Raw genomic sequence first — 72089 nt, 5'->3', positions numbered from 1 at the left:
TTTAAGAACCTACTCAGGTAATAAGCCGCTTGCTCTTTGTCTTCTTCATTGTTTTGGGCTAAGAAAACTCTTAGTGAATCTTCTGCTGCAACAATGTACGACTTCAAGGGCTTATCACTCTTTGGTGGCATCAGTACTGGAGGCTTGGCTAAGTAGACTTTGATTCCTTCGAAAGCAGTTTGATGCTCTGCTGTCCACACAAACTCCTCTTCATCTTTTAACCTTAATAAGGAAGAAAATACTTCAGTTTTCCCTGCAGTGTTAAAAATAAATCTTCGAAGAAAATTAACCTGTCCAAGGAACTTTTGTACTTCTTTCTCACTTGATGGAGGCTTGGCTTCAATGATGGCTTTGGCTTTATTTTGATCAATCTGTATTCCCTTCTTGTATACTACATAGCCCAAGAAGGTTCCAGCTGATACACCAAAAGCACATTTGAGAGGATTAAGCTTCAACTTGAACTTTCTCATTCTTTCGAAAGCTACTTCTAAGTGAAATAAATGTTCCTCCATGGATTGGAACTTCACTACAATGTCATCAATGTAACACTCTAAATATCCTCCAATGAGATCATGAAAGATAGTGTTCACAGCCCTTTGATATGTAGCCCCAGCATTCTTTAGGCCAAATGGCATTTTAACCTATTCGAATGTGCCAATGTTCTCAGGACATCTGAATGTTGTCTTATGGATATCCTCTTCTGTAATGCAGATTTGGTTATAACCAGAGTGCTCATCCATCATTGATAAAATCGTGTGCCCTGCTGAACTATTCACCAATAAATCTACTATGGGCATGGGGTACTCATCTTTCGAAGTTGCTAAATTCAGGTTTTTAAAATCAATGCATACCCTCATTTTACCATTCTTTTTAACTAGATGCACAATATTAGATATCCATTTAACATATTTGGGTGTTCTAATAAAGCCTTCCTTAAGAAGCCTAAGAATTTCCTCCTTGACCTTCTGGATCACCTCAAGACTCATCCTTCTTGGCTTTTGCTTGTATGGCTTGAAATTAGGGTTCATGGGGAGCCTATGTTCCACCAATGACGTATCCAATCCTGGCAGTTCATTATAAGACTATGCAAAACAATCTTTATATCTCTTTAAAATTGCCAACAACTGGTCCTTGTCAAGAGCACTCAACCAAGCACTGATATAGGTGGGTTGCTATGTAGAACCCTCCCCTAAATTAACCTCTTTCAAGGGGTCTTGTATCTAAGAACTCACTATTGCTTCTTTTTTGATTTCTTCTATCTTCGAAGCAATTTCTTTGCTTTGTTCTGCTCCCATTTTCTTTGATTCCACCTCTTTGCCTTCCTCCTCATAGACAAAGTCTGTCCATAAGGCTTCTTCCTCTTATATTTCCTGGACTTTTGTTTCGATGTCCAATGCACAGTATTTATCAAAGGTCAAAGGTCTGACCTGTTGTTGTTTATGCTTACAGCCAACTACCATGGCTTCCCTTTCTTGTTCCTGAACCTTTTAGACTATTGCTTTTAAGTCCAATACTGTGAACTTGACTAAAGCCAAAGGTCTAGCTTATTGGGTTTCATCTTCTTGCCTACAACCAGGCATCATTATCATCTTTGATGATGAATTCTTCATCAACACTTTCCTGTACCAAGTGTTTCAGGTGTGCTACTTCCTCATCAGCCGTCACTTCGGCTGAACCATCAGGTTTTCTCTATATACTGAGTGATGTCACTCCTTCAGTATACAACTTAGCCTCTGCAAAGTCAGCATAAGCGACAAAGGGTTGAGGATCTGCATTGATCTCCTTTGTCTCTCCATTGCACAAGATCATCATTATCTTCTGATGTAGAGAGAAAGACACATATTTGTTGGTGTAAATCCAATCCTTACCAAGTAGAGCATTATACTTAGCATTACTGTCCATAACAAAGAATGCAGTCATGCAATCTCTGGTTCCTACACTCAGGTTGATGGGCAAAATGCCCTGAGCCATCTATTTATCTCTAGCAAAACCAGCAATGGTTGTGCTGGTTGGGTTTAATCCGGGGTTCCTTTTCCCTAACTTCTTCAAAGAAGATTTCGGAAGTAGGTTCACCGCTATTCCATTATCCACCAATACCCTATTCATCTGTATCCCATCGAAAAAAGTCTTGATATACAAGGGCTTGACATGCTGTGTCATAGATGTTGTCGGATACTTAAAAGGATATGAGAGGTTAATACTCACCTCTTCCTCAGTCTCATTCTCAGTTTCCATTGGTGTGGCCACTTCGGATTCATCTTGAATCATTCTAACCTGTGAATCTTCACTAGAAACAGGAATAGGGTCAATCTCCTGACTTTCTTGGTTTCCATCTTCAGCCTGGAACTCCTGCGACAGTATGTGCACCATGTTTACTGATACTGGAGAAAATGAGCCAAACTGAACCTGTGGCTCCACTTGTTGCTTTTCCAAACTAACTTATTCAGTTACTTCGGAAACATCTTCCATGCTGCACTCTGGCACTTCAGTATTGATGACTTCCTTCGAGTGTTCCACACCTATTGGTTTTTTGACCAAAAAAGTCTGTTCAGCCATGAAGGCTTCAAGCATCTCATCTTCAGCCATTTCTTTACTTTGGCTTACTTGTACTTCTCCTTCTGTCTCAGTGTCGCTTTCCATCAAGGCCTTTTCAAGACCTGCTAAGGTGGATCTTTCCTTGGCTTTCAATTTAGTGTGAACTATAGCCAACTGTTCCCTGCTGCCACTTCTTTTGTTTTGAGGAGCCAATTTTAGGCCTTCTTTTCCTTCTCCCTGGCCCTTTGATTGAGCTACGGAAGATTTTTTCCACTTTATTTCTGATCCCTCTGGAACTGGGTATACCTTCGTTGGATCTTCTTTCTTTGAGACTTGGAGATCACTGGAACCATATCTGGTTCCTTTGTTTTTGGGTGTTTTAGCAACACCCAATTGTTTGGAACCGTCAGAAGAGGTTTAATCATTCTACCCTGGTCTCCAAAAGCATTTTCTAGGTAGGTATTTCCTTTGGTTTATTCTGCATGACAAACCAATCTGGAACCCCAGGGACCCATGAACCTACTAGTTCAATTGCTGAATTAGCTCCTTTTGCCCTCGAAGCTAGCTTCGAAGCTTCCTGTGGAAGCCACTGCTTGACCCTGATTCCTTGTCATGGGCCTAATTCAGGCCTTCTGTCACGGTAATTACCTTGCATTTTGCTTGAGGCTGATCTCAGGAGCCAATATTTGGCTTTGGTTCCATGACTTAATCCCACTTCGAGCCTCCTCTTAGGATAGCTGCCTTTCATCCTATAATAGTTGGGTGGCCTGACCTCATGCATAGGTCTCTTACCCTTAGAATGCGCTTTAGTAGCTGATGGTTCAACCAAGAATGGCTGTTGTCTAGGACCAATTGGGTATGGCCTCTTAAGCACTGGTTGGTTTAGGGCATCTTTGCACATCCCTGTAGTACTGTTTCCTATCTGTTGGGAGGCCCTTCAGTCATTTATAACTTAATCTACATCTGGGACACATCCTTTGTATGACAGCCGCCTCGAGAGAATCATTATCCAGTGCCTCTTCACTAGAGTCCTCCTTTTGATCCGCAAAGTTCTGTCCATTTGTTGGTGAACTTCTGGTATCTTTCTTAACAACAGTCTGGTTAGCAACGTGCATCTGCACATTTACTTCCTTCAATTCTTTCAGGGATAGGTTTTGGAAGTCAAGCATTCTAACATTGGCTACAGCCTCACCAATCTTTGGGAATAGGTTGGTGTCAATACCCATATCCTTTTCTGCTTTGGTTGGGAACTTCAAACTCCCCTTTCGAATTTGTTCTTAGATCCTGTCCCGAAAAACAATACAGTTTTTAATTGAATGAGACCAAGCATTATGCCATTTACAATACATTTTTCCTTTAAGTTCTTATGGGAAAGGAATTTTAACCCCCTTCGGTAGCTTTAGGAAATTCGCAGCAAGCAAATAATCGAAAATGTCATATGCTTTTGTTAAATCAAAAGAATATTTCCTATGAAGGTCTTTCTTTTTAAATTGCTGGTTGATTGTAGTGTCCTTATGAATCAATGCCTCATAGGTCATAGGCTCTTTCCCTACGATCTCTGCTGCATCAATCTCGTAGTTAGGGCCTCTATAATAAGTCTTATATGATGCATTACTTCGATCTTGTTCTTTCTCTAATAATGATTCATATCTAGACACTTTATAGGTTAATTCTACTAAATCTCGAAACTCAGTTGAATCGAATTTCTTTTGAGCCTAAACTCTAGACTATTTTGAGTCAATCTCACAAATTCAGGCTCTGGTAGAATGACCCTACACTTATTTTTTGCTCTCTTAAATCTGGCAATAAATTGAGCAGCCTTTTCATCAGGCCTTTGACTCAACCTTGCCAAGTCTGCCATGGAGACTTCTGGCTCTGTTTGGAAGAATTGGGCATGAAATGCCTCCTCCATTTGTTGCCAGGTTTGGATGGAGCCAGGTGTAAGGTTAATATACCATACAAAAGCTGCCCCAATTAGAGAATTTGGAAAAATTCTTAACTTCATGTAATCATTATTAGTAAATTCACCACATTAGGCTACGAATCGAGTAATGTGTTTTACCGTTGACTGGTTTTCATTCCCATAAAAGAGAGTAAAGTCTGGTATTCTAAACCCTCTTGGGTATTCATGCACCCTATCCACCCATTTTGGATATGGCTTTCTATACGCAGGAGTGCAAACCCCTCGAGCCATAGGTCCACACAATTCTCTGACAATGTTAGCAATTTGGTCCCCAGGAACCATATTTTGTGCTTGTTGGACTACCACTGGAGGAACAAACATAGGATTTGGTGGAAAACCTTGTGCCTGAGGTCCTCTTGGTTTGTAGGGAGGTATATTTGGGACTGGCTGTCCTTGTGGTATTGGCTACTGTTGAGGATATGGTTGACCTCTCTGAGCCTGTCCCGCAAAAGGACCTGGAATAGGTGTTGTGTCTCTTCTAACCGCAGGAAACCCTTCTAACCCCCCGGGTACAAATTCGAACAAAGGATTAGTGAACCCCCTTGTGCCAGGTATGGCTTCAAACATGGGATTTGGAAACATCCTTATGCCATTTTCCTGTGCTGGCCCAGATCCACCAATTTGCATGGCTTCACTGTTAAGTAATGAGGCATTTTGATTTATCATAGGCCTCGAGAGAGACTCATACCGAGATTGAGGTGATGGTCTTTCATAATTTTGATTACTAGTTTGGTCATTAGTATGTTCATTACTTTGCATATGCTGTCTATCTCTAGCTAATCTTTACTGAGGGACATTTGAAATTTCCTCAATATGCCTTGTGTTAGTGGGTTGATGGGTATTCATCCGATCCATAAAGGATATTGCCCATCTTTCCATTGTGTTCATTAATTGTTGTTTCATGACATCTACTAAGCCTCCCCACGGATTCATTGGCTGAGTAGATGGAACAGTGAATGGTTCAATTCTATGGTCTCGTCCACTATTCTGGACACGTGGTGCATGTTCTGCATTACTAGTCTGTTCGACTATAGGTTCTGATGAGATAGGTGCTTTCATAGGATGTGTTATCACATTATCTTGTGGATCAGGTACCTCTACCTCTCCTTCCACACCTTCTTCTAGGCATTCATTTTCTTTTTGTCTCCTACATCAAGCCATTTCAACTAGCCCCACTGGGCGTGCCAAAAATATATGTTGACTTTTTTGACTTTTGAAGGTAGTATTGTGATTTTAAGTGTGCCGACAAGGATCAATTAATCCTTACAAAAGATTAATTGCCAACCAATTATCAGACCATTGTGTTTCAGTTCTTTCAGCCTCAATGAAAAGAACTTTTACTGGTGGTTGTTTAGGAGAATTTAGTCAACAATAATTAAATGAAGAACAATTGCAGCATTTCATTAAGTAAAAATGAAAAAACTTACAATGATCTAATCTAGCCTCGTAGAGGTTTACAACAACATGATATTCGAAACTACTCCTATGAATAAAGTGCAACACAAGAATTTGAAGTGCAGAAATGTAAAGAACAAGAAATGTAAAAAATGGAAGAAAAATAAAGTAGATAAAAACTGGTTTCTGGATCTGAGTCTGAGGGCTTCTTTCTGGGGCCTTCTCTGCTATTTATACTTCTCAATGATAACCATCGAAACGAGCTTCTAACCGTCGAAACATCCCTCCATGATCACTGATCATACTTTCTCACAATTGGCTCCACTACGCCATGTCTGCAGTTAGGCTTGCCTCCTGATTTTGAATTTGAACCGTGTGAGTAACCATTGCGCCACATCACCTTATATCCCTCGATCATTCCAGTGTTATGCAGACCCATTATTACCAGTATGGGTTGACATGTGTCTGACTATGGTTGGCGATTTATATTACCTTCCCAAATTGGCCTTCTCATACCACGTGTTGAATCGTGATTGGCTTATACAATTTATACTGTCAACAAGTTTTTATCTTTGTAAATATAAAAAGACAATGTTGTGAAAATAAAAATGTACCGTTAGAGTTTTAAAGAGTTAAAAATGAAAAATAAAAAAAATGTGTGATTTTAGGTTTTCTTATTCCATATATGGGTGTTTTTTTTTTTTAAATCCACAAATTATGGAATACTATTCATTATTTAAAATTTTATTTATTCATGGGTAAGTCAATTAAATGTTTTTAATTTGTCATAAATAAAAAATTCAAAAATTTTGTTTAAGAAATTTAAAAAATGGCCAAATCATAAAGAACAATATAAGACGCCTTATTCTATAAATAAATAAAAAAAGAACTCATAACTATATTATCAATTCACATATATCAAAAGAAATAATAACAACTATATAAAAATAAACAAACATCCAAAAAAAAAAAAAAAAAAAACTTCAAATCAAATCCCAAAACAAAGATAGTTAACAGATATATATTGATTATCAATTTAGTTGGAAAAAAAAAAAAGTCATATAGAGAAGAAAAAAAAATACTCACTCGAAAATATAAATTTTCAAAAAAAAAAAAGAAAATCACAAACAAACAAACTTGAAATAAGTTTGGACTATTGGCAAAGAGATAGAATAACCATTGCATCATTATATTTGAGGAGGAGTTGACTGGGCTGAAAAAATATCAAATATTGAGTATTTTAAAGAGAAAATTGTATTGAATTTTTAATTTGATTGAGTTTTTAAAATTTTAGATTTATATTATTTTCGAAAAAGGTGAGAGTGGGATGAAAGTGACTTACCATATTATTTTGAATTTTGAAATTTAAAATCATAGATAATTAGTGTCTTTATTTATTTTTTATTTGAATTATTTTGATCAACATTATTTTTGAAAATAGTGAGTGTGACTTATCATATTGTTTTGAATTTTAAAATTCAAAATTGTAGATAATTAGAATTTTTTTTTTTTTGTTTTTGGATTTTTGACTTAAGCAACTAACCAATAGATTTTTTTTTTTTTTAATTTCTTTAATGTACGGGCACGAAATAATCTTCTCGTATAATCCTGTTGATCAAGTTGCGTTCCTCCAAGCGTCGTCACTTTACTCCCTCAAAACACAAACGTGAGCTAGCCGGCGGATGTGTGCCAAATACCTCTCCGATGCCTAAATCAGCAAAATAGACAAAGATTCTGTGTATCCGAGAATCAAAGTTGTGTTACCTGTACATAGGTTCTGTTGTGAGCTTTTATGGTTTTTGCCTGGCACAATCCTAGTAGGACTCTTACTCCTCAATGTAGAGTCCTCCTAGGAATCACACTCCTGAAAAATAATGTTTATCCTTCAACACCCTCCTCACTGCTTAAACCAAGTGAGATGGTTTTACCACGGCTGGATAACCGTATGACCAAGCTAACACTAGCCCTTTGACATACTCAATTCGGTGACTCTATACGCAATGCCTAGCTCGGTCCTTGTCCACGTACACCTCGGTTCTGGCTGTTCAAACCGAGCTAACTGCAGCAGTCTCTCACCGGGATAACCAGGATGAGGTCGAACGTGCGAGGCCCAAGCTCCTCAATCCATGGCTCGGTCCGAACTTCGCCTAGGCCAAGCTCGTTAACTCTAAGACCGGGCTATATCAACTCTTACCCAGGCCCATTGTATGACCCAACTTACAAAGAAGGCCCATCCTTGGCTCGGCCCAATTTCCAAAGAAGCCTCTTTCTTAGCTCGGCCCAATTTATTTATAAATTACCCTCTCAATTGCCCATTAATTCCATCTGCAGCGCATGAATTGGGATTACTCTTCTCTAGCCGAGCTAAAAACATTTAAGCCAATCGAGGTCACTAACTACCGGGCTACCTTTTAGTTCGGTTCATAAACGTTCTTTCACTCTGTACATCTGAATTGTTTCCTATTCGTGTGGACACGTGGCTGCTCCAACTTGTCAAGTACAACTGTCGTCACCTCCCTCGTACTTCGAAAATTTGAACAGTCCCACATTTTCTTTGCCTTATACGAAAACCCTAGTCTTTGAATTTGGCACTCTACTATTCACCTTTTTACTCTTCCCCTCTAAGCTTCCGTTTTAACAACTTTAGCGCCTGCAATGCTCGTGTTCTAACCTGGCATCTTCACTGTTTTGATCTTCATCCCTTTGTCTTAAAACTGTAAGTGCTCTAATCTTGTTTCCTTTTCGTTTATTTTGCATAGTATAGCAATACATAGCATAGTACATATATGTTTTTCAAAACACATATTAGTATAGTCTTCATCATAATGGGAAAGAGCCTCCTGGTCCCAGAAACCATGTGCACCAAATTCACAATCTGTTATGAAAATCGTTTTGATCCAAAATAATACCTCAACCAAACTAGGAACTTGTTTGTATTTAGGTGTGCACCCAGCCAAACTAGATAACTCCCCCAATAACCGAATTAAAACTTCACACCACACCTTAAGTTTCAATAGGTCTAGGAGCCTTTCGTTCCATTTAGCCGAGCTAAAGCCCTTCACTCTAACCGAACTAAGAACAACTAGTATCCCACGTAGCCGAGCTAGGATTACATTTATTTTGCCTTTGTACTTAGCACAGTCCAACGATCTGGGCTTAATACTTTTCATCTCCACTTTACAGACTCTGACTAGGTTGGCTAGGCACTCCTTTGCACGCTCAACCGAGACACTCAACATCATCTCAACACCGAGCTAGTACTCTGAGCTAATTTATACATAATTTAAGTCCACATGGGCAAATACCAATTTTTAGTAAACTCACCCGGGGCTATTACCGAGTTCCGCAAGGACTACAACATCCCTGATGACATTGATCTCAGTTTAGCCGAACTAGACACAATTCCCAGGGGAAAACTGGGCTTCGTCCCTTTTACCGTGATATCGATCGTCGAAGTCAGCCTTCGATTTCCTGTGTAACCTCTTATTTGTGAATTTCTTCGGTAGACAAGACTCTGTCCCACACAACTCAGCACCAACTCATACCGAATAATAATGGGAATTGTCGAGCTAAACTGCCGGCTCAGTCTTAACCTCGGATTGGCCGAGCTATTCCACCAATACTCGCTCGGCCAAAATGATGACAGTTGGGTGTATTATTTAAGAATAAGAAGAGGCAGAGAGAAAATAATAAATAATACACTGGACAAAGACCTAAACGACGATGACTTCTTCTAGGTCTCTGGAAATTTTGAAGACCAGGAGGCCCTAATACCGAGCTATAACATAAATTGGAATAAGGGGACTGCCGGTATGGATACCTCGGTTTCTTTTTTACTTTGTAGGAAATGATCTCTAACCGTACTAACCGTTCACTTTTTTCCTGTGCAAACTTGGACCAATTAAAGTTCCAATACCAATACGCTAACCAAGACGCCCTGCGTGTTGCACTTTGGTACCATCACCGGGGTTAGGCCGACCTACTCAACTTTGAACCGACATGCACCTACAGTGGAAAGAGGAAGACAAAAGTCACCGACTTCCTTCTCGAACTTTCACCAGAACCAGATCCAACCCTTCCGCAGATAAACCTCATTCCACTAACCGAGGAACAGGAAATGGCCAAGCGCCGAGCTGTCCGAGCTTTAATCACCAAAACAACAGCTCAAGCCCGAAAGGATCAAACCATGACCACACAAGCTGGCCAAACACAGGAAGCCATGGTAGCCCTCCCAACTGCTCGGGCTTCGTCATCTAGGCCGCAGAAGCGTGCCCGTACTCCTTCAACCGAGCCATAACACCTTGTGGATGAAGATGACGTCTTGCTCCCCCAGTCCACGCCACCGAACCCAGAGCCCGAGGGTTCTGACCGGGCTAGCCCTTCTGAATGGGCACCGAAGATAACATACAAGAATCGGTCTGTTTCCAGCACCAATTCGGTGGTAGCAGACAAAGACCACTAGCTCGCTTTTAATCTTGCCAAAACTGTGTGCCTGCCCGCCGACATGGAGCACCACAATCATCTCACTGAACTGAAGGCCATCCATTCGGTTACTAAATCAATGGTGCTGGTAAGTGTTCCCCTAGCTGTTCTTCCTTAATCTATAACTGTTTGCTCGGTTTCTCTTCATAACTGCCACCTTATTTTGTAGGCCATGCAAAAGAACCACATCGCTCATGAGCGAGTTTTGGAGCTTCGTGAGATAGCTCGACTGGCCGTGGCAGATGCTAACGCCAGGATAGCTGAGCTACAAGAAGCGAAGGAAAAAATAACCGGGCTCGAATCTGAAGCCGCCCGACTCAGCAGGCTGGTCAATTCGGCTGAAGCGGTCAAACAAAAGGCCTTGGCCGAGCGGAAGGACCGCTATCTGCATGAACTGGCTAAGCTCGAGAAGAAGAAAGACGCCGAGATAGCTGAGCTAAAGAAGAAGATGGAAGACGTGGAAGACCGCAGTTATAAGGAATGTGAAGCCACATACGTCTTGTAGTATGAAGCTGCCAAAGACATTTTCTTCAAGTATGGATGGAAGGCGGCCGCCCTAAAGCTCGGTCAGGGAGAAGAAACCGAGGTATTCTAGAATTCCCGTCCTCACTTCATCCCAAGCTATATAGCAGATTATGCCAACATCATCCAATAGAAGTTTCTGCAAGAGAATGAGGAGGAAGAGTCCCCAAAGTCAAACAACGCCCCACCTCCTGCTAGAGATCAAGGTCACCAGGCTGCTTAATCAACTCGGGTGGAGCCACTGGTGCCAAGCACGGTTGAAAACGTGCCTACAACCGACCTTCCTGCCGGGACCGAGATGCCAAATGGTGAAGCTAGGGTTGACCTTGATGCAGACTTGGATGATCTGTTTGCCTGATTTTTTTTCTTTTCTTTGTCTGCCAAGAATTTGTAACTGGGTTCAAGCCCCTCCTTTGTAATGAATAGTTTGAAGAATGAAATGAAATGTGCTTTTGTTTTCCTCAGCTGTTTGTTCGGTTTACTTCATGCTTGCGTTATTTTTCAACTATGATTTGCATGAAATGTAGCATTTTTTGGCCGAGATACTTATCTCAGTTTTGGAACCTTATAATTTGTTTGGTCATACCTGCCAACTCTCTTCGGCCTAGATCCTTATCTAGGCTGAAGAAAACTCAAAGTTGGTTGTTCCTGCCAACCTCTCTTCAGCCTAGATCTTTATCTCGACTGAAGAGAACTCAAAATTGGTTATTCCTGCCCACCACTCTTCAGCCTAGATCCTTATCTCGACTGCAGAGAGATAAGTGTTGGTTTTTCTAGCCAACCTCTTTAACCTAGATCCTGATCTTGGCTGAAGAGAAATAAGTGTTGGTTTTTCCAGCCAACCTCTTCAGCCTAAATCCTGATCTCGGCTGAAAAGAAATAAGTGTTGGTTTTTCTAGCCAACCTCTTCAGCCTAGATCCTGCTCTCGGCTTAGGCTGAAGAGAGATTGTAGACACCCCATTTTTGACCGTCCTCAAGACTTGGACGTCACCGTTTGAACACTCGGTGATTATCCATGTTTGTGTTCGTTTGGAGTTCCCGGAAGCCTCGGCTCGCGTGCCTTGCCTCAGGATCTTCGAACTCGACCGTTTAGTGTCTGGTTTTGCACCGAACACTTGTGTTTTGCCTTTGAGAGGCAGAGTGGGGCTTGTAGACCATCCCCACCCTTCACCGGCAGTGGCTAGATGCCACCGGCTGGTTTTTGCTGCCACCGGCAAAATAGTTTGCCGGTCGGCACTATTTGTTGCCGGTCAGCACTTTTTTGTGCCGGTCGGCACTTTGTTTGGCCAAGATGGCATTTTTTGCCGGCCGATTGCTGTTCATCTTCTTTTGCAGATATTTTTGGACAGCTGTATAACTTTTGCTCCCCTCCATACACGTGTATGGAGGGATCTCCCTCTTGCAAAGCTTGTCTTGTAAGCTTTACAAGAGGCTTATAGAGAGAAGCTCTCAAAAAGGCAAAAAAGGAGGCTTAGACATTTTTGAGGGAGAGAAATACAGAGAAGAGCTCTGGTTTTTCTAGGGTTAGGGTTAGATATACACTTTCTATCTCTATTTCCCTCTCATTTTGCACACTAGGTGTTTTGTGCCTTACTATTGCACACAAACACCTAGTGTTTCACCTTCCTCTTGGAGCTGAGGTTCCAAAGAGTGTGTTTTGAGATTTTGGTGTTAGATTCAAGCTCAAGAAGGCCATTGGAGCACCATTGTTGAAGAGGACTACAAGGGTTCTGCAGGAATACTCTGCCGACCGGCAGTTTAATGTGCCGACCGGCACAATTTTCTCTGCCGACAGACCCTATTTTGTGCCGATGGCCATACTACACTGCCGGCGGAAGTTTCATTCAGCCGGTGATGATCCCCTCTGTCCAAGGATGCAGTCCTGAGGTTTTGACAGCCTCCAGAGGAGGAAAGAGAGGAAAACAGAGGCAGCTTGCGCACGGTGGCGCGTTTCCCGAGACGTTTTCCTGCTTTAATTAATTTGTTTAATTTGTTAATTAAATTAGTTAATTTGTAATATTAATTAGCTTGCGTAGTTAGTTAATTTGTAATATTTATTCGGTCCCTCCGAGCGAGGGCAAATCTGTAATAAGTGTGTGTGGGTGTGTGTATGTCTTCCATCCCCACTTCTTCCTTCCCTTTTATTTACCTGCTTATGATGGTAGATTAGGGCACATTTATTTTAGCATACCTTATGCTATGCATGCGTGCATTCATGCATTTGTTGACATGCATTAGGCTCGGTACATCACGCTAACTGCATTTGTACTTCAATTCCAAATTGAATACGTGCATCAACTGATCGCATTTCATATGCCATGCTTAGGTTAGCCGAGCCTATCTAATTGCATCCTGTATGTGCTGCATTAGCCACTTTTAACATGAACTAGGACATGCATGTTTGCTAACTAGTTTACTGTTTTGGCACGGAGTACGATGTAAGTATTTTTGCTTTAGCATCCAGCATGCGTGTGAGTGTTGCCATGACAGTATGCTTGCCATGCGGCTAAGTGCTTACATGAGATAAACTGCTTGAATGCCTGTGGGTGAAGGTCAAATTGCTTAAATTGGGATAATGCGTTAAAACTGCGATTTTAAGCCCACTAGATAGTGGCAAAACCATCTTTTCCAAAAGCCCACTTGAAGGTGGCAAAACCTGCATTTTAGCCTACTTACGAGTAGCAAACCATTTTCAAAACAAACATGAAATGTTTTGTTCCAATTTGGGTGATTTGGTCTATACTTGTTTGCTGTGCGCACAACATAGTAATTCTAGGCTAATAACCGGTTTAAGAACACATAAAGTTTTCAAAAACGGATATCACGGTTAGTAGAGGCCGGTCTTCGGACCGGGCGAAAGGGGGTGCTCATAGCTGACCTTCCCCGATCGTACCCAAGCTCCCGAGCCGAGACAACTCCGGTGATGACGGACATGTGGCCTTCGGCACCGAGTCAGGGTTTCCTAAATTCTCCCATAAAAAATATTTAGGTGGCGACTCTGTATCTGGCAAAGCAGTCCATGTTTGGCACTACTTTTTCAAAAATCTGTTTCTCAAAACGATTTGCCAGATTTGGACTCTTTGGTTCAGATTAAGAACCATGACACAAATTGAGTCCGAACTGTAGCATGAGGCCCACGCGGGCGCTGTTACAGTTTCTGGCGACTCTGCTAGGGAAATTTAGAGAGTTTGACTCAAACTCGTGATATCCTGTTTTGACTTCCTTTATGTGTTTCTTTGCATTGCATGTGCTTTGGTGCGCCTAGGAACACAGTGTTTGCCATCTGCCATTCCTGAACGGTTTGCCGGAGGCTTGTCTTGTCAAGGCATGTCCATAAGGCTGACCGGCTATGGGCTCTGACAGTATGGGAACACAAACCCCGGTTTTACCGGGGCACCCTTTTTGACCATTCGACCTAGTGCATATTCGGAATCCGTAGTGACCATTCCAAACTAGGACAGGTTGCTTACCCGCTGTTAGGTTGTTTGAAACCGCTGTGTGCGTAGTGAAACCCTAGTTCCTGACAAAATAGGACAGGGAAACCCTACCCCAACATAGGGGTGTTTTGGCTCTCTCTTACTTGCTATGTGCTTTTAGAGTGTCCCTCTACAGGAACGCACATGTCGGTTCGCAAGCCAGAGTATCTAACCTGGGAACACCAGTATCAGTATCAGTTGTGAGAATCAGTTATCCGCGGGTATCAGATTCAGTATTTTGGGGAACAGAAATCTGGGAACAGTGATCAGCAGTAGGGAACAGTTGTTCGGCTACACCCGTGTTTGATCAGTTTGGGCTGAAGTGCTGTCTGTTTTTCTTTCAGTTCAGAGAGTTGCAGAGTTGATACAGAACAACCAGTATCCCCCCTTTGCGGAGGCAGGATTTATGGCGGCACAAAGTTCAGAAGAAATTGTGGTTATGACAGCCGCACCGGAGCAGGGAACCACTCCGCAGAATGAGGCCAGCATCAGTATGTCATATCCGTCCAGGTCGCCCGTTGTGCACCCGGTTTGGGCTCCCCAGTTATACCAGGCTCGTGAGCCCACCACCTTCGAATTGATAGGGATGATAGGCGATCTCCAAAGGTCTGTGGCAGACCTCGCCTATGGAATGTCGGCTTCACCGCCAGCGGCACCGTATGCCGGGAATTTTGTACCACAGGAGCCCCCGCTACTGGGGCGGATTGTGATAGAGCTCAGCCAGCCAGAGGTGACTTCCGGCTATAGCCACGACATGCCAGCACCAACCCAGACCCTCGATCAGGCTGAGGCCAGGGGAAAGGACAAGGCAAAGATAGACGCCGACCCCATTGAACAACTGCTGTGGGCAGTCGAGGCTCTGAAGGCCAGAGGGATGAACAAGCAACAAACATCTGCAATAGTGACCAAAGCTATAGATGATGCTTTCCCCGCTCCAACCAAAGGCAGTTCAAGCCAGGCAGAAAACCGGGATGGGCCCCGTCATGCCCAGACAGTTCCTGTTGTTCCCAACCCTGCACCGGGAAAGGTTCAAAAAGCCAAGGCAGCGCCAGCCGATCCTTTCGCCAGCGCATCTGGCAAGAATCCTCAAACTGCAAAGTACCTGCCCCGAGGGCGCAGGGTCTTTCACGACCTCCACATGCCTTTGTCTAGGGCATTGTTAATATTGGCGAAGAATGGGCATCTTAAGCCTTTGGAGCCTCGGCCGCTCCCGAAGAATCTCCCCGCCACCCATGATGCTACCTTGTACTGTGCGTACCACCAGCAGTCCGGTCACAGCACCGATGGATGTTCCCGCCTTCGTCATGAAGTGCAGGATTTGATTGATAATAAGGTTATCCTACCACCTACCTCAGGCAAGCCCGTCACCACTCAGTTGTTGGATTTCGAGGGCTCAGATACTGCGAGTATGTGAAGTGAACCGCCTGCGGGCAACATTTGGTATATTTTTGGATGAAGCGTCTGGCACGCATTTTTGAGCATCGGTGAAACCGAGTTTTGTAAATCCTGGCTTGGATATCGAGTCAGTCTTTTGTTTCGAGTCTGTCTCTCTGTCTTGAGTCAGTCTTTTTCTGCTTAAGTGGCTGTCTTGTTGTATCGAGTCAGTCCCCGTTGTATATAATACCAGGTGATTCTGGGGTTGTTGCCTCGAACACCGTTTTGTTTTGTAATTATCTGTTTTGTTTTGAGTCTGTCTCTACCAAGGGGCCAGTTGCACCAACAGAGCCGATTGAAACAGCTGTTGCTATCTCAACTTCATGCTCGCTTTCAGCATAAGTGCCAGAGAATTTGATTGGACTGACAGTACATCTCGCCTGCTCGCCTGTGTGCCAAACTCATTGCAATAACCTAAGTTTTTCAAAAAAAAACAAACCTTTTGAACACTGCGGTGATAAAAACGAAGAGGAAGGAATTCCTCGGGTGTTGTAAAATTTTGATCATTTTGAGAGAAAGAAAGGCGTGCTAAGCCTTTTTATGAATGAAATCATGCTTGTCGGCGCGAGTACTGAGAAGGACCCTGGCCTGATCCAGATTGGTTCCACACTATCTTCGGCACGGGCGTTTCGTCGCCTTCTTAAAATCTTTCAAAAACAAATATTTTACGCGGCCTTGTGAAGACCTGTGTGGAATCGCTCTTGAGATTGCGCAGCTTAGGATCGCTCTCAGCCTCAAGATTCAACCCGTTCCGACTTTGAACCCATTCAAACTGTTCGGAAAGTTCAACGGACAAACGCCATGAAAGGCCCGTGTGGCCGGTTTTGAGGTAGCCTTCGATCAAGAAGCATCAAGGCCGAATCAGAAGGAGTAGATCTCGCCGGAAGAAGCTCGTAGAGTAACCCTGATGGATTCTCCGCAAATCAGTGCAACAGCCGTTCTCTTAGACACGGAGAGGCTTCCAGTTCAGGAACCATTTGGCATGGACTTGCTACACTTTTACCCTTTGAGAGGCTCGCTGGGTCGAAAACCCAGAAGGGCGACCCAGGCAAAAGTTAGAGCAAGAGAAAAATACAAAAAAAGCAAAAATACAAAAAAGAAGAAAAGACAAAAAAAGAAAAAATACAAAAAAGAAAAGAAAAAGAAAAATGCAAAAGAAATGAAGAAGAAATAGAAAATGAAAAGAAGCTCGCAAGGTCGAAAACCCGCATTAGGCGCCTTGGCAAAAATAAGAGCCAAACAAAGTGAAGGTTAAAATACCCGAGTGGACCTTAACCGGAACTACGTAAGGCTTGATTCCCATGTTTGGGATACGTAGGCAACTTCATCATGAAGTCCAGCCCCCAACGCTTTCATAGCGTCTCAGTCCATGCAATGGTTTCAATTTCATCCCCAAAGTCCGGTGGCCAACACCCTTCAAGGTGATTGTGTCCATATATGTGTTGTGACCGTCTTCGTCATCGCTGTGTCCAAGAGCTCGACCATCGCCAATGAAGACTGTTTACAGATTGCTGCGGCACCATCCCAAACAAGGGGCAACTTTCCGTTGCCACGAGCCGCCGTGAGCCGCCATTCAAACTAGGGGCAACTTTTCGTTGCCTCCCACCTCCCTTCAAACCAGGGGCAATTTTCCATTGCCTCCGATCCGAGGTTGCGCGTCTCGGAAAGTAAGTTCCATGCTTGTTGAGCATCAGCCATTTGCAAAAATAGTTTTTGAAAATTTTTACTGAGGTTGACTATTTTCTCGAAAACTATTCCATTTTCCAAAACTGGACCATTGTCTTGGACCCAAAAAAGGAAAATTTTCAGTGCTTACTGCCTGACTTGCACGGTTTTCAAATCAAAAATCGAACGAGTACGTTAATCCGACTCTCATTTTGATCAAAACTGTTTTAGTAGAAAGCAAAAACGAAAAATGGTTAAAATGATGAACTAGGGGCACAGTTGAGCCAGGCGTTCTGTCTTTCCCCCGTCACCGACGTACTTGCCGGAAGAGCGCTCTGCCCGCCAGAAGAAATGGCGGTGAGCTAACGGCATCGGGCGTGAACTCGCAACTTCCTATTCATCCATCAATCACCCCGGGGAGGGATGAAAAATGAGAGATTGAAGAATAGAGAGGTGTAAGTTGAGAGAAAAGTGAGGAAAAGGGTTTTGAGAGAAAATCCGAGCTTAAGAGCCGAGTGATGTGAGAATCACAAATCAGAAAGGGTGGGAAACAATACCCAGATTGAACTGGCTCCTCGTGGTCCGAGGTCCCCCATCTTCGGTTACGCGTCTGTGTGTCGTGTCTCTTTCATTTGACGGTCTCGTCTTTTGTTTTGAGTCTCTCCCGAGCGTGTCTCGTTGTGTTTAGGTCGTGTACCTCTCTGTTTAAGTCCTCCCCGCTGTGTTCAGTGGTAGGCTCGATATCCCGGTTTGAAAAACCCTCATTTGATTTCAAAAATCATTTATGCTCAGAATGCTGTGCCATTCTCTACATTCGAGCGTGTTTCGACTCCAACCGGTTCCGTCTTTGAGCTCCGTCTTGTCAGATTGGGCTGTTTGTTTGGAATTTGCTGTGTGCATGATGAACCGAATGCTGTGTTTTGGGCTGTATACAGATTAATCCCCAGTAGAGCAAGGGCTGTGTGTCCAGAAGCAGGCAGTGGGTTGCTGGGGTTATTTTGGCTGTTGGCTGTTTAAGTTATCTGATTATTACAGTGCAAGTGTTCAATTTTCAGACAACCAATCAATTCCATTTACATTGAGGTGTAACATGATGAGATGCGATGCAATGCATGAAATGTGTAAATGTAAACACTTTTTCAGATAAAAAGTCCGTTTCATTTCATTATCTTTTCAAATGTACAAGCTTTGAAAACAAAATCTGCCTGTGGCAGTACAAGGTAATCTATCTACCAACCAAAAAGAAAAGTACAAAGAGGAAAAGATAGCAAAAATCTGCATCTGTGTCCAGCGACTCCAAGGGCTGTCAGTCCGTCCTGGTCCTCTTCCTGGACGAAGGTCCAGGAGCATCAACAGCGTCGTCATCAGAGCCCGAGCTAGAACCGTCTCCGGTCTCCTCCTCCGATAACCCTGCCTCCGCCTCTGACTCCTCGTCATCATCGTCCGGGACTGGAGCTCGCGAGCTACTCCCGACGTGAGTCCGCCCTCCCCTAGTGCGGGGAAATATCCTGCCCTCCTCGTCTCTCCCCCGAGCAGGGACAGCAGGTCTAGCTGGAGCACCTCCTGCCATGGGAATCTGGAAAGGAGGCTGAAAAGGTGCACAAAAGTGAAATGCATCAGTATACTGTAGACAGTTTAACAGTGCAGAATGCAGTGTATGCAGTGTTCAGATACTGTGAGATCAGTGTATCAGGTGTTGTGCCGTGCATCAGATTATGCGAAGCAGTGTATGAATGGTTTGAGGCCAGTGTCAGAAGGACATACCGGTATGCTGTAGACAGCCAGGAGGTCAAATGTCCGCTGGAGCATCCCCATCATCGAGGCATTCATCGCCAACGACTGACGGGTGTACTCAGAGGAAGCCTGCAAAGGTATCAGATGCATTAGTATTCTGTGGAATATCAAATAGACTGAAATGAAATAACTGTACGAAGTGCAATGATACATACCGGCGGAAGGTCGGGGATGTCAGTGAACTCATGACCAGCTGGTGGAGGGGCGAAGGGGATCTGATAGGTCGCCCCACCCTGCCCCTGAAAAGTCAGTACAGCAGGAAGGGCAGGCCACCCAGCTCCTCGTCCACCCCGCACTCCGCCCCTGCCACGGACCCGGGCCCTCCTCGAAGATCCGGCCCCTGCTCCTGCTCCGGCCCCAGCCGCCGATGCTACAGGCCTGGCCCCCTCTGCTCGACGGCCGCTCAAAGGTCGCATCAGGTACGTCCGCACGTACTCCTGATAGTCGCCGGTGCCTCGGAAGCCGGCCTCCTCCCAGCCGATGGAGTAATCATCCAACTGTTCAGGGGTCAGCCCCTCGGTCTCCCTCATCTCTGCAGGAGGGTGAGCCGGGACTATCTGCTCAGGTAACCCGCGGGTCTGGCGTAGAAAACGCTCCCCCAGGTACCAAGCCCGACAGACCGGGCCCTCTAGCAGAATCCGGAAACGCGAGGTCTCCTCAGCACCAGGGAACCGACCCCGCATCGCCGACGGCAAGGAAGCCCATGGCCGCCATGTGATCTGAAAGTGATAGACAGTTTGTCATCTACTGTTATTGAAATATGCAGTGGGAAAGCGAAGCCTAAATGAACTGAAAGTAAAGCATACCTCGGCCGGGGTGATGGTGTCGAAATATCGGCGGAAGAAGCCGAACGTCTCCCGTGGTCGCCGGGTGCATCCCCCGTCAAAGCGACTCGAGAAAGGAACAGCCGGAGGAGGCTCTGCAACTGGCACAGGTGCAAGCCTAGGGAAGTAGGCATAAACCCACAACTGCAAAACAGATGTCAGTATGACCATCAGATAAAGCAGGGTATACAGAATAAAGCAGAAATGGCAGAGCCGTGTGTTGAGCCGTGTATTATGTGCAGTGTACAGTGTGAGCAGTGTACAGTCAGTGCAAAGCAGAATGTATGTGTGTGCCGTGTGTACAGTATACAGTGAGTGTAAAGCAGACCGCAGTGTGTGCAGTGTACAGGGTACAGAGAATATCGAACAGGAATGAAAAAGCGGAGAAGGAATGTACCTCCCAAGCTCGCCAGTAACCTCCGAGCAGCTGGCCGCTGCCGCGAGAAGCCGAGCTCATATATCCGTACAAGGTGGCCAGAGCAGCGCCGCCCCAATCGAAGTGCAGAATATCTCGGACGTCCACCAGTGCACTGAGAAGGCAGAGAGGCACGGTGTTCGCCCGGTCGGCGAAGATAGTAGTCCCGAACAGGAACATGAGGAAGCCCCGAGCATACCTCTCCACGTCCTCCTCGGTCATCTGAGTCTCCTCCCCCAATGCGGGCAGGACCCTGAACTGTGCCTCGAACCAGGAATAGCGGACGAAGCCTGGGCGAGCTAGCGGAGGGGCCTCCCCCAGTAGATGAACCTGAGCGGCGGTCCACTCATCCATCGCTATGTCGAAGGGGATCGGATCACCCCCTACCCCGATGCCTGTGAGCATCGAGAAGTCATAAGGGGTCATCGTCATATCCCCTGTAGCAGAGAAATGGAAAGAATCGGTGGTGTCCCACCACCTCTCCGCCAGAGCGGCAAGAAGAGGTCTGCATGTGGAGAGCCTAGAGAGCCCTCGACAGAAGGTGCCGAAGCCCGCTCGGTCCACGATGCGCTGGACCGCATCAGGGAGCTCGTCATACCACTCCCGCGCACCAGTATTCCCATACCCGCGAATGGTATGGGAACCCTCCTGTAAACAGAAAATGACAATGGCAAGACAACATTCAAAATGCAGTTTTAAAAAGACAGATATAGCATGTGTGCAAGTTTGTCAGTTTCAGGCAAATATCGGGTGCCGGTGTGCTTACAGTAAAATACGTGTGCTGTGTCAGCGTGTTTAGGTGTTTCAGAATAGATGTGGCATGTATGCAAGTTTGACAGATTCAGACAAATACTGGGTACCAGTGTATGTGCAGTAGAATGCAGTGTGTGCCGTGTGTTTGAGTAATTCAGGGCTAGTGCAGTGTGTGTGCATGTGTCAGTCTCAAGCAGATATCAGTTGTATGTATGTTTACAGTCAACTACGGTCTACGGCATATCAGATTTCAGCAATTAAAGAATACAGCTAATTATGGCAGTTTTGTATCCTACATTGCAGAAAGTAAAGCAGAAGATGAAGAGTTACCTCGGGAGTGCCGAATGAAAGGTGGGAGGTAGGCTCGCGTAGCAGTAACTCAGGGGGCGCGTACCTCTCGAAGCTCCGGAACTGACGCAGGCCGTCTGGGGGCAGAACGTGAATCGCCGGCCGGTAGGTCGCCGGGTCGAACGGGCGCTCGCTCAGTGGTAGGAGCTCGAGCCCGGGATCCATCTCGTGGTCCGGGGGAGTCCCGCCACGTGGAATGTCGTCCGCCATGTAGAGAGTGGTGTGAAAATGGTCGGAAAAGGGAAAACCGAGCCGGAATGCGAAGAGTCAACCGAAAAGTCAACTCCTGAGAGGGTCGGAAATGGCCGGGAAGGCCGGAATGTGAAAAGGCACGGAAATGAAGAGGAAAGTGAGGGGAACGAACCCCGAAAAGGCGAGAACGCCGAACGAGGCACCGAAACGAGAATGTGATCGGTGGAAAATGTCCGAAACGGGAAGAGGATCGCGAATCCGACGACGAAACGAGCGTAGAACGCGAAGAAACGGGCGAAAAATGAGAGAGAAGCACTCTAGAGAGAGAGAGCAAGGGTTTTCGGCGGTAGGAAATGAGGAAATAGGGCATGAAGCCCTATTTTATAACACTCGAGGTGAAAAGACAGAACTGCCCCGATTCAGCAACTGTTTGCCGGTCGGCAATGTTTTGTGCCGGCCGGCACTTTTTTGTGCCGATGGAATTGTTTTTGTGCCGATGGCCAGCCGGTGGCCTCCCCTTACTGCCGGTGGGGTTCCCACAGCCTTGTTTAGGCCATTTGAGAAGTTAGTGGTCTTCATAGCTCAAGAAAGTGCAAGAAAGTGCATCTCCGATGTTCAACCGGCCTCCGTTTTGACTTCGGGCCGTGTCTCCAGTGCGTGGCACTCGAATTCGTACAAGGTGTATCCTTTTTGTATCCTTTTTGAATTCAAAAGCTACCCCATGTGTGTTGCACAAGTTCATCACACTACTTCGGTGCATTACATCGCGCTGTCATGCGCCACACATTTGCATTGTTGTGCACGTGTTACATGCGTTGCAACACGCACCCCTTTGCATTGTCGTGCACATTTCTCATGCATCATCATTGCATTTCCATTCCATGCGTTGTCATGCATTCCGGAATACATGCGTTGTTGCGCATTTGAGCCCATTTACACTCCGTGTGGCATGCACGTCACACTTGGCATCGCACTGTTTTGTGCATCACATTTTCTTCGCGCTATTTTGCGCATCGCACTATTTTGTGCATTGCATTTGTTCGCGCTATCTTGCGCACCTTACTTGCACTTGTCTGTGCATTGTATTTTGTTCGCGCTGTTCTGCGCATCGCACTGTTTTGTGCATTGAATTGCTCGCGCTGTTCTGCGCATCGCACTGTTTTGTGCATCACATTTTCTTCGCGCTATTTTGCGCATCGCACTATTTTGTGCATTGCATTTGTCCGCGCTATCTTGCGCACCTTACTTGCACTTGTCAGTGCATTGTATTTTGTTCGCGCTGTTCTGCGCATCGCACTGTTTTGTGCATTGAATTGCTCGCGCTGTTCTGCGCATCGCACTGTTTTGTGCATTGAATTGCTCGCGCTGTTCTGCGCATCGCACTGTTTTGTGCATCACATTTTCTTCGCGCTATTTTGCGCATCGCACTATTTTGTGCATTGCATTTGTTCGCGCTATCTTGCGCACCTCACTTGCACTTGTCAGTGCATTGTATTTTGTTCGCGCTGTTCTGCGCATCGCACTGTTTTGTGCATTGAATTGCTCGCGCTGTTCTGCGCATCGCACTGTTTTGTGCATTGAATTGCTCGCGCTGTTCTGCGCATCGCACTGTTTTGTGCATCACATTTTCTTCGCGCTATTTTGCGCATCGCACTTTTTTGTGCATTGCATTTGTTCGCGCTATCTTGCGCACCTCAATTGCACTATTTTGTGCATTGCATTTGTTCGCGCTATCTTGCGCACCTTACTTGCACTTGTCAGTGCATTGTATTTTGTTCGCGCTGTTCTGCGCATCGCACTGTTTTGTGCATTGAATTGCTCGCGCTGTTCTACGCATCGCACTGTTTTGTGCATCACATTTTCTTCGCGCTATTTTGCGCATCGCACTTTTTTGTGCATTGCATTTGTTCGCGCTATCTTGCGCACCTCAATTGCACTTGTTAGTGCATTGCATTTGTTCGCGCTATCTTGCGCACCTTACTTGCACTTGTTAGTGCATTGTATTTTGTTCGCGCTATTTTGCGCATCGCACTTGTTAGTGCATTAGATTTTGTTCGCGCTATTTTGCGCATCGCACTGTTTTGTGCATTACATTTTCTTCGCTCTGTGTTGCGCATCTCATTGCATTTTGCATGCATTCCATCGCACTGTCCTGTGCACTCGCGCATAGCGCTGTCTTGCGCATCATACCATCGTGCAATACCCACGGTCTGGCGAGACCTTAAACACGCGCGTCGGTCTGGCGAGACCTTAAACACGCGCGTCGGTCTGGCGAGACCTTAAACACGCACGGTCTGGCGAGACCTTAAACACGCACGGTCTGGCGAGACCTTAAACACGCACGGTCTAGGAGACCTTAAATCCTTTGGAGGTGCGAAACCTTCAGTGCATTGTCACGCGTCTTGTAAACACGCATGGTCTGGCGAGACCTTAAACACGCATGGTCTGGCGAGACCTTAAACACGTACGGTCTAGGAGACCTTAAATCCTTGGAAGGTGCAAAACCTTTATTGCATTGGTGTGCACACTATTGCTTTGTACATATCTCAAGCCGCGTGTAGTCGCGCATTCCATGCAACATGCATTTCACTTGCATCATTTGCATTTCAAAAAAAAAAACAAACAAAACATGCATTGTCATGCATACATTTTGCATTCCGGTCTAGGAGACCTTAAATCCTCTGAAGGTGCAATTCCTTCGGTGTTTGTCGTGCCCGAACGACTTTCGATGGTCTGGTAAAGCCATCCGTCTGTGCTTGCGATGAGTTCCTAGAAGACCAACTGGGACGGTGGAAACTAGAGTTCGAACGGCTTATGCCTAGAACGCAAAGGTTCGGGAGTTCCGAGACTAAAGTCTGGTTTAAATACCCAGAGGTTTACCCTCGGCTTGAAATCTGTATGGAAGCCCCATAGGTTGAGGCGGCATGTCTACGCCTCAGTTCTGGATACTGAACCAACCTAGTATATCACCCTGTTGGTAAGATAGGGAAAGTTGCAATCATAGTCATTGCATCATAGTGCATTGTCATGCATTTGCATTATAGTTTGCATGCATTCATTGCATCACCTTCCGCCTATGGCTTGCGCCTTTCCAGGTTGAGCTTGGTCTGGTATGTGCCCTTACATTTCATGTTAAAACACAGTTCTGTATGTGTATCGCGCCGATTCCACATTGATATGTTGGTTGAGGGTTGCGGCACCTTTTCTGTGTTACACATGGCTCGTACGTGTGCATGCCTTTCCTAGGCAAGATTTGGTTTGGCTTGCATGCCATACCCATTGTATCCATTCCATTGCATATTTGTAAATATTGCATTGTAGATTGCATGCATTCATTGCATCACCTTCCGCCTTTGGCTTGCGCCTTTCCATGTTGAGCTTGGTCTGGTATGTGCCCTTACTTTTCATGTTAGAACACAGTTCTGTATGTGTATCGCGCCGATTCCACGTTGATATGTTGGTTGAGGGTTGCGGCACCTTTTCTGTGTTACACATGGCTTGTATGTATGCATGCCTTTCCTAGGCAAGATTTGGTCTGGCCTGCGTGCCATATCTATCCATTACATTGTAGTGTAATTTTTGCATCCGGCGTTAGGATCGTAGTCCTTCCTCCAGCGGGTTGTTTCCCCACTTATGTCAATTCCACCCAATGCTTGTTCTTGCGTCTGTCTACAATACTCATAGTTCAGTTGACCGTTCTATGGTAGACAGACTTGTTACCTCCATCAATCTATTTGACATAGGTGTGGTTTCGAACCGTTCGTGATTGGATCACGATCCAAATGCTTTGCATGTAGCTTGCATTGTTTCAAATACATTGCATCTTCATTTGCATTGTTTATACATTGTTTTGTATATATTGCATTTCGTTTTGCATTCATTTTGCATTGTCATGCATGTTGCTAACGATATTGTACCTGTTAAGTTTGTTTTCTTTTCAGGCACGATATTGTATGTACGGTTCATTTGAAGCTGGTGCGACCAGACGAACCGGACAGGTATTGTATCTCCCGAGTGAGACATTTTGAGAATTCCATAATTCTCTTACATCCTTTCTGCATTGTAGTGTAGTTTGGTATGCTAGCTTAAAACTGTTGCATGTTTGCTTCGTTACAGCTTTCTTTGCATGATCATAAGTTATGCTCGGCTCCGTGCATTGTCTTGCATTTTGCCCCTGCCTCCGGGCGCATATCTTATTTGTATTGCATGTTTGTCTAAGTCTTCGGCCTTGTCAAAAATGGGTCGTCTCTGGGCTTTGACATTCACTCCCGTCATTGTTATGACTTTCGAGTTCTGTCAAAGAGGGGCAACTGTAGACACCCCATTTTTGACCGTCCTCAAGACTTGGACGTCACCGTTTGAACACTCGGTGATTATCCATGTTTGTGTTCGTTTGGAGTTCCCGGAAGCCTCGGCTCGCGTGTCTTGCCTCAGGATCTCCGAACTCGACCGTTTAGTGTCTGGTTTTGCACCGAACACTTGTGTTTTGCCTTTGAGAGGCAGAGTGGGGCTTGTAGACCATCCCCACCCTTCACCGGCAGTGGCTAGATGCCACCGGCTGGTTTTTGCTGCCACCGGCAAAATAGTTTGCCGGTCGGCACTATTTGTTGCCGGTCAGCACTTTTTTGTGCCGGTCAGCACTTTGTTTGGCCAAGATGGCATTTTTTGCCGGCCGATTGCTGTTCATCTGCTTTTGCAGATATTTTTGGACAGCTGTATAACTTTTGCTCCCCTCCATACACGTGTATGGAGGGATCTCCCTCTTGCAAAGCTTGTCTTGTAAGCTTTACAAGAGGCTTATAGAGAGAAGCTCTCAAAAAGGCAAAAAAGGAGGCTTAGACATTTTTGAGGGAGAGAAATACAGAGAAGAGCTCTGGTTTTTCTAGGGTTAGGGTTAGATATACACTTTCTATCTCTATTTCCCTCTCATTTTGCACACTAGGTGTTTTGTGCCTTACTATTGCACACAAACACCTAGTGTTTCACCTTCCTCTTGGAGCTGAGGTTCCAAAGAGTGTGTTTTGAGATTTTGGTGTTAGATTCAAGCTCAAGAAGGCCATTGGAGCACCATTGTTGAAGAGGACTACAAGGGTTCTGCAGGAATACTCTGCCGACCGGCAGTTTAATGTGCCGACCGGCACAATTTTCTCTGCCGACAGACCCTATTTTGTGCCGATGGCCATACTACACTGCCGGCGGAAGTTTCATTCAGCCGGTGATGATCCCCTCTGTCCAAGGATGCAGTCCTGAGGTTTTGACAGCCTCCAGAGGAGGAAAGAGAGGAAAATAGAGGCAGCTTACGCATGGTGGCGCGTTTCCCGAGACGTTTTCCTGCTTTAATTAATTTGTTTAATTTGTTAATTAAATTAGTTAATTTGTAATATTAATTAGCTTGCGTAGTTAGTTAATTTGTAATATTTATTCGGTCCCTCCGAGCGAGGGCAAATCTGTAATAAGTGTGTGTGGGTGTGTGTATGTCTTCCATCCCCACTTCTTCCTTCCCTTTTATTTACCTGCTTATGATGGTAGATTAGGGCACATTTATTTTAGCATACCTTATGCTATGCATGCGTGCATTCATGCATTTGTTGACATGCATTAGGCTCGGTACATCACGCTAACTGCATTTGTACTTCAATTCCAAATTGAATACGTGCATCAACTGATCGCATTTCATATGCCATGCTTAGGTTAGCCGAGCCTATCTAATTGCATCCTGTATGTGCTGCATTAGCCACTTTTAACATGAACTAGGACATGCATGTTTGCTAACTAGTTTACTGTTTTGGCACGGAGTACGATGTAAGTATTTTTGCTTTAGCATCCAGCATGCGTGTGAGTGTTGCCATGACAGTATGCTTGCCATGCGGCTAAGTGCTTACATGAGATAAACTGCTTGAATGCCTGTGGGTGAAGGTCAAATTGCTTAAATTGGGATAATGCGTTAAAACTGCGATTTTTAAGCCCACTAGATAGTGGCAAAACCATCTTTTCCAAAAGCCCACTTGAAGGTGGCAAAACCTGCATTTTAGCCTACTTACGAGTAGCAAACCATTTTCAAAACAAACATGAAATGTTTTGTTCCAATTTGGGTGATTTGGTCTATACTTGTTTGCTGTGCGCACAACATAGTAATTCTAGGCTAATAACCGGTTTAAGAACACATAAAGTTTTCAAAAACGGATATCACGGTTAGTAGAGGCCGGTCTTCGGACCGGGCGAAAGGGGGTGCTCATAGCTGACCTTCCCCGATCGTACCCAAGCTCCCGAGCCGAGACAACTCCGGTGATGACGGACATGTGGCCTTCGGCACCGAGTCAGGGTTTCCTAAATTCTCCCATAAAAAATATTTAGGTGGCGACTCTGTATCTGGCAAAGCAGTCCATGTTTGGCACTACTTTTTCAAAAATCTGTTTCTCAAAACGATTTGCCAGATTTGGACTCTTTGGTTCAGATTAAGAACCATGACACAAATTGAGTCCGAACTGTAGCATGAGGCCCACGCGGGCGCTGTTACAGAGATAAGTGTTGCTTTTTCCAGCCAACCTCTTCAGCATAGATCCTGATCTCGGTTAAAGAGAAATAAATGTTTGGTTATTCCTGCGAAACTTCTTCAGCGTAGATCCTGATCTCGGCTGAAGAGAGCTCAAAGTTGGTTATTCGTGCCAACCTAGAGCAAAGTGTTGGTTTATTCCGGCCAACTCTGCTTTTATTGCCCCTAGCTCACTAAAATAACTTTTACAGAAGAAACGAATTGTGCTGAAAAGGAAACTACTTGTTTTATTAAAAAAAGAAAAAATTACAGGTACTTTAATGAAAAGCTAAAAATAAAATAGTTTGAGATTGACAGTGTTCCATGGCCTGGGAATAGCCTTGTTATCTCCGTCTTCCAAGTGATATGCCCATTTTCCTGCTAATCCAACCACTTTGTATGGTCCTTCCCAATTGGGTCCCAACTTGCCATCTCCAGGTACCAAAGTGTTGCCCATTACTTTGCGTAATACCCAATCCCCAATCTTGAATTGCCTTGGATGTACCGTTTTGTTATACTTTTTGGATAACTCCTGCTGGTATGAGGCAATGTGAACTAGAGCTTTTCTCTTCTTTCCTCTGCAAGGTCGAGTTCCAAGGCTATGGCTTCTCCGTTCAAGTCTGGGTCAAAATTTTTACTTCTAATCGTGGGGAGGCCGACTTCCAGTGGGATTACTACCTCCATGCCATAGGCTAAGGAAAAAGGTGTTCTCCAATTGACCGATGAGGTGTGGTGTGGTAAGCCCATAGATTATGAGGAAGCTCCTCAACCCACTCGCCTTTCACTTTCTCCAGCCTTTTCTTCAATCCATCTAAGACGACTTTGTTTAATGCTTCTGCCTGGCCATTTGTTTGGGGGTATGCTAGTGTAGAATTGTAAAATTCTATCTTGTACTCCTCACAAAAGCCTCTAAAAATTTTGCCATCGAACTGAGTGCCGTTGTTAGATATTAGAGCCTTAGGTATGCCGAACCGAGTGATGATATTCTTCCAGACAAACTTCTTCACATCTTTCTCCTTTATTGATGTGAGTGCTTCTGCCTCCACTTACTTTGTGAAGTAGTCTGTTGCTGCAAGAAAGAACTTTCTGTTGTCGGGTGCCGTTGGAAGTGGTCCTATTATGTCCAAGCCCTACATCGCAAAGGGCCATGGGCTAGTTAATGGTAGAAGCTCTCTGGCTGGTTGATGTATTTGGTGTGCGAACTTCTGACATTTCTCGCACTTCTTGACATACTTCTCTGAATCTGCTTGCATGTAAGGCCACCAATATCCTTGTGAAATTGCTCTATAGGCCAAAGATCTTCCCCCTTGGTGGCTTCCGCATACGTCTTCGTGTATCTCGAACAAGAACGCCTCGACCTTGCTAGAATGGATACATTTTAAGTAAGGTCCTGTGAAGGATTTTTTTACAAGGCCATTGATGGGGAGAGCCAAAATCGCTGTGACTTTGCTCTTATTTTGTTGGCCTCTTTCTTCTCTTCGGGTAAGACGCCATCTTTTAAGAATACTATAATGGGATCCATCCATGAAGGGCCTAGTTTGGCGCAACATACCTCAACTACTTCGGGTTCTTCAATGCTTGGTCTTGGTAGGAAGTCGATCAGTAATGGATGTAGGATGAATGTATCTACCATCGAAGCAAAGCCTGCTAGTTCGTCTGCTCTACTGTTTTCTTCTCGGCCGATCTGTTCTATCCGTACTACGTCGAATTTCATGATTTCCTTTCTGACTAACTCTTGGTACTTAGCCATCCTCTCGTCTTTCGCCTTGTAGTCGCCTGAAATCTATTTTACTACTAGCTGGGAGTCACTGTAAACCATTAGCTCGGTGGCCTGCATGAAAAGTGCTGATTTTAGGCCTGCTAAAAACGCTTCATACTCTGCCTCATTGTTTGATGCTGGGAAGCCAAGGTTGACTGCTTGTTCCACTATCAGGCCATCTGGTGAGATGAGAACTGTGCCTAGTCTTACACCGTGCTTGTTGGATGCTCCATCCACGAAGAGTTTCCACATCTCTCCAACGAATAGCTTCCAGCAAGTAGATGGATCGGATGATGTTTTGGGATCATGAATGTTACCAGTGTTTTCCCCCAAGTCCATGCCGACTATAAGTGTTGTATCTTCACTAGCAGACTGCCTCAAATCTCTGTTTTTTGATGAGTCCTCACTGGGAATGGCTTGGTTTGCCTCTTCCTTCCTTTCTTCAATCCGGTATGCCTTTGGATGTGGCTGGGCGTCTTGTTTTGGGGGCTGCGTAATTCCTGTGGCATTTTCCATCCCTTTTTTTGTTGTACCAGTTAAGTCAACTGGGCAGATGCGATGACTTCCTGGTGTGAACTCTGCCACAAAGTATGCCAAAGCTTGGGCTTTTATTGCGGTTCTAGGTTGAAACTTGATATCAAATTGTCCCAATTCCACCGCCCACTTCAAGATTTGCCCAGAAAAGTCCGCCCTCTCAAAAAAAGCTTTTAATGGAAAAACTGTTAGGACGATTATAGTGTAGGCGTGGAAGTAATGTGACAACTACCTTGAGGCCATCATCAAGGCTAAGGCCAGTTTTTCTAATGGTAGGTACCTAGTTTCTGCGCCCAATAAGGTTTTGCTAACATAAAAGATGGGCAGGTGTTGGATTCTTTCCGTTTTGACCAATACTGCGCTGACTGTGTGCTGTGAAACTGTTAGGTATAAAAAGAGCTCTTCTCCAGGTACTGGGGTTACTAGCAACGATGGAGAAGACATGTACTCTTTTAGGCTTTCTAGGGTGTGATCGCATTCTTCATCCCACTCAAACTTGGCCTTCAATGCTTGGAAGAATGGTCGACATCTATCTGACGACCGACTTATGAACCAGTTGAGTGCGGCAGCTAGGCCAGTGAGATGCTGCACCTCTTTTACTGTGTTGGGCCTCTCTAGATCCTGGATTGCTTTGATCTGAGAAGGGTCTGCTTCTATACCTCGGTTGGTCACCAGAAAACCTAGGAATTTGCCTAATCCTACGTCGAATGCACACTTGGATGCATTTAGGCGCAACTTGTTCTTCTTCAGAATATGGAACATTCACCTAGGTCCCTGAGATGGTCCTTCTCATCCTTGCTTTTGACCACCATGCCATCTATGTAAGCCTCCATTGTTCTGCCTAACAATGGTTCAAACATCTTGGTGATCATCCGTTGGAATGTTGCCCTTGCGTTTTTTAGGCCAAAGGGCATGACCTTGTAACAATACAATCCTCTAGGCATTGTAAAGGATGTAACCTCTTGGTCTGGTTCATACATAGCGATCTGATGGTAACCTCCGTACGTATCAAGGAAGCTAAGTCGATTGTGTCCTGCTGTCAGATCTACCAGTTGGTCTATCTGTGGTAGGGGAAAACTGTCCTTTGGGCATGCCTTGTTGACTGTTTTGTAGTCCACGCAGACACGGCATTTTCTGTTCTTCTTTGGGACTACTACGGTATTAGAGATCCACCTGGGATAGTGCACTTCTCTGATAGCTCCTGCCTCTAGCAAGTTTCCCACTTCTTCCGCCACTATCTCGGCATGGTGAAGTGCTGATCTGCGAATGCGCTGTATAATTAGTCTGGTAGGTGGGTGGACATTCAGTTGGTGACAGATGAAGTTTGGGTCAATGCCAGGCATGTCATACGGCGTCCAGGCAAACACTTCGATGTTAGAGGTTAAGAATTCCATGACCTCTATTCTCTCAGTGCAGGGTAAAGATGAGCCGAGCAAAAAGAACTTTTCTGGGTTCTTTTCATCTATCCTTACCTGTACCAAATCTTCCACTGCCTTCTGTTCAGCTGCCTTGCCAACACCTGTAAACAGTTTATTGCTCTTAGGTTCTTCCACCATCTGTACATACCCTTTTGTAACGCGGCTGCCATTTACTATGACGAAGCATTGTTTTGACATAATTTGGTCTCCCAAGACCTCTTCAATTACTTCGGCTTCGTTGGGGAACCGCAATACTTGATGGTAGGTTGACGCTACTGATCGCATGGCGTGCAACCATGTCCTCCCCAAGATTATGTTGTAAGTGGAAGGGACTTTCAATACCCAGAATTCCACCTGTTTTGTCACGCCCCAAACTCGCCCCTAAAAGTTCGGGCATGACCTATGCAGATACAGACACATAACCTGATATACATAATATATGGGGCTTGAACGGAAGCATTTAATATTACAAAGTAACATAGAATAACATCCATTGGTCTAAAACTAACATGCCAGGATCACATACGTGAGAGCCATTTATTTATATACATACCCATACACAGAAAAGAGCGTATATCCGAACATTGGTAAAGAAAGGGGGTATATACATACATTTTAACCTTAGGTAAATAATAAAAGTGCAAGCCAAAATTTTAACAAAACTTCACATAAATGCATGGGCTTGGTCTGGGAGTCTAGGCATACTGAGGTTGACAATTGAAGGGTGAGCATCAAGGGTTAAGACGGACTCCCAAAGTGATTACCTACAGAACAGACATAACACAAAGTAAGCGAAGCTTAGTGAATAATAGTACATAAATGATTCCATGCTCAACTGGAAGTATAATACATATCAATGTATACATGAATAAAGAAGGCATAAGGTTAATTGATTATGTACTAATTTCATAACGGCCTTAGGCCCAGTCTTGAAACATAATGGCTTGTAACATAATATTTTGAAACATAATGGCTTTAAGTTCTTGAATAGAGTGGCATAAAGCCCTTGAATATAGTAGCATTAAACTTTTAAACATGTTGGCATATAGCCCTTGAACTTATGGCATAAAGCCCTTAAACATGTTGGCATATAGCCCTTGTACATATGGCATGAAGCCCTTGAGCATATCGCATGAAGCCCGTAAACATGTTGGCATATAGCCCTTGTACATATTTGTATGAATTCAAGAGGTGTCTCACACGGATTCTAGCGGTGACTCACATCGTAGCACTTAGTTCCGTGTAGCACTTTGTTTCATATCATAACAACTTATACGGAATGGCCATAGGCCTCATAACTTGCACATATGTATGGGCTCAAGAGGTGGCTCGTACGGATTCTAGAGGTGACTCGCATTGCAGCACTTAGTTCCGTACAGCACTTTGCTTCACACCGAAAATACAGAATGGCCTCTGGCCTAATAGATCATACAGAATGGCCATAGGCCCAGATTGGCTTTAAGCCTAGCTCATATATGTATGGATTCAAGAGGTGTCTCACATAGACTCTAGAGGTGGCTCACAATGTAGTACTTAGTTCCAAGTAGCACTTTGTTCCATACCAGTAATTAATAGGTCTTACAGACCAAACCATACATATCATGTCATACCATAAACGGAAACAAATTCACACATATGCATTATACTTGAAGCATAAACAGAAATCAGAATTCATACTTGATTGTACTTGGCACTTCGATAGCGCTAACAAATCAATATAAAGCATCCTTATTAGTTCCATAAAGGAATCCCCCGATACTGAGAACTTATAACATACGTGGACTTGTAACATACTTAAACTTGTATACACTTGAACTTGTAACATACTTGAACTTGTAACATACTTAAACTTGTACATACTTGAACTGGTAACATATGTAAACTTGTAACATACTTGAACCACGATATTATTACCCCCGTGTAAGGGCCGTGTGCTACGGATGTCATGAATGCTTTACATATATGGACAACTGTTCATTAAGTCAAAACGTAACATATCAGAACATAGAGCATTTCTTGTTATATCATGTCATTACAGTACACTTAACAAAGACAGAACATTTTACATCATAATGTGAGTCACATGACAAGGTCATTGATATTTAATTCTGTCTTCAGATTAAGTCATCCGTAAGTCAACCGTTGTTTATCATATGCTTAGCAGGTATTAACGTATAAAACAATTCGTGGTCCTAACTAATTATTCATTAAGAAATGACATAGTTCACTTGATCTATTCATAGCATATAGAAGCATACACCTTTGTTTGATCGTTCATATATGTTAACATAGTTGACTTGTACTTAACAGAGTACTAATGGTAGCTGTTACATCATTCACATGAGTTAACATAGTCAACGTAAGTTTAACAGGACATTCCTGATAATTATTAATGAGAGATAAGCACATTTATAGATCGAATGATTTCAGAGATACGTGAATACCATGATTCCATAGTGCTTATACGTTCCCTTTGTTCATCATGAATCACTATAGCTATCTTGCAAATAATAGAATGTTAGTCTTCTTTGTCAACAATAATACCGCTCAATAATGCCTCTAGATTTTTCAATCAACACATTGTTAACTTAATTACTTGTAAGGAACAACATATTAACGATAAAAATCATTAAAGATAATTGAACGTACGACTACCGTACTACTACTCACAGTGATTAGCTCCCGGTAGTAATGGGACGATGTCCTCGTCTCGACCTACAAGTACAGTGCACAACACATAATATGAGATTATACTCGATCCTTTACTTATTCTCTTTGATCGTTTAATCAATTAGCCATGGTGGTACCAAGCTCATTATTCCTTAATAAGTTATAATCCATGTCTCAGAAAACAGGAGAAATCGATGGGAAATGGTTTAGGTGAAGAAATGGTACAAAACTGGTTGATAGAAAGTAAACAGTCATTACTAATTTGGGCATAACTATTTCTGTATTTAGAATTTGGGAGTGAGACCACCACCATTAGAAACTAGACTTCCGGGGCATGGTTTTAGGCTCAAGAATCACTCAAAACGGAGTCTGGATGCAACAGATATGCTTGTTCAAAGTTGGCTGGACAGAGTTGTCTCCGCACGTGCGGCCCTGGACAATTTGCAGTCCGAAAATGGCTGAAAATTTGGGACTTCTCATTTTCAAAATCAAACCTTAATTACATGTAAATCAAATCCCAAAACCCTTTAATACATAACAAATTCATATTATTAATCTTCATCAAACATCATAACCTCAAACTATCACTCAATTTCCAAGCTCAAGGACACAAGAATAGAATATAGCCATAGTTGGGGTTCAAAGCTCACATCTTCTATATCAATCCTTGATTTCATGTATTTGATGCTTTAAACATAAGGATTCAAGATAGGTGATCATACCTTAGTTCAATCTTTGTCTTCCTTTTAATTCTCCTCCATTTCCTTAAGCCTCCATGGTTGTTCTCCCTTCTCTTTCTTCAATTCCCTTCAAACCCGCATGATTGTTAAGCTTTTCTTGGTCTCTCCTCTCTTTTCTCCCCTACAGTTCTCTTCTCTCTCTTTTAGATATTTTGGCTCCCAAAAGATAAGACTAATCACTCACAAACATATCTATATATCTACATAAACACACACACATGGCTTAACACAATAGGGAGAGCCAAACGTGGCCTTACGATTCGCACAAAATCAAATTTTAGTTAAAGTTCCCAGGTGACTCTAAAAATTGTGCTGATCATAAATATGTCCTCTGTTTTGGTTTCTGAAGTCTCTAAGGTCTTCAATTTGCAGTACAAAGTTAACCACCCAAATATGCATTAACGAATCAGACAAATTAAATTTCCAATTACTTTTCCCAAGTAGCTTTAAAAATTCCCATTAATATATTCAAGTCTTCAATTGTGATTTCTGAACCCGTAAAGGTCGGTAATTTCAATTTTAAAGCCGTGGCTCAACAGATAATTCCTCAATTTGAACACATATTATTAAATTAAAATGCATTGACCCATAAGGCCGTAAAGGTAATCTCTAATACAGATTTTGGGGTTGTTACATGTTTCATCATGCTTCCTGCCTTGACTGAGAGGATTAACTTGCCCACTAGCCACTCTGGCATTGAGTTTAATCCGATTAGGGGAGATATTGTAGGTGCCAAGTCTTTGTCCTTCAGTTTCAGTTGTTTGAAGGTTTCGTAATACATTATCTCACATGAGCTTCCTTGGTTGATCAAAATCTGTTTGATGTCGAAATTCTGGACGCGTAGAGTAACAACCAGTGCATCATTGTGAGGGCAATATATCCTTGCTAAATCTTTGTCTGAAAAAGATATGACATTTTTGGCATCTGTTCTCCCCTTTTTGATGGGAGGTTGTGCACTTAATACCTCCCTTAAGTGCTCAGCCTTCTTGATCATCCTCCTGAGCTCGCATACCCGCTCAGGTTCAAATATCCCATGTATTACGTTAATTACGCCCTGAGGTGGAGCGTCGACCGGCATCCCGTTTGGGTTGTTGTGGTTCTGGGGGGCTGGCTGTGTTCCTCCCTCTATGTATTGGTCCAAGTGCCCAGCTGCCACTAACTCCTCCAAATGCTGCCTCAACGACGTGCAATTTTCTGTACGGTGCCCCTTTTCATCATGAAAGGTGCACCAGGACCTCTCATCATAGTCTTTTTGTGCTTCTCTTAACTTAGCTAGCCATTGGACGAAAGGTTCATTGCGTATCTCATTGAGAATCCGGTAGATTGGTTTTTTGAACACTGTGGTAATGGCAATGGGAACTCTTAACCTCCTTTTGTCTGGGTCCTCTCTGTTGGCCCGCCTGCCTCACCTATTCCTGCTTGGTTGTTCTACCATGTTGACTTTTGCTGTAGTCTTTTTATCTGGCATTGCTGTTGTGCCAGATTTCGTTTTAGCACGGGCGTTATCTTCCTCCACGCGAATATGTTGGTGCACTCTCTCCATTAAGGCCTCTATCGTGAGGGGTGGCATCATAGTGATTGAGTCCTTCAATTTGTTACCGACTGGCAGTCCCCGTTTGTACTATGTAATGGCGAGGTTTGTAGGGCAATCCCCAATCTGGTTGAAGGCTTCCCAATAGCGACTGTTGTAGGATCTCAACGTCTCCTTGTCACCCATGTCAATGGAGAGTAGCTGATCGATCTCCATTAGTGTCTTGGTGTTTGTTCTGAACCTAGTCACGAACGCCTCTGCCAATTGTGCCCAGGAGGCGATGCTGCCTTCTAGTAGCCTTTCGAACCAGGTTAGACCTAGGTCGCCAAGGCTGGATGGAAATAGGATGCACATTAAAGCCTCGTTTCGCCGGTATACTGCCATAACCTGGCGGAAGTGGCTCAAGTGCATGTAGGGGTCTGTCTTCCTCTCATAAGTGGTGAATTTGGGCTGGTGGAAGCCTGAAGGTAGTGGCGCGTTCTTGTCACGACCCAAACCCGCCCCTATGGGTTTAGCACCATAACCGACCAGTAATCCGTGATTACCGAAGACCTGCTTAACAGTAATACAGAGTACAGGGGCTGGCGAAAAGCCAAAACAGTAAATGAAAGATGTCCAATGAGCTGTGACAGTTAGTATGCAAAAAGACTTTTCATAACACATTCACATTCGGAACAAAAGCAGTATGTACATACATCATATACAGGTATTCATGTTAGGGACCAAATCCCTACCATAACAGTGCAGTACAAGTCTATACAGTATTACATAACAGAGACAGAAAGGTGAACTGAGACACCCCAAACAAGCCTAAGCTTGAACACACTTGGAACCTCGCAGTGAGGCACGTTAGTTGGCTTGACAAAAATAGAGTTTAACCCAATGCTCCTAGCTCTGATCCGGTGCCTGGACACCTATATATATATATATAAACAGTGAGCTAAAGCCCAGTGAATAACAGTTGTGTAAAGAGGTTAAGAATGAATGTCCTTTCAGTCATTAAACAGTCATTTGAACAGTATATCAGTTATTTGATTATAGCAGTCATAAGTGGTACATCCAATAGCAAATAGTACAGTAGGTCTTAACAAACCGAACAGTCAGTTGATGGCCATCATATCAGTAAACAGTAGTGGTTCCAAACATGGGAACCAACAGAGATCTCTGTGACAGTAGCAGTACAGTACAGTAACAGTAAATTGCTATGGATGCCACGAATACAGTTTGCAAATAGGACAAGCATTCATTCAGAAAGAAATATCATTTCAGAAAGCAATACAGTTGATCATTCAGAAAATATTCATAATTGAATATATCTTTACAACATTGTTACTCACAGAGCACTGGGCTACAAATAGGCTAGAGCGTCCTCGGATGCCAACCCTACAATTACAGAATGAACACACACTAAGTTACACACTTGGGAATCAATGACTTAGTTCCTATCTTGACTCGGTGTGGTTCTACATCAATATCCTCATTAAGATGCCTTAAACATGGCCTAGGAATGTCTAGAATGAAATGAGGATGCAAAGATGTACTTTAAAACACTTTTCAAAATTTTCATAAAATAGGGGTCTCGCTTGAGCGTGGATTTCTACGCTCGAGCGGACATGCAGACAAAAGAGCTATGCTCGAGCGTGACTTTCCTCGCTCGAGCGGACTACAAAAGTACTGGATGCATGAAATTCACGCTCGACGGGCGCTCGACCCCTACTCGAGCGTAAGACACAAGCCCTCGCTCGAGCATGCATTCTCTCGCTCGAGCGGACTGTAAACTGATGTAAACTACTAGATACACGCATTTCACGCTCGAGCGTTACTTTCCCCGCTCGAGCAGGATGCATGTACTCAAAGTGTACGCTCGAGCGTAGAGTTCCCCACTCGAGCATAGATCCAAAATCTGGAATTTTCAGATTTGTCTCAAAGCACAAAACTCAACATTTAAAGCATCAAATCCGATCATTTTGGGCTAATTTTCTGGAAAACACTTTAAAACTCATAATATGACATGTTTCAAAGATTAATTTGCAAAATCAAAGCCCAAAGGTGAGTCAATTAAACACAATTTCAAATAAACTTCAAGAACATGATGTACATGCAACATGCAAGTGTTCAATTGAAATCAAAGCTTCTAATACAAGAACAAATGAGTCAATCCTTCCAAAAACATGCTGAATTCATGGACCAAAGCTAGAATATGGACATGCATGTGAGGATTTCCATGAAATCAACCTTAAAACTCAACAATGTATACATGCATGCATGAATTCCTACTCAAATCAACATATTAAGCTAATTCATGCCTTAAATCACTAACCTTACCATGAATCATGCAAGAACAACTCAAACTCACAATTAAAAGGGTGAGTCTCCTACCTCAAGTTTCCAATTCAAGGTATAGAAGCTCAAATTTTGCAAGTTCCTTCAAATCTTTCAATTCTCCAAGTAATCTCCTAGTTGAAATCAATTCTCCCTATTCTCACTCTCTCTCTCGAAAAGGCCTCAATATGGCTGAAGAGTGATGTGTGATCAAATGTAATAAAGCTTTAACATTGTCTTAGGTAGTGGCCCACTAAGTGGCAAAATGGTAGATAAGTCCAACTAATGTAATTTAGCTTATTTAATCCAATTTAATCATACCAAATCAAATTTCAATTAAGCATGCCATAAAATCACATAAATTCTAATTAACATGAAACACTAATCAATTTCAGATTCGGCCGCCGATAAGGCCTTCAATTCACAGTTAGACACTTAAAACATGAACAGATTAATTAACAGTCAAACAGATAGAAATGCGTTTAAACTAATACACTCAATCATTCAGTTCAGAATGTCAGTCAAATCAGTTACTTAATCATGTTCAATCACAGTTTAGCAGTAATCAGTAGTATTATCAGTAAACAGTGGTGAGGGTTGTCACAGTTTTCAATTGCCGGAACGAACGGCGAGCTTTGTAACATTGCTAATACTTTGTCTGTTGGTTCGTAAGCAAGGCGCGACATTGGCATTCTTACCTCGACGCTCCCATGCGTCCGAGGGGCCAACCGCTGAAGGGCTGAAACTCTGTGCGGGTCGCGTACCCTAGTATCCTCCTTCCATCAGGCTCTTTCTTCAAGCACAGTTCGCAAGTCAGATGATCTAGGCAACTCCATGTACCTAGATAACGTTTGGTGCGTATGCGAAGGCCGATAGGTGCTTCCCTCAGTATATGACCTCTCGGTTCTCGTTCTCTCAAACCTGGAGTAACGAGTCTTGGAAGTCCTTGATTGAGTGTCGCCTGTTTTAAGGCTTTTACTTTTTGCTTGCGATGGTATGGTATGCCTATCATGATCCTCCGAGTGGTAAGGGGGCGTGTTGTCTTTGCGCCCCTCTCTTGTCGCACCCATTTTCCTTTTATTTGGTGCTTTATTGACTCTATGTCTGCCGCCATCCTCCTTATTAACTCGTCATGCTCCTTCACGCGAACTTCCATAACTTCAGGGTCCATCCTCTACCTCTGTCTTTCAGGACTTTGAGAGCGACGAGGGCTGCCAGCCCGCCTCCCCCTTGCATCCCTCCGGGGGTTCTGTCTCTGGAGTTCTAAATCCGTTATGAGAGGAATAGAAGGCAAACCTTCGCACCTCCCACCCCCCTCGAGGTTTGCCCATCAATAGCTGATTGCGGCAAGTCTTCATTGTGCGCCATTGCTTCCAACTAAAGAGAAAAACTCGAACAAGAGGTTTTGTTCTTTCTGGAATTTCCACAGACAACGCCAATTGTACGGGCACGAAATAATCTTATCGTATAATCTTGTTGATCAAGTTGCGTTCCTCCAAGCGTCGTCACTTTACTCCCTGAAAACACAAACGTGAGCTAGCCGGCGGGTGTGTGCCGGATACCTTCCGATGCCTAAGTCAGCAAAATAGACAAAGATTCTGTGTATTCGAAAATCAAAGTTGTGTTACCTGTACATAGGTTCCGTTGTGAGCTTTTATGGTTTTTGCCTGGCACAATCCTAGTAGGACTCTTACTCCTCAATGTTGAGTCCTCCTAGGAATCACACTCCTGAAAGATAATACTTATCCTTCAATACCCTCCTCACTGCTTAAACCAAGTGAGATGGTTTTACCACGACTGGATAACAGTATGACCGAGCTAACACTAGCCCTTTGACATACTCAATTTGGTGACTCTATACGCAATGCCTAGCTCGGTCCTTGTCCACGTACACCCCCCGGTTCTGGCTGTTCAAACCGAGCTAACTGCAGCAGTCTCTCACCGGGATAACCAAGGTGAGGTCGAACGTGCGAGGCCCAAGCTTCTCAATCCATGGCTCGGTCCGAACTTTGCCTGGGCCAAGCTTGTTAGCTCTAAGACCGGGCTATATCAATTCTTACCCTGGCCCATTGTGCGGCCCAACTTACAAAGAAGGTCCTTCCCTAGCTCGGCCCAATTTTCAAAGAAGCCTCTTCCTTAGCTCGGCCCAATTTATTTATAAATTACCCTCTCATTTAAAAATTAACAAAATTAATCTGAGAGTTTGGAGTTTTCACAATTATTGTTCTTAAAAAGACCATTTTCTTTTTATATATATATAGATTGTAGTATTAACAACCAAACTAAACTATCAAACAATAAAATAAATAATAAAAATAAATTATTATTAATATTAGTGATGCACCATAACTTAATTCTTACCTTATATCGATAATAACGTAGCATCTACTTTTAATTCGCACATTCCCTCTTAAAATTAGTCCGGCACCACGATAAAATAAAGAATAAATTAAAAATAAATCTTTTAGGCCTCGTTTGGGAAATCCTCTTTTTCAGTCAAAATATTAAAAAATTATTAAATTAGTCAAAAAGTCAACAACTCATACCAAAAAGTCAAAGATTTTCTTTTCTCTCTACTTTTTGCACATCTTTTCGTAAAAAACCAAAAAGCCATCCCAAACATACTAGTTTTTTTAACTCATATTTTAGCCAAATAGCTAAAAAGTTACTAAATTAGCCTGTTCCCAAACGAGGCCTTAAAATTTATTTAAAATATATATTATTTTTTATAATTTTAGAAATTATAAATAGTAGAATTTGTCATTTAACATAATTAATAAAAAAAATGAAAACATTACTAAAACTAGTAATTGACATATATTATTGACATAATTAAAAAAATTAACTGAGTTAATAATTATTAACGAAAATGGTCATTTTTTTATATGATTAGAAATTTGAAGGAATATAATGTAATTTTTAAAAGTATAAATTATAAATACATCCCTAAAATTAACTTAAAACATAAATTACCCTTGTGGCTCTAAAACTTACAACTACTCCTTTATTGGAAATTTTTATTTGATAAAATTAATAAAAAAAAAAATCCTATAATAATAAAATTACATAAATTGTTATTTGAAATATATTTTTGATATCGTTAAAAATTATTAATTGTTTGATAATTTATTATAAAAGGAGTCAATTGTTACGTGATTAGAAACTTGGATCGGTGAGATATAATTTTTAAAATTATATAAATTAATTTATATTTTAAATAAATTTCAAACAAATTTTAAAAAATATATTTGTAATTTATCTTTTTTTTAACACTATATAAAATAATATTAACAATTCTGCCGGTCCCAAACCCGAGTTAAGGAGGAGGGTTGTATGTTAGGTAGCCGACAGCCAACACGTAAAAAAGCCGCTCGGATCCCTTATGAAAATGAATCCTACTTTGAATCGTTTAAATGCTAGGTCGTTTCCCTTCAAGTGACGCGTTGCGCCTGCCTCCAGGTGTTTCGAAAAGTGAGCAAGGAACGCCGCATCGACGCTTGGGTGCGGTGAAAAATGGGCAAAGGTTTTCGCTTTTTTTTGGACAAGCGTGGATAAAGAAGCTAGTCCAAGACTATAGGTTTAGGGTAGCCACTTGGAACATAGGAATCTTAATTGGTAGGACGATGGAATTGGTAGATGTTATGATTAGGAGGAGAGTTAGTATAGCTTGCATACAAGAAACTAAGTGGACGGGAGAGAAAGCTAGAGAAATTGAGAATACTGGTTTTAAACTTTATTATAATGGTAAGGATAGACGCAGGAATGGGGTAGGAATCATAATTGCCAAGGATCTTGTGGAAAGTGTGGTGGCGATCACTAGGAAATGAGATAGGATTATGCTAATTAAACTAGTTATTGGAGGAAATATAGTGAACATTATTAGCGCTTACACCCCTCAAGTAGGGTTAGATGATCAGACTAAGAGGGATTTTTGGGAGCAAATGGATGAAATCTTACAGGAGATACCCGTAGGAGAGAACTTGGTTATACGTGGAGATTTTAATGGCCATGTGGGCATAGATAAACTAGGTTATGAAAGGGTGTATGGTGGATACGGTTTTGGTGACAGAAATGAGGCTAGAGAGAGAATCTTAGATTTTGCGTTAGCTTCTGACCTGGTGGTGGCCAATACTATGTATAAGAAGAGGGAGGAGCATTTGATAACCTTTAAGAGTGGATTAGTTAAGAGCCAAATAGATTACTTCTTAGTGAAAAAAGTAGACTGCCTAAAATGCAATGGTTGTAAGGTGATTCCTGGAGAGAGTCTGGTCGCTCAACATAGGATTTTGGTACTAGATTTATGTTTTAGAGGGCAATACCAAGCTAGGAAGGATGGTGGGCGTCGTAGGACGAGATGGTGGGACCGAAAAGGAGATAAACTAGAAATATTTAAAAATCGAATGGATAAGGAAGGTACTTGGGACTTAGAAGGTGATGCTAACACTATGTGGAATTCGATGGCCAATTGTATGAGGAGAATCTCAAGGGAAGTGCTTGGAGAGTCGAAAGGAACGGGACCCAACTCTAGGGAAACTTTGTGGTGGAGGGAAGAGGTTCAAGCGGTAGTTAAGGCAAAAAAAGAGTGCTTTAAAAAATAACAGAAGGATAAAACTGAGGAAAACCTTAAGAGCTATAGATTGGCTAATAAGGAGGTCAAGAAAGTAGTGAAAGAGACTAAGTTGAAAGCTTATGATGACCTATACACTAGACTAGATAGTAAGGAGGGAGAGAAGAGGGTATACAAACTTGCTAAGATACGGGAGAGGAAAACAAGAGATGTTAATCAAGTAAAGTGCATCAAGAGTGAGGATTTTAAGGTATTGGTGAAGGATGATGAGGTTAAGGAAAGATGGAAGAATTATTTTGAGAAACTGTTAAATAAGGAACATGGAAGTACGACAATAGGGGAAGAAATAGCCAGTAATACGATAAACCAAGACTATAGGTTCTATCGCAGGATTAGGAACTTTGAAGTGGAGATTGCACTTAAGAAGATGAAATCAAATAAGGCTTTAGGACCCGATGATATCCCTATTGAAGCTTGGAAGTGTCTGGGTAAAAAGGGAGTTGCTTGGTTGACTAGATTGTTTAGCAAAATTTTGTTGACTAGGAACATGCCAGATAAGTGGAGGAAGAATATTTTAGTGCCAATCTATAAGAATAAAGGTGATGTCCAGAATTGTAACAACTATAGAGGAATCAAGCTAATGTGTCATATAATGAAAGTGTGGGAGAGGGTGATGGAACGCCGATTACGAGACATAACAGAGGTGTCAGAGAATCAATTTGGGTTTATGCCTAGCAGGTCAACAATGGAAACGATCTATCTTTTGAGGAGAGTAATAGAAAAGTATAAAGAAAAGAAAAGAGACATTCATATAGTGTTTATCGACCTTGAGAAAGCATATGACAGAGTGCCCCAAGATATAATATGGTGGGTGTTAGAGAAGAAATGGGTAACAAAAGGCTACATTGACGTGATTAGGGACATGTATGAAAGGGTGGTGACCATTATTAGATCGCTAGTTGGAGAGACAAATGAATTTCCTATCACTGTAGGGTTATACTAAAGATCTACCTTAAACCCTTATCTTTTTGCTTTAGTTATGGACGAGTTGACGATAAATATTCAGAATGACGTACCACGGTGTATGCTTTTTACAGACGATATTGTGTTAGTGGATGAGACTAGAGAAGGAGTTAACACAAGTTGAAGATTTGGAGAAAAACTCTTGAATCTAAAGGATTCCGGATAAGCAGAACTAAGACAGAGTACATTGAGTGTAAATTTAGTAACAACAACAATGAAAGCAGAGGAGAAGTGAAGATTGAGAACCAAGAACTGCCTAAGGGTGAACATTTTGGTTATTTAGGGTCGATTATCACAACAGCGGGAGAGATTGATGCAGATGTGGCCCATAGGATTAAGACAGGATGGTGTAAGTGGAGAAGTGCGTCTGGGGTATTGTGCGATAAACGAATACCCACTAGACTAAAAGGTAAGTTTTATAGAACGGCTATTAGACCAGCTATGTTGTATGGGACGGAGTGTTGGGTAACCAAGAAACAACATGTAGATAAGATGAGTGTGGCTGAGATGAGAATGCTAAGGTGGATGTGTGGTAAGACTAGACAACACAGGATTAGGAATGAGTGTATTTGAGAATGGGTAAGAGTAGCACCGATAGAAGATAAGTTGAGAGAGAATCGTTTGAGATGGTTTGGTCATATTCAACGGAGACCAATAGAGGCAGTAGTGAAGAGATGCGATACTGTAACGGTAGATGGAAGTGTTAGGGGACGGGGTAGGCCTAGATTAACGTTGACTAGCGTTATAAATGGAGATATGAATCTACTTAATTTGACTAATAATATGGCCTTTGATAGGACTGCGTGGAGAAGAAGGATTCATGTAGCTGACTCTATTTGATGGGACTTAAGGCTTGGTTTGGTTTATAAAATAATATTAATATTTAAAAAAAATCTAAGGCTCCGTTTGGAGCTAAACGGGACTTTTTTGGCTATTTTAGTCACAAAAGACAAAATAGGCTATTTTAGTTACAAAAAATAAAATATCACATTCAACTCATAATCATTACATTCTTCTCTTACAAAAAAATCAAAAAATCTCAAAAGTTAAAAAGTCCTTCCTAAAATCAAACTTTTTAGTCCAGATTAAAATAGGTAAAAAAAATCAAAAAGGCTCTGTTTGGCAAGTTGGGTTGGGGTTTTTTTTGGCTATTTTAGCCACAAAAGACAAAATAGACTATTTTAGCCACAAAAAACAAAACATCACATTCAACCCATAATCATTACACTCTTCTCTCACAAAAAAAGTCAAAAAAATCAAAAAGTCAAAAAGCTCTTCTCAGACTAAACTTTTTAGCTCAGACTAAAATAATTAAAAAAATTAAAAAACTAAAAAGTCAACCCACTTCTTAAATCAAGTCAAAGTCAAAAAATCAATCCGCTCTTCAAACGGAGGCTAATAAAATATAGGAATATTTATATTTTTATATTTTTCGATACACACAAGGCATGTTATCATCATGCTTTAACCACACCGACCAACATGCCATGTGGATTACGCGCATTATCGGGCACTGCGAGCCCGCTAACCCCGTCCCCACGTGAAAACGACTGTCACCAAGATACCAACTATTTTCCACCAATCGTCACCGTTAGATCAAAACCAAAACATTCTCATCCGTCGATTAGGCAGTCTCCTCTCATAATCCTCAAACTAACCTCACATGGAGTAGTAGGTCCCACTCTCCACACCGTACACACGGTATAGAGACTTAAATAACAACTGTACACGCCAACTCTATCACCGGCTGCTGACTGGTAAACCCCGTAAGCCCACCGGCTATAGCCGGTCCTCACCCAAATTAATCAATGGGCCCGTTCCGCGACCCCGAGCCTCAGCTTCGTTCCCCGTTCTTCTAGGGTCGGCAGACTTTTCTATAAATACCGACCCTATTGTACCCTGAACCTGCGTATCTCACGGTGAGAGTGGTATCAGATAGGTTTTGATCAAAAGTCAGATATTTTTGTTCGTCTTCGTTGGTTCTTCAAAGGTACAGTCAAATCTCTATATATGTGTATATTTGTATTTATATTGATCGATTTGTGATCGATAGATCTGATGATTTTTGAAGCGCGTGATCGATTCTGTGTTGTGGAAATGAATTTTGAACTGTTTGTTTGAGTTTTTAGGGTTTTGATGAGACATGAAGTGATTTGACTATTGATCTGAACTTGAATTGAGTTTTCTTCGGTGTTTTGATCGAGTAAGGGTGGATTATGTGGCCCGATGACTATGTTTGACTTAAAAACTGTATGATTGTATGTATCTGTATATGCTTAAGTTATTCTGATTGTAATTCTTGATGTTTTGGGGATAAATATGTGCTTATATGTTGTGTTATTGATGGATTTGTTTGAAGTTCATTATCAAAGCTGGTTATCAATTGGTCTGATTGTAAATTCAGCAAAAATGATCTCTGTTTTTGTAGGGTTTTTTTTAAATTTTTTTTATTATTATTATTTTTTATTTAATTTTTTTTTTATATATGGTTTTATGTATCTATATATGCTTAAGTTTTTCTGATTGTAATTCTTGATGTTTTGGGGATAAATATGTGCTTATATATTGCTTATAAATATGTGCTTATCAAAGCTAGTTATCAATTGGTCTGATCGTAAATTCAGCAAAAATGATCTCTGTTTTTGTAGTTTTTTTTTTTTGTTTTTTTGAATCGTTGTTTATGTTTAGGCATGAAATAGGTGGGAAACATGATTTGTCTTTGAATGGAGGGATTATTTAATAGGTTTGATCTATCCTATAGTACACATGGCGTCTTTCTTCAATAATAACGAGACACGAGATCATTTTGTTTTCTAATTTTTTGTTTTTAGATAAGATGGTCATAAATGTCTTATTATTGGGCGGGCGTGGCCAGGTGATAGGGGATAGAAGGTTTACTTTAATAATTGGTTTGTGATGGAAATGATGTGCTTTGAAATGAAGACAGGTGCAATATTTTGTCTCAGAGTAGGCACTTTGAAGAATTTATTGGTTGATCAACAACTTGAGGAGTTCTTTAGTTGTACCTCATGTTGTGTTTAGTTATGATTTTTTTTTTATATTAGTTATGACTTGTAAAATATGAATTTATGCCATTTTGTTTTGTTTTTAGTTATAAGGTATATATGTGTGTGTACCATAGTGTTTTCCGTTTTTGCTATGATGTGCTTTGAAACAAATACAAGTGCAATTTTTGGTCTCGGAGTTGGCGCTTTGATCAATGCATTGGTTGATCAACAAATAACCCGAGGAGATTAAAATGAAACGAATAATATTTGCTTGGATGAAATGACTGTTCTTTGCTATTTTTCCTAGGAAGTGTTTATGTAAAAAGTCTTCGGAATTACAGTGAAATTTGATTTTCTGATATTTAGGCCTCGTTTGGCAAGAGGCTATTTTAGCCAATTAGCCAAAAAGTTACTAAATTAGCCAAAAAGCCAACAACTCATACCAAAAAGTCAAAGATTCTCTTTTCTCTCTACTTTTTGCACATCTTTTCGTAATTAGCCAAAAAGTCATCCCAAACATACAAGTTTTTTTTACCTACCTTTTTAGCCAAATAGCCAAAAAGTTACTAAATTAGCCTGTTCCCAAACGAGGCCTTAATCCATAAGAGGGAGCAACAGAGAGTGGTCCAGTTTTCGGGCTCTATGTTCTAGCTTCTGTGGCAGTTCAATCCCCTTCCCCCTTGACTAGGGTAAAGTAGGCTTTCAGTGTCAAAAAAAAAAAAAAATCAAAAAGAGAGTTCTCAATTTGATGTGAAAATGTTTGTATTATATTCTTTTCCTTTTTTTCTTTTAGGTTGAGTTTGCTGGATGTTGTTAACTAAATGCAGTTTCTTGAAAATGATGGTTCTTTGAATATTGTCTTGAATTTGATCAATGTGTACCTGATCCCTTTTTAGTCCCAGTTTCCTAATGTATTCTTACCTTCTTAGGTTACTTTCGATTACGAATTAAGGAGTGGTTTGGAGTGATTGAAAGGTGGGATGGCATTAGTTTCTGGAGGCAGGTCTACATTGAACCCAAATGCACCTCTCTTTATCCCAGCTGCTGTTCGTCAAGTTGAGGATTTCTCGCCAGAATGGTGGGAACTGGTTACCACTGCTTCATGGTTCCGTGATTACTGGCTCAGCCAGCAACAGGGAGAGGATGGTTTTTATGGCAATGGAGAGGATGAGTTCAGTGGCAATGATGTTGTTGATCTGTTGCCAGATACAATTGATCTTAGCATTGATGATGAGTTCTCAATTATGGAAGCACAGTTTGAAGAATTCATTCTGTCATCTGAGGCTGCAGAAGCAAGTAAATCATCTCTCTCTTCCATGAAAGGTGTACCGCAAAATGGTGAGGGGCCTCACTCTGTCTCTCTCAAATTGGTGCAGTGTTTTTACTATGATAGAGCTATGGAAACCAAAAATTGCTTCTATTCAGGAGGACATCAAGTACTGGAAATATTTTGAAACTTGATAGAAATATATTCCATTTTTTTGTGGTTCGAATACATTCTAATAATATTCTCAACACACCCATTGCTCTAGATTAACTAACTCGTCTTTTGGCTTTCAGGTTTGGCAATGGATGCTGAGGCAATGATGAAGAATCTGAGCTTGTCGAAATCTTTGAAGGAAAAAAGTCCCAGGTCCCTAGAATCAGCAAGGTATTGGGAGAAGCCGGCAAAGTGTGTGAGCCCAAAATCAAGCACCCGTCGCATTCAGCAGCCCCGTTGAATGTAAAGATCGATGGAAATTTCACTGGTGGAAATTTCACTGGCCTGGAGTGTGTAGTGTATTCAAAGCCAGCCTACCAAAGTAGTTGTCACATAGTTGTCGCTTGTAATTTCTGTATAGAGCAAGGTTTCAACTCTTGTATCTTGCCTTGTTCATTCTAACGTCTTTTCATCTCCAGTTAGCTAGAAAGACTGTTTGAGAAAACATTAAAAGAAAAGAGAAAAATGTAGAATTTGAATGAAAAGGAGAACTCATTTTGTTGTCGTCATTTTTGACCATTGTTCTTAGCCCTCTCTGAGTTGCCTTGGATGTGTTCATCAGCCATTTCATTTTGGTCAGTGGTTAAGCCAAAAAGACTATCGTTTCTAACGTCTTGGAAAAAAAAAAAAGAAGCTGTTCACAAAAATACCAGATTTGAAACGACAAGAAATGGTGAACAATATGACAAACTATTGTCGGATTGAGGTAAATCTCATGCCATCTCTATAAGCTTTTTAAATTGATAAAATTTAAAAATCATTGTAGCAAAGTTTGTCTCGACTTGTCTTGTTGAGGAGTCTTATGCAACTGCCAACTGAAGATAAACAACGGCGATATATTCAACTTCTAAAATTAGAATTTTAATTGAGTTCACTTTTAAAATTAGAAATTTTAATTAAGCTCTAGGGAGATAAAAAATAAAAATAAAATAAAATAAGATTAAAAGATCACATTAGATAAGTTTTATATACATATCAAAGCTATTAGAGTTGAGCCGTGTTAGGGAGCTCGAATTTGGAGCCCCCCGAATCAATCAAAAATCAAGAGAAGAAGAAGAAGGAAGAAGAAGAAGAAGAAGGACTGGAGGGGGCAATATCAACCGGGCGGAGGCAGACGATCGGCCGACGAGCTGCCACGAGCGACGAGCTGCGATCGATATCCACCGTCGCTCACACCGCCATCGCCACACCCACCGTCGCACCCGCCGTCTCTCTCTCTCTGTTTCCCTTCTCTCCTCTCCTCCTCTCTCTTTCTCCCTCTCTCCTCTCCTCTGTTTCTCCCTCTCTCCCTCTGTTTTAGAAAAATAAAAAAATAAAAAATAAATAAACTGGCCAAAACAATGTCGTTTTGGACAGTCGAGAGATTCGGGAGGAGGAACTTTCGAGCTACAAAACATTTTTCATTAGAGTTTATAAATTAAAATTTTAAAACATTTTTGAAAGATAAAACCCAGAAACTAGTGCGAACTTTTTCATTTGGATGTGACTCTTCTCCCATGGGAGATAAGGCCTCTTTTTTGATAAGGAAAGCGTGGTTTATATCAGACAAAAGTTGTTGGCCCGTAGTGTCCAACTCAGTGAGAGAGAAGAAAGAAGGAAAAAAAAAATCAATTTATTAGTTTATTTGTATCCGTAGCTTACTTTTTATACTCCTTTGGATATGATTAGCCATACAGTTCGGACTCCTGTGATTCTGAATCTGATTTTATAAGTGCAATGTAAAACAATAAAAATTCAAAAGAGTCTAAATTTGACAATTCTTTTAAGAAAATTGATGTTTGAATCAAATGTCAAAAATGAATTGCTTTGTCAGATTACTGAATCATCAACTAAATATTTTAAAGAAATTTAGGAAATCCGAGACTCGTGCTAAATGTCACTTATCCGTCATCACTAAAGTTGTCTTGGCTTGATAATTTGGGTACGAGAAGGAATGTCATGAATTGAGCACCACACTCGCCCAATCAAAGATCGGCCTTTACTAGGGGTGTTCACGGATCGGTTCTGTGTGGTTTGGATGACGTGTTAGACCCACTCGATGGGGTGCGGGTTGGGATAAAATGGAATCGCGTCCCCCCGCAGTGTGGGTTGTGGATCAAACAGGTAGGTCATGCGGTTGTGCGGGCGGTTGCGGGGCGGTTTGTGAATTAGAATTTTTTTTTTTTTGAAATTTTATTTTTTTGCTTCAACTGCAGTTGGAGGTTCTGTATAGGACAAAAATTAGACTGTGAAATATTTATAACTTTTTGCTTTGAATTTAGTATGAAATTTACTCAACAAAATGAAAAAAATTGTAGTGTATATCTATAAACTTGCCCCATAAGTCATATTATCTAGATCTATATCATCTTGCCCACAACAAAACACAATCAAAAGCATTTTCTTTTATTAAATAAAAGAAGACAAAAGTTACAAACCCATCACTATCAAGCAAGCAATAAAGCAAGTCCTAAGGCATGATTGCTATCTCACTGAACTCCATTATTTTCTCATCAATCTTCCACAAATTAAACAACAGGCCACGAGGGCCATTGCACAATCCAGCTAATACAAGTTGATCTTGACAAGAAACCAAGAATGAAAACAAAACCCCAAGAGGCCTAAATGTCTCGACGTCAGTCCAAAAATGTTTGTTCAAATCAAAAGATGAAACAAAGCATGAGCAAATCCCAAATACATAGAATTTCCCTTTAAACAAAACAGAGGACAACCATTGAGATGAATTTGCTGACTTGAAATTTGCAAGCAAATGAGGAGGATTCTAGATCTGGGTACCTTCATTCGTGCAATGAAACTTTTTTTTTTGGTGTGCAGTAGATCTTCTAGATCTGGCATCTCTAGATCTACTTTGCGATTGGGCGACGGTGACACTGCGACAGGGAAAAGAGGAAGAGATGGAGAGACGACGGTGATGGAGTAAGGTTGATTTGTGAAAGACGACGACGACGACAACGGCGGTAAATGAGAGGAGAGAGATGGCAAAGGAGAGGAGATGAAAGAGACGATGAGCAAGGGGCGAGAGATGGTGGTGGTGACGGTGACAGTGACGGCGACGGCGATGGCGACAGAGGGAGAAAGAGGTAAGTGAGATGAGAGAGAGAGAGAGAGAGAGAGAGAGAGAAAGAAACCTAGATGAGAGAAAGAGAGAGAAACAACTAGGTAGAGAGAGAGAAAAGAGGATAAAAAAATGAGAGGATCAAAAAAATGAATTGAACATGTGAAGAGATTTTTTTTTTTTTAATTTTAAACATAATCTGCGGATTATGCGGGCGGGTTTTAGATTTGCACGGATAAGGTCAGGTCTGACCTGAACCCGATTTTATATGAAAAAATAGACCCGTATCCGCCCTATTTACGCATGTGGATAGGGTCAGATTTATGTGGGTAGGACTAGTTTAGGTAGGTTGTGCGGGTCGGATAAACCGTTGCCTACCCCTACTAATCATGATGTGATTTTTATTTACATTATTGTAGACACCCCATTTTTGACCGCCCTTAAGACTTGGGCACTACTGATGGTTTGCTCGGTGTTGAGAGATGTGCAGGGCAAAGAATCAGTTTCTTCGGCTAGAAGAGAGGCAAATCTTTCAAAACACTTTGTTTAGGGTTTTGGAGTTGAAGAAAAGAGGAAAGGAGAGGAGAAAACTAGTTTGGGAGATGTTCGGCATGAATCCGGGTAGAAGCGAGTCGAGCAGCCCTCGCTGAATCGGGCTTATCTGTCTGTACACTTGGAGTTTAGCTATGGGGCCACCACCATCGGAAAGCTTACTTCCGAGGCTTCATTTTGCACTCAAGAATCTCCTAGAGCCAAGTCCGGGTGGGGGAGATATGATCAGTTGAAGTCGGGCATCATCCCGGTTGGATCGAATCTGCGCGGCTTCACGAAAAAGGGCATAACGTTTTGCACAAGAGGAATTTTGATGCAAGGTTTGCGCCATTGGAAATCTAACTTCCGGGGCTTCAATTTGCATACCCACCGGCCATTTTTTGACATTGGGATCATCTATCGGCAATCTATTTTGCCGACCGGCAAAATATTATGCCGACCGGCACTTTATTTTGGCCGACGACCAAATTTTCTGGCCGGTTTGCACCATTTGCACTCTCCAAGCCTGGTGCATCCCAGGTGTGCCAGTTGGAATGCACCAGCACACTCCCCCGTGCATATATGTTGCTATTTTGAACCTTTGCACACCTTTTGGCCCCTTTTCTTACACCCTTTGCTCAAGGCTTCTTGAGGAAGCCTTGACCCCTTATCTTGGCTTCCTCAAGAAGCCTACCAGCTGTCCAAGCTTCTCCAATAAGCCTTGACCTCCCCTTTAAACCCCTTTGACCCTTTGAAGCTTGTCTTAGAAGCTTAGGATTGCCTATATAAGAAAGCCATCCTCCTCCATTGTTTTGGTTCAGCAAAAACCAGACCTAATACATACATATAACATATATATCACCCTCTCTCTCTATATCTCCCTCTCTCTCTACATTTGGGTGTGTTAGAGTGATCAAACACCCTTGTTCTTGGGCCATTTCTTCATCAACTCATAGCACAAGGCATCCAACGCCCATTCCAGCAGCTTGAGGCTGTTCTCCAAAGCTTAGGAGCACCTAAACTTGGTCCAAGAGGTGCTGATTTGCTGGTCTTCAAGGGTGAGTCCTCATCTTCCCTTTTCTAGCCTTTTCTTGCTTCATATCTAAGCCATAGTTTCTTGCATCTTTGGGCTCCGACCCAAACTTCAAATCATCATATTTTGAGGTCCTCTTCATGTTTGATTGAGGACCTCTTGCTGTTTGAGGATAGTAGCTAGCACTTCCTTCTTTATCTCTCCTTTAGGCCCTAATCTTGCATGTTATTTTTGGCCTATGTGTAATCAGTTTTTGGGCATGTAGTAAACTGTAGATAGGCTTATTTTGAGCCCCTCTTCAACATTGAAGAAGGGCTCAACACTGTTTGGGACTTCCATATTGTACTTCCCTTTATATCCTCTTTTTGGTCCCATTTTTGTATGTCTTGGCAGCCCCTGATGTTGCTGTTTTTGGACCTTGGTCCGAACTAAAAGTGGCTTTATTTGGACCTTCTTAACATGTTTTATTAAGGGTCTTTGGCTGTTTGGTGAATGTTTTGTATACCTCATGTTATAGCCACTTTTGAGCCTCATTTTTGCATTGCATTTCTAATATATTTGTATACTGTTTTTGGGGCTGCCATAAACTGTAAATAGTCTTATTTTGGGCCCCTCTTCAATGTTGTTGAAGGGCCCTAACCTGTTCGGAGTTAGCATCCGTGAGTTGCTTCATAACCTCATGTTTAGGGCCGTTTTTGTATGCCATTTTAGCCCTATCTTTGCTTGCTGTTTGGCCATGCCATAAACTGTAAAAATTCTTGTCTCAGGGTTGCCTTGCTTCTGTCTTCATGCTCCATGTCCATATTGTGCATGCTTTGTATAGCTGTAGGCCATTGTGTATGCTTAATTTTGCATTTCGGGTCGCATGTCATGCATCGGGTGCCATTTTGCCATGATTCGGGGCTGTTTTGGGTCATGTTTAGCTTCTGAAATTTTCATGCTAGCATATCATCTTGCCATGTCTTGTTAGAGTGGCATTCCGTGCCGTAGGTTCGGCCCTCGGTTTGCGTGCCCGTGTGCACGCATTTCGAGGCACTTCATTTTCATCCATCGGCCTCTCATGTGAGTGTGGCTGAGGCTCTCTCATGTTAGTATAAGTCCATGTTGCATTCTATATGCCATTTTAGCCATTGCGTTGCATATGCCATTGCCTCGATTTGCGTGCCCGTGTGTACGCATTTCGAGGCACTTCATTTTCATCTTATGGCCACTGATGTGGGTGCGGCTGAGGTCCACTCACATTGGTGTAAGTCCATCTTGCATTGTGTATGCCATGTTTCAAAGCGTTGCGCATGTTATGTTGTTAGCATTGTGTATGCCATGTTGCATCCCTAGCTTGTATGCTTAGGTTGCATTGCATCTTGCATGCATGCCTTGTTCCTTGACTTGGTGATAGGAATTGGGCCTTGTTTGTTTGATTGGTTTGCATTGCATTTGAAATCAAAGTTGCATACTTGATTCCTTGGGCCATCATGCATGGAAATGCGTGATTGGTGGTCCGAGAATCGAGGCACATGCCCCTTTGAGTCATTACCATGATAAGGGACATGAATGGTGCATATATGCCTTGAATTGTGCTACCATGCTTTGCTTTGCACTCTGTTGCAGTCAATTGCAGGTTCTGCAGACATTCCTTGCCGACCGGCAGTATATATTGCCGACCGGCAGTAAACAAGCAGCCGATGGATTCATATTGTGCCGGTGACTACACCACACTGCCGGTGGCAATTCTACTCAGCCGGTGGCACTCCTCAGTGTCCAAGGAAGCAGTCCTGAGGTTTTGGTAGCCTTCAGAGGAGCAGAGGAAAGAAAACAGAGGCAGCTTGCGCATGGCGGCGCATTTCCCGAGGTGTTTACTGCTTTTCTTAGTCTATTTTAATTTGTTAATTAAATTAGGCAATTTGTAATATTTAATTAGCTTGCGTAGTTAATTAATTTGTAACATTTATTCGGTCCCTCCGAGTGAGGGTAAATCTGTAATAAGTGTGTGTGGGTGGTGTGTATGTCTTCCAACCCCTACTTCTTTCTCCCTTTTATTTACCTGCTTATGATGGTAGATTAGGGCACATTTATTTTAGCATACCTTATGCTATGCATGCGTGCATCCATGCATTTGTATTACATGCATTAGGCTCGGTACATCATGCTAACTGCATTTGTACTTCAAATTCTAAACTGAATATGTGATAGTTGTGCATTTCTCACATGCCATGTTTAGGATAGCCGAGCCTATTCTAGCAACATTTTGTATGTGATGCATTAGGCATTTAACATGGACTTGGATCATGCATGTTTTGCTAACAAGTTCTCTATTTTGGCACGGAGTACGATGTAAGTATTTCTGCTTTAGCATATCGCATGAGTGTGAATGTTGCCATGTCAGCATGCTTAACATGTGGCTAAATGCTTATGTGTTAAAATGTTTTGAATGCCTGTGGGTGAAGGTTGGATTGTTTGAGTTGGAATAACTCATTGAAATCCGTGTTTTAGCCTACTTGCGAGTAGCAAATTCCAAAGCATTTTCAAAATGAACGGATATGCAATGTTTCTTTCCAAATTAGGCAATCTAGTCTATACTTGTTTGCTGCGCGCATAACATAGTTATTCTAGGCTAATAATTGGTTTAAGAACACATAAAGTTTTCAAAAACGGATATCACGGTTAGTAGAAGCCGGTCTTCGGACCGGGCGAAAGGGGGTGCTCATAGCTGACCTTCCCCGATCGTACCCAAGCTCCCGAGCCGAGACAACTCCGGTGATGACGGACATGTGGCCTTCGGCACCGAGTCAGGGTTTCCTAAATTCTCCCATAAAAAAATATTTAGGTGGCGACTCTGTATCTGGCAAAGCAGTCCATGTTTGGCATTACTTTTTCAAAAATCTGTTTCTCAAAACGATTTGCCAGATTTGGACTCTTTGGTTCAGATTAAGAACCATAAACAAAATCGAGTCCGAACTGTAGCACGAGGCCCACCGCGGGCCCTGTTACAATTATACGCTTTTGTTCTGGTTATTAGCCTAACATTACTATGTGATGCATACAAGTATAGACTAATTTGCAAAAATTGAAACACTATTTCATGCATGTTTGAAAATTGTTTTTAATACGCGTCACTTGAAAAGGTAAGTTTGTATGTACATTAATCAACTTATCCCAATTTTGGCAATTAGCCTCCATTCACTAGTATTCAAATAGGTATATCATTTAAGTAATTAGCCTCATGGAAATATGTTTATCATGGCAACTCAAACAATTGATGCAAGATGCTAAAACTCAAAATTGCTTACCTAGTACTCCGAGCCAAAACAAGGCAAAATAATTAGTAAATATACATGCTCCTAACTAAAGCAATATAACTAAATGTAACGCACACGTTATGTAATTTTAATAGGCTCGGCTATGAACGTGGCATATTATTCATTCAAGACATGTGATGGATCACGTATTCAAGCAATGAATTTAAACATTTGGTTAGTATGATGAGCCGAACCTTGGATGCATGCAAGACAATGGATACAAAGCATAAGAATGCTAATTTTGAAAAATGATGTTCTATACTAATCATCGTAAACAAATAAGTAAAATGGAGAAAGACGTCGGGTTGGAAGACATACAACTTATTACACATTTGCCCTCGTGCAAGAGGGTGTGAATCAAAGTCCAAGAGTCCGAATTAAACTAATTATTACAAAACCGAATGAATAATTAAGTAAAGAATTAACTAGCTAACTACTCTATTATAACAAGGATAGTAATGAGAAATAAACTAGCTAACTAGCCATAAAAATTACAAATAAACAATAATAATAATTACAACACTAATGATTAGAGCATTAATTATAATAATAATGATGCAAGCCAAGGTGCGCAAGGGTTGCATACACAATGTCCATGTCACGACCCAAACCTGCCCCTACAGGCTTAGCATCGTAACCGGCCAGTAATCCTGGGATTACCGAAGGCCTCTGAGACAGATTAACATAATATTAGGGGCTAGCGGAAGCAAATAACAATATACAACGTCCATTGAGCTGTGCAGACTTATATGAGACAGAAAAACTTTAAACTTTGTATATACATATATACACATCATCCCTACATCATAATATATGTACAAATCAGACAAAAAGGACTTAGCACCTTTTTGAAAACACACAAGACTGGTTTAACCAAACAAGAAAACAGAACTTAAACTTTAAATCACATAGCGATAATCACTTGACATATCCGGGACCTCCACGGGAGGCACATAGGTTGGCTGACAAAAACAGAAATGAAAGCCGTCAACTCTGACCCTAATCACACGCCAACTCACCTACATACATAATATAAACTGTGAGCGAAAGCTCAGTGTACAATAACAAAGTAAAGGGGTTTCAATGAATGAGTCCGAAAAGATTCAGAAATCATAATTCAGTTTCATATCAAAATCATAATTTGTCCAGATCATATACAGACAAAAATCATAAGTCATGCGCAAGCATACGTGATACATCCATTAGCATTAACAGAACAGAACAGAACATATACACGTGAGGTTACAAATAATCAGTTCCATAAAGGAACTTCCGGATCTGGGTAACAGAACAGAAGTTGAGCCCCCATGATGGGGCCTCCGGTACGGGTAACAGAGTGCTGACAGATTAAGTTCCATAAAGGAACCTCCGATACCGGGTAACAGCTAATAGATATCATATGATGCTAAGGATGTCACAAATAGATATCAGAAATTGGACAATCATTCATTGTACAGAACATATCATTTCAGAAAATAGATCTCATTTTGTCACACAGAAAATAAGTACAGTTGAACATAACTTTACTAAGTTATTACTCACAGATGGCTGCAGAAGCAAATCAGACAGACTGGACATATCAGATAAATCAGGCAGACAGTGGCGCGTGACCTACACAAGCACATAACATATACACATTGAAATAAAATATTACTCCCTTGATCAAACTTGACTTTCCTAGTCTTTTTCCGTCTAAACAGTCTGAAGTTCTACTATGCTTATTCTTTCTCATTCAAATAAACCGGGTTCTTATTTCACATATTCTTTCATTACTAAGCCATTCTTTTCCCAATAGATTGATCTTTTACTTGGCTTTTTAAACAACTACCACTAGATCAATGATTCATTCTTCAACTAACTAATCTATGTTGATTGGTAGCTTATTAATCTTTATTGAGTCATAAATCATGTCTAGAATGCCTTAAAAAGAGATGAGAATAAAAATGTGAACTAAATGCAATTTTTCAAAATATGCTGAAAATGGGTCTCCGCTTGAGCGCCACTTTGGTCGCTTGAGCGGACTGCAAAATTTGAAAAAACTACTAAGAGCTTGATTTTCAGGCTCGAGCGAGACTTTCCTCGCTCGAGCGGACAACACAAATTCTGAAATTTCCAAAATTGTAATTGAAGTTCATATTTGATATTCAAAGCCTCAAAATATGTATTTTTGGTACACAAAAATGGAGAACCATTGGATAATTTAGTAAACACTTTCAATTAGAAATCATTCATTCAAAATCATGCTCCAATGGTCCAAATCTAGTTTTAACTCATCTTCTTTACATCAACCCACAATTCTAAAATATAAATTAGACTTCCCAACCTCTTGAAATTCCATGACATATGTAATACAAATAGATCCCATTTTATTATTAATAACAAAATCAACTTAACTATGAATTACACAAATCAATTTCTTAGAAATTCAACTTAACTCAATTTCTAACCAAAAACTTAATTTATAATCATGGGTGTTCTAAAATGTATCTAAATTGAATATAATTCTTAAATTACATCACATGCATGGATTAAATAAAAATCTAATTATAAAATCAAAACTTTAGGATTAATTCTAAATTTCCATAAACCTTGTTTTCGTAAAACATTTCCTTTGGCTCTTCAAAATAACAAGAAAATACTACAAAATCAAATCAAAACAATTAATTTTCCAAATTAATTTCCACAACTATGAGTCTACTTAATTTCTTACTTAAAACCTTATTTCTTACAAAATCCGTGAGACTGATTCCATAACTTTCTTAATTCATGATGCATGTAAAGATGAAGTCCAAATTCATGAGGAATAACACAAATTTAACTTACTTGATAAATTTTCCCAAACTCATTTCCTTAATTTCAAGCTTAACTCAATTTATTTTAACCTCAATTTAATTCATAGTCATAGATGTTCCAAAATATGTTTAATTTGAGTCAAACTCTTAGATTACATTTCATGCATGGGTTAATAATTAAAATTAAAACCCATATTTATTCTTTAATTCTTTCAAATTACATGCATGTAGAAATAAGGCCCAAATTCATGCAAGATTACAAAAATTAAATGCAAAATAATTAATTTCTAAATTGATTTTCATAATCATTAACCTAACTCATTTGTATGGCTAAATCTTTAATAAACTCTTGTTGCATGTAATTTATAGAACCCAATTTATGAATGATTATCAAAATTAAACTCAAACATAACAAATTTAAAGAACCATAACTCATATTTTCGACCTAACTTGATTAAACATGCAAGACCCAATTTCTATGAATTTATATAATTAATCCTCAACTTTCTATTTTAATTCTCTCAAATCCACCCTCAATCAATTTATAATTTGACTTCTTAATTTATATCACAACATCTCAAGCTCATAACCTTTAAAATATGAATTAAATTCTAAAATCTTGAAAATTCACAATGCATGTAAGGATAAACTAAAAATATGTGAAGGATGAAGAAAATCAAACCCAAATATTAAATCACAACATCAATTTCTTAATTATTAAACTTAACTCAAATCTTCTACATTCTTTTCTTATGTCATGAAATTAAATCCAATTACCTCCTTGATTTCAATTGCTAAATGATTAATCTATAAGAATCAAGCTTAAACTTTTTTACCTAGAACTTTAATTTGTTGAGTCTCTTAAGTTCTTCCTTTAATTTCAGCACAAAACTTGAATTCTTTTTCTTCGCTTTTTCTCACGGTTTTCTCCCTCTCTCTTGTTTCTCTCTTTATCAGAGTGTCAAGGAATTGGATAGGAGTGTCAAATAATTGAATAGGCTCCAGCAGAGGGATATGCGGTGCGCGCGCGCGCGCGCACACACACACACACCACTTTGTCAATTCTTCTAGAACTCTCCCAATTTGGCTCCCCACACACACACACACACACACACACACACACACACACACACCACTTTGTCAATTCTTCTAGAACTCTCCCAATTTGGCTCCATCAAGTTAATTGAGTAGGAATAATTGAGTACATAAATCACATTCTAATTTAATTAAGCATCATTTAATCTTATTAAATCTGGGTTGGCCGATGATTGGGTTGGCCCATGATTAAATTAATTATAACCAATCACAAATCTCACATAATTTAATCAATCTAATTTGACTTCTATTATAGTCCAATTAATTATATTAAATTTATTAATCCGAATTAGATTTTTAGTCAGACTCCCAAAAGGCTCCAAATATTTAATTAAATTTTTTATCATTATCAATTTTGATCCCCCAAATCATCTAGGCCTTCAATTTCTGATCAGACTCAAATTTCCATCAATAACTTACATATTTAAATTGGGCACATCATAATTAAATTTAATTTATAATAATCACAATCCTTAATCCTCATGACTTAATCAACTCCAATTAGGACCTAATTAATCGAATCTCAATTTCATTAAACTAAATCGAATATTTAATTAAACTCTCAAATGGGCCCGTAATTAAAATTAGATTGATTCAACTTCTTAACTTCACTTCCTTAAGCCATTTGGACCCTTAATTTCTAATTCCAAAATAACTCTTTAATAGAATCATATACGAGTCAGATCCCACAATCCTCATAAATCCCAAATTAAATTATGATACTCGGCAATTAAATTTCAAATCCTCGTAATTAATCAAGTACTAATCATTATACGTGATGAGGTCGCTATAGTCCAAGAACAGTTTTGTATGCCTAGGCCTGCTTTATTTCATCTTCAGCCACTGTCCTCTGTTTTTTGCAAAATATACTACTGACCAAACATTGATGACCGACCGGCTCTCAATGAAGCCCAGCCAGGCCTAAATAAGGTCGTTCGTGCCTTAATTTTATGCAAAACTCTATTTTGTGCTCTGAAGTGAAAACAGTGCAGACAGAGTTGTTCTGAACTCTGTTTGTCTCTCTCACACTTCTCTGTCATGGGAAAGCCTCAAGAGAAGGTTGGAATCGTTTCTAAAACCATCAATGAGCAATTTGTTTGCTTGATGATTTCGGCCACAATTTGGACAAAATTCAATGAATGTAATGAATAACAACCACCCTTGTCATGACCCGAACCCGCCCATATGGGTTAAGGCCATAACCGGCCAGTAATCGCGAGATTACCTACGGCCTCAAATCAATTAAAACAAAATTCATTAGAGTAAAAGGGCCAAACGGAAGCAAATTAAAACTTTGTCCGTAGAGCTGTGCTTATATGCACACCATAACATTCCAAACATTTGTATGTTAATAACTCACATCGAAATATGTACTAACACCAAACACTGTACATACAGGATCATACAAGTTAAAGTCAGTCGAACCCAAGACTTATATACAAAAGTAGTCCAATGCTTTCGCCAACATAACAAAACTATAAACAAAGGACAAAAGTGAAGACAGTCTCGTGCGTGAGACGTTTGGGTTGGCTCCTCAAAACTCTAACTATTTCTCACAATTTCACCGAGGCTGGTTCTGGACGTCCCTTGGCTCACCTATATGTACATGAATGAGCGTGAGTGAAAGCCTAGTGAATAATATCAAATAAAGTGGATACATAAGCAATCTTTGAAACAGTTACAGCAGACGGCCTTTGGCCCAATCACTTAGATCAATCAGCCTTCAGCCCAATCATTCATGTCAATCGGCCTTCGGCCCAATCATTCATGTCAATCGGCTTTCGGCCCAATCATTTATGTCAATCGGTTGTCCATAATTCAAACTAGCAAACTTATAAAGAAATAAGCAATTGGACAATTGACAAACTTCAAAATATCGATATTACTCACAATGATCGGTTGGTTGATTTGTCCTGGAGCTCGACCCTACACAGTCCATGAACACAAAAAGGGTCACCAACAATTCAATCCGTTCTTAAATTCACATTTTCCTCTTTAGGCTTTATTCTTATCTCTTTAACTCAATTACAATGCTCAATGTATGCCTAAGAGTACTTAGAAGTGAATGAGGACGGAGAACGAAACTCAGAATGCATAAACAAAATTTCAGAAAATAGGGTCCCCGCTCGAGCGTAGACTTCCCAGCTCGAGCAGACCCATGAGGCCTGCCAAAGTTCTGGTTATGTCATTTTTACGCTTGAGCGTGCATTCTGGCGCTCGAGCGGAAGTCCATCCTACATTGCTCCCCGCTCGAGCGTGGACTTCCCCGCTCGAGCGGACATCATGCATGCACAAAAATACTGGGAGCACGAAATTCACGCTCGAGCAGCGGTTTCCCCACTCGAGCAGACATCAAATTTCTGGAAAATTCAGAATGCGTTCTTGAGCTCCAACTTCGAATTCAAAGGCTCCAAATGCATGATTTTGACTCAAACTTCATATATATGTGTGCTAACATGATACAAACACTAAATTACAACATTTTGAAGCTCAATTTCATAAATCAAATCCATGCATGGCTCATTTTCCACCAAATTCATCACTAACATAATAACTTCATGCATTCAAAGCTTCTACTCCCATGGATTGTACATGCATGTGACATATAACCCTCATTCTCACCCCATATGATGAAAAGATGGTCAAATACATGGATTTCAACCAAGATTCAACATGAGTCATGTAATTCAAGCTCAATTATGCAAATTCAAGACAATTATATACATGCATGCATACATTGACCTTCAATTCAACATAAACAACTCAATTCCACTTCAATCCTTACTCTTGATCATTAATCTACCTTGAATACACAAAATTACACATTGAGCTCATGGATTTACTTACCTAGAGGCTCAATTCTTTAAATCTATAGCAAATTCTTGAGTAATCTTCCAAAATCTCCAAGCCTCAAGACCAAAGCTTCAATCTCCTACACACACTCTCTCTATGGCTGGCCCTCTCTCTAATTTTGAGTCCAAGATCAGCCAAAATGCAACTAAAGGGAAGAATTGAGGTGTAGTGCCTTTTTACAACAAACTCCACTAATTTCATTATAATAATAATAACAATTGGGCACTAATTCATTAATTTAATCAAATTAATTTGATCTGAATCAGTTTCTAATTAAACTTCATCGTGGGCTCTAAAAATTATGCCAATCACAATAGTGTAATCAATTTCGGGTTCTGTGGCCGATAAGGCCTTCAATTTAATTTCCAAAGCAGATAATCGAACAGATATTCCTACGGTGAACAGATAGAAATTCAAAACCACATATTTTCACATGATGGAACACAAAATCACATTAAACACATAATCATATTCATATTAAGGACCAATTAGCACAAAACGGAACAGGGTTATCACAACCCCTTCCTCCTATCATAGAGTAAGCTCAAAGAGGGAGGTAGGAACGCTTCAAGGGACGTCAAAACACCATGAATTGATGTGTGACGACTTTTGACACAATAGACTCGGCATAACATCCGACCGAACCCAAGCAATATAACTCATTTTCTTTACATTGGTTGGTTCATTTTAGTAATTTTCGTAGTCCATTCCATTATTTAGTCCATTTGTCCAAAGTGATAACTAAGTCCACTAAACGAGAAGAAACGTCAAATGAGAGGTGATCCTAAACATGAAAGAGAGACCATGTCGTTGATGATAAACCTCAGTAGAGATTAAGCCATTGAGCATAGGTCTCATTTTCATGCTTTGAATAACCATCAATCTGTTGAAATAACCCTTAAACAAAAGAAAAGAAGAAAAGATGGAGGTTGCAGAAATGAACACATGAATTTGATTATTAGAATGAGACTCTTGACATGAAAATTAACCAAAGCAAAGCTATCAAAGCATGGGTAACACAACACAACACAACAAGCTAGATATGAGGACTGATATAGACACCCCATTTTTGACCGTCCTCAAGACTTGGACGTCACCGTTTGAACACTCGGTGATCATCCATGTTCGTGTTCGTCTTGAGTTCTCGGAGGTCTCGGCCACGTGCCTTGCCTCAAGACCTCTCGACTTGCCTGTTTTGTGTTTGGTTTTGCACCAAACACTTGTGTTTTGCTTTTGAAGAGCAAGGAATGGCTTGTTGGCCATCCCCACATCTCACCGGCCATGAGTTGAGGCCACCGGCCATTGTTTTGTTGCCATCGGCCAAATGTTTGGTCGGTCGGCACTCTTTGTGGTCGGTCGACCATTTATTTGGTCCATTTGTCATTTTTGGCTGGCTGACCACTGTGCATCTACTTTTGGAAGATATTTTGTGACAGCTATGATAGTTGGCACCCACTTTGCACCCCCTCCATACACGTGTATGGAGGGATTTCACTATTGCTTAGCTTGTTTTGTAAGCTTTGCAAGAGTGAATCTCTATAAGAGGAGGCCTTCTCCTCCCTCCTTAAGGGTTCCAGAAGTTCAAGGGAGGGTCTGAGATTAGGGTTAGGGTTGTGTATCTATTTTATCTCTATATCTTCCTCTCTTTGTGTATTTGTGTGTGTTTGTCCTTACTTTTGTGCACAAACACCTAGTGTTACACTTTCCTTTAGCTACTGAGGTACTAAGGAGTGATTTTCAGAGTTTTTGAGTGGATTCAAGCTTGAGGAAGCAGCTAGAGCTCAGTTCTTGAAAGGGGTCTTCAAGGGTAAGAACTTTGCTCTTTATTCCCCATTTTTACATAGGCTTTTAGCCATCCTTGCATCTTTTTTTAAGCTTAACTTATAACATATAAAAGTTCTGATTTTAAGTGCTTAAAATAGTTGTTGAAGGTTGTTTTGGCGTTTGGGATTGTTTGACCCCTCTTAGGCCTTGTTTAGCCCCCATTTTGTGCTATTTTAGTGAGCTCCGGGACCACCTTATTTGGGCCTCCTCACCGATTTCAGTGGTGGGGATGGTGCTTTAAGGTCCTAAGAAGGAGAAGGTCATCCCCTCTCCTTGTTGCCTTCAATGTTGGCCATTTTAGCCTCATGTGTGAGCATCTTGTTTAAGTGCATGTTGGCCATGTCTTAAGTGTTATTTGTGCTTATTTTTCCATGATATAGCGTTGTTTTTGATTGGTTTAGACACACCATGCATGCTTAGCATACTTGTCTTGTAATGCCATGAATTGCCTTAACATGTGCCTAGCATTTAGACCACTATGCTTAATTGTTTTGGCTTAGCTTTGTGAAGCTTTTATGCATGTTTTAGTGTGCCCAAGGTCTATTTTTGGTTGCTCGGGTCATCCATGCTTTGCTTTGTATAGCTACCATGTAATCCCCCTTGTGAGCCTTGAGTGTTGACCCCTCTAGCATGCTTTACTTGCTTGTTTCAGTGGTTTAGCACCACTTATAGCATCATTTCAGTCCTTATGGTATGCTTGTATGCTTGCATTTGATGCCCCTTTAATGCTTTAAAAGGCTTGTGTCTTATGCTCCATGTTTGGACCTTTATGTATGCTTCCATGTTTAGACCATTTAGATGCCATCTAGGTGCGTCTTTGGTCTTGTTTAGACCTGCATTGGACTTGTTTTAGGTCCACCTGGCCCTTTGGGGCTTGCTTCATATAGCTTTGGTTTAAGCCCCCCCTTGAGTCTTGGACATTGTTGCATGCTTGGCTTGTCTTGTTTACTTGGTTTGGCACCTTTATAACATGATTTTCAGAGCTTAGTATGCATGCCATATGTCCATGTTTGTCCCTTTTAAGTGTGCTTAAAAGTTGCTCTTTGATGCTTAAGTTTTGAACCATGTGTGCGCGCATGTTCGTGTGTATTTTGGCCTTCATTTCCTTAGCATTCGGCCATTGTTTTGGGCTTATTTGAGAGCTGCCCAAACTATTCTAAAACCATCATTCGCGTGTTCTTGCATGCTAGCCTTGCATGTTGTTACATACTTGGCCTATCGCATTTGTTGCATGTTTGAATCACATTGCATTTTGGCATGCATTTCCTCTTGTTTTGATTGCTTAACATGTTATATGTCTTGCATGTTTGCATGCTCACATTGTATCTTTGCATGCTTGTTAACTTGCATACTTGTTACATATTTGCATCTTAGCATGCTTGTTTGCATCCTCATGTTGCATGTTTAGCTTGCAGGCTTAGGTTGCATTTCACTAAGCATGCATGCCTTGCCTCTTGAATTGATTATGATAGAGGTTGGGCCTCCATTGTTTGTTTATGTGCATTTCATTCCACAACAAAATGCACAACTTGGTTTCTTGGGCCATCACGCATTGAAATACGCGATTGGTGGTCCGAGAATCGAGTACCATACCCCTTTGAGTCATAAACATGATAAGGGGTGTGGTGGTACAAACATTGCTTTGAAATGCATTGCCATGCCTTGTTTTGCCCTCTACTGCTGTCAAAACAGGTTCCTGGAGGAATATATGGCCAGTCGGCCATCTCCAGTGCCGGCCGGCTATCCATTTCTGGCCGATGGCTTCATAGATGGTCGATGACCACTTTCCTTGGGCCGGTGACCATTCCTCATGGTCGGTGATATTTCCGAGTGTTCAGAGGGTGTACCTTGGGACTTTTACAATCTTCAGAGGAGGAAAACAGTGAAAATAGAGGCAACTTGTGCATGGCGGTGGATTTCCGAGCGGAGCCGAGCATACGTGCATTGGGCCCTCTTCCCGATGCGATTTTATTGCTTTCTTAGCTTAGTTAATTTGCTTAACTACTTAAGTGGTCTGTAATAATTAATTAGCTTGTAGGTTAATTAATTTGTATTATTCTTTTGGTCCCTCCGAAGTGAGGGCAGTTGTGTAATAAGTGTGGGTGTGTGTGTGTATGTCTTCCAACCCCCGCTTCTTTCTCCCTTTTACTTACCTGCTTTCAATGGTTAGTATTAGGGTATATTTAAATTAGCATACCTCATGCTATGCATGCGTGCATCCATACATTTGTCTTGCATGCACCAGGCTTGGCGCATCATACTAACTGCATTGTATTTCAATTCTAAGTTGAATACGTGTTAGTTGTAGCATCATCATATGCCATCTTAGAATAGCCAAGCCTATTGTAGTTGCATCTTGCATGTGTTGCATTAGCCATCTTAACATGAACTAGGATCATGCATATGATTATTAACTAGTTTCTGCTTTGGCTTGGAGTACTCGGTAAGCATTTATGTTTTAGCATCCTTGCACGAGTGTAAGTGTTGCCATGATAGCATGCTTACCATGAGGCTATGTGCTTATGTGTTATAACTGCCTGAATGCCTGTGGGTGAAGGTTGGGTTGCTTAAGTTGGAATAATTCGTCGAAACCCGTGTTTTAGCCTACTTGCGAGTAGCAAATTTCAATCCATTTTCAAAACAAACGGATATGCGATGTTTTGTTCCAATTCAGGGAATTCAGTCTATATTTGAATGTTGTGCGCATCATGTAGTAAATCTAGGCTAATAACCAGTTTAAGAACGCATAATGTTTTCAAAACAAGATATCATGGTTAGTAGAGACCGATCTTCGGATCGGGCGAGCGAGGGTGCTCATAGCTGACCTTCCCCAATCGTACCCAAGTTCCCGAGCCGAGGCAACTTTGGTGATGACGGACACGTGGCCTTAGGCAAACGAGTCAGGGTTTCCTAAATTCCCCCATAAAAATATTTAGGTGACGACTCTGTATCTGGCAAAGCAGTCCATGTTTGGCACTTCTTTACAAAAAAAATCTGTTTTCTCAAAACGATTTGCCGGATTTGGACTCTTTGGTTCAGATTTAGAACCGTGACAATTTGAGTCATGAACTGTAGTGAGCCCAAACGAACGAAACGGGATTCCCTCCCAGGGCGTTCGGGAGACGTCTACAACTTACGACACAACAAGCTATATAATCAAAGCATACATTAATTAAATAAATTAGGACAGCCCTAAAACAGCCCCTAATATGCTAAAAACAGTGGCTAAAATCATGAGAAGGTAAGTAAAAAGAGTAGAGGAAAAGCTATAGAGCCTAAGGAGGGGTGGCTAAACCCTCCATTTTTTGCAAATTTTAAATCACACGTTTCAGCCCCAAAACAGTCCAAGAACACTCCCAAAATAGCCCAAAAACAATGGCTAAAAGTATGTTTAAAGAGCACAAAAAGATAGACAAAAGCAAGAGATATAAAGCTAGTAAGCAAAATCAATGAGAGGTGGCTAATCCTTCCACTTTTGAGACTTTTAAACCATATTTTTTAGCCCTTTTAAACTTTGAAAATTAGTGTAAAAACCAAAGAAAAGAGTGCAAAAACAAAGGGTATGAGCTATGGGATAAGGTGCAAGAAAGAGTGTTAAACCTCTCTACCTTGGATAGCTCTTCAACCCCAAGTTCCAACACTTGGAATGGATCCAAAACAGTAGAAAAACATAAGAAAAAGATTGAAATGAAAGCAAGGAAAAAGGTGACGAGCTTATACCTCTTGAAGAGAGCAAGCTTTGGTTGTTGATCAAACTTGATTTCAAACACCCTCAAGTTTATGAAATATGGTTTGAAACTACAACAAGAAGCTTCAAGAAGAATCTCTAATAGTGTATGTATAGCTAAAGAAGGTTGAGGGTCAAGAAAGGTGTTGAAGATGAAAGAGGGTCTTTTTAGTTCTTCAAAGCCTTTGGAAAATTTGCTAACCTTGAATTCTGAAGGAAGAGGTACTATTTATAGAATTTAAGCCAAAATGGTCAAAAATATCTTCAAATAAAGATATTTGTTCAATTCTTGCCAGTTGTCTGTCTGGCGCCATTGAGACCCAGTCGGGCCCCAAAACCCACGGCGGGGTCCAATAATGCACGGCCAGGCCTAAAAAGTAAGTCTAGAAAAGTTTTCATTGAGGCCCGACTGGTTCTAAATGGACCCAACCGAGTATAAAAATCTGCATTTAGGCCTGGCTTCAAACGGGCATATCTCTCTCATCCAGACTCGATTTTAGGTAATTCTTGAGTCTAAACTGAAGTCCCAGAAGTCTAGTTTCCAATGGTAGTGGCCTCATATCTAAATTCTAAATGTGTAAAGAGATATGCCTAATTTAGTGAAGGATGCTCATTCTTTCTCAACGGTTTGATACTTAATGTAGACACCCCATTTTTGACCGCCCTCAAGACTTGGACGTCACCATTGGAACACTTGGTGATTACCCTTGTTTGTGTTCGTTTGGAGTTCCCAGAGGTCTCGGTTACGCGCCTTGCCTCAGGATCTCCGAACTTGACTGTTTAGTGTCTGGTTTTGCACCAAACACTTGTGTTTTGCCTTGGAGGGGCAGGGAATGCCTTGTGAGGCATCCCCACACATCACCGGCCATGGCCAGAGGCCACCGGCTGGTGTTTTGCTGCCATCGGCAATATATATTGCCGGTCGGCATTCTTTGTTGCCGGTCGGCACTCCCTTTTGCCAAAATGGCATTTTTGGGCAGCCGACTACTGTTCATCTGCTTTTGCAGATATTTTATTACAGCTGTCTTGCATTTGGCTCCCCTCCATACACGTGTATGGAGGGATCTCTCTCTTTAGAAGCTTGTCTTGTAAGCTTTACAAGACAAGAAGCTCTATAAGAGGAGCCCTCCTCTCCCTTGTTTAGGTTTAGAGAGATTTTAGACAGCCATATTAGGGTTTTGAGTTCTAGGGTTAGGATTGATACACATTCTATCTCTATACCTCTCTCTTTTTACCTTTGTGTGTGTTTAAGTGTGTTTGTGTCTTACTATTGCACACAAACACATAGTGTTTCACCATCCCTTAGCTACTGAGGTTCTAAGAGGTTGTTTTTGAGGTTTTGGAGCTGGTTTCAACCTAAAAGAGGCTGCTGGTCCACCATTGTTGAAGGGGTCTTCAAGGGTAAGAAACTAGTCCCTTTATTCCCCATTTTTGCATTATTTTTTTACCTATCTTAGAGTTGTTTTTGTGCTTAGTGTATAACATAAAAAAGTTTTTTTTTTAGGCCCTCTAAATAGTTTGTTTAGAGTGTTTTGTGGTTTGGAGGTGCTTGACCCCTCTTAGGCCTTGAGAGGCCTCATTTTGTGCTATTTTGTGTAAGCTCCGAGACCTTGGGGTTTGGGCCTCCTCACCACTGAAATCTTGAGGGATTTCAGAGGTGAGGATGGTGCCTTGAGGTCGCAAGAAGGAGAGGGCCACCCCCTCTCCTTATTGTCCTTGAAATGGACAATTTTTGGCCTCTTGAGGGAGCATCTAGCTAAGCTTCATGTTGACCATGCCTTGGCTATTTTTTGTGCCTATTATATCATAATATGCCTCTGTTTATTGTTGGTTTTGGTACACCATACATGCTTAGCACACCTACCTTGTAATGCCACTTTATTGCCTTAACATGCCTTAGGTTGTAAACCTTTGTTCAAACTTGTTTTAGGTCTAGTTTTGTGAAGCTTCTATGCTTATTTTACCATGCTAGAGGTCTGTCCATAGTTGTTTGGGTCAGCCATGGCATGCATTGTATAGCCCCTTTGCATTTTTGGCTTGTTGGCCTTAAGTGTGTGAATGTATAGCATGCATCCTTGCCTTAATTTAGTGGGTTGGGACCATTTGTCATGCAATTTTAGTCCCTTTGACATGCTTGTATGCTTGCCTTGGACACCTCTTTAATGCTTTGAAAGCTTGTGTAGCATATTCCATGTTTTGGCTATTGTACATGCCTTTGAATTTGAGCCACTTAGATGCCATCTAGAGGGCCCCCCTTTGCATGGTCTAGGTCTGTCTTGAACCTATTTTAAGTCCTCTTAGCCTTGTGAGGCTTGGTTGACTTGGTCATGGTTCAAGTCCCTTTGAATTGTTTCAAGTACTTGGGCCATTTATTGCATGCTTAGTCTACTTTGTTTGCTTGGTTTGGCACCATCTTTACATGATTTTCAATGCTTACCTTGCATGCCATATGTCCATGATTACCCTCTTTCAAATGTGTTTGAGAGTTGTCTCATTTGTG

At 41.5% G+C, this 72089-nt stretch overlaps 2 protein-coding genes across 4 annotated transcripts; one reads left to right on the top strand and one right to left on the bottom strand.

Moving 5' to 3' along the window:
* Positions 1-18629: 18629 nt before the first annotated feature.
* On the bottom strand, positions 18630-19752 carry LOC145801556 (uncharacterized). The gene is made up of 3 exons (XM_082893335.1): positions 19423-19752; positions 19238-19336; positions 18630-19061 (listed from the first exon to the last, which is right to left on the bottom strand). The coding sequence occupies exons 1-3, from the start codon at positions 19681-19683 to the stop codon at positions 18780-18782; spliced, it is 642 nt and encodes a 213-aa protein (XP_082749461.1). The 5' UTR covers positions 19684-19752; the 3' UTR covers positions 18630-18779.
* A 26887-nt stretch (positions 19753-46639) lies between these two features.
* LOC114271738 (protein EARLY RESPONSIVE TO DEHYDRATION 15) lies at positions 46640-49892 on the top strand. 3 transcript variants are annotated; one of them, XM_028213354.2, is made up of 3 exons: positions 46640-46885; positions 48833-49241; positions 49464-49892. In XM_028213354.2, exons 2-3 carry the CDS (start codon positions 48884-48886, stop codon positions 49622-49624), a joined length of 519 nt encoding a protein of 172 aa, XP_028069155.1. In that variant the 5' UTR covers positions 46640-46885; positions 48833-48883; the 3' UTR covers positions 49625-49892. The 3 variants fall into 3 exon arrangements, with proteins under 3 accessions (XP_028069155.1, XP_028069156.1, XP_082747009.1); XM_028213355.2 differs by having other exon boundaries at positions 46803-47153; XM_082890883.1 differs by having other exon boundaries at positions 46807-47098.
* The last annotated feature ends 22197 nt before the right edge of the window (positions 49893-72089 follow it).

Source organism: Camellia sinensis, chromosome 10, assembly GCF_055761805.1.
Source record: "Camellia sinensis isolate YWXY chromosome 10, ASM5576180v1, whole genome shotgun sequence".
Classification (NCBI taxonomy): domain Eukaryota; kingdom Viridiplantae; phylum Streptophyta; class Magnoliopsida; order Ericales; family Theaceae; genus Camellia; species Camellia sinensis.
The sequence above is the reverse complement of the archived record's forward strand: the minus strand, read 5'-3'. Positions and strand labels throughout refer to the sequence as shown.

Coding starts and splice junctions, on each gene's coding strand:
- LOC114271738 (XM_028213354.2), top strand. CDS start 48,884: ATGGCATTAGTTTCTGGAGGCAGGTCTACATTGAACCCAAATGCACCT. Junction 49,242..49,463: donor GAAAGGTGTACCGCAAAATG/GTGAGGGGCCTC, acceptor TTTGGCTTTCAG/GTTTGGCAATGGATGCTGAG.
- LOC145801556 (XM_082893335.1), bottom strand. CDS start 19,683: ATGCGACCTTTGAGCGGCCGTCGAGCAGAGGGGGCCAGGCCTGTAGCA. Junction 19,337..19,422: donor ACATCCCCGACCTTCCGCCG/GTATGTATCATT, acceptor ATACCTTTGCAG/GCTTCCTCTGAGTACACCCG. Junction 19,062..19,237: donor TGGCTGTCTACAGCATACCG/GTATGTCCTTCT, acceptor GCACCTTTTCAG/CCTCCTTTCCAGATTCCCAT.